Source organism: Lutjanus erythropterus, chromosome 19 (genome assembly GCF_056507025.1).
Source record: "Lutjanus erythropterus isolate fLutEry1 chromosome 19, fLutEry1.hap2, whole genome shotgun sequence".
Lineage (NCBI taxonomy): Eukaryota > Metazoa > Chordata > Actinopteri > Lutjaniformes > Lutjanidae > Lutjanus > Lutjanus erythropterus.
In genome coordinates, this window is record NC_139335.1 from 35,294,940 (window position 1) to 35,367,028 (window position 72,089).

General features: G+C 36.4%; 1 long non-coding RNA gene across 2 annotated transcripts; it reads right to left on the reverse strand.

Annotated features, from left to right (window-relative positions):
- Positions 1-34,360: 34,360 nt before the first annotated feature.
- On the reverse strand, positions 34,361-41,222 carry LOC146310355 (uncharacterized). 2 transcript variants are annotated; one of them, XR_014772443.1, is made up of 6 exons: positions 41,150-41,222; positions 40,821-40,922; positions 38,505-38,551; positions 37,075-37,152; positions 35,722-35,914; positions 34,361-34,657 (listed from the first exon to the last, which is right to left on the reverse strand). It is a non-coding gene; the product is annotated as an uncharacterized LOC146310355 (long non-coding RNA). The 2 variants fall into 2 exon arrangements; XR_014772444.1 differs by lacking the exon at positions 34,361-34,657 and having other exon boundaries at positions 35,675-35,914.
- Positions 41,223-72,089: the final 30,867 nt, after the last annotated feature.

Consider the following 72,089-nt stretch of genomic DNA (forward strand, 5'->3'; position numbering starts at 1 on the left):
TTTGGGCCCTGTATGTGACTGCATATGGTGAAATAAGCGTTTTCAGAGCGTAAAAAGCTCAAAAAGCACACTTTCCAGTGCCAAGTGGCTGCAATCATCATCTTCTTGATGGAAAAGGTGGTTTTGTGTCTTTTTATGCCCTGTTTTGGCAGATTTTTCACTTTTTTAGCATCAGTGACCACTCTGTGATTTGGTCCCTGTATGTGACTGCATATGGTGAAATAAGCGTTTTCAGAGCGTAAAAAGCTCAAAAAGCACACTTTTCACAGCCAAGTGGCTGCAATCATCATCTTCTTGATGGAAAAGGTGGTTTTGTGTCTTTTTATGCCCTGTTTTGCCAGATTTTTCACCTTTAAGCATGACTGACCACTCTGTGATTTGGGCCCTGTATGTGACTGCATATGGTGAAATAAGCGTTTTCAGAGCGTAAAAAGCTCAAAAAGCACACTTTCCAGTGCCAAGTGGCTGCAATCATCATCTTCTTGATGGAAAAGGTGGTTTTGTGTCTTTTTATGCCCTGTTTTGGCAGATTTTTCACTTTTTTAGCATGAGTGACCACTGTGATTTGGTCCCGGTATGTGACTGCATATGGTGAAATAAGCGTTTTCAGAGCGTAAAAAGCTCAAAAAGCACACTTTTCACAGCCAAGTGGCTGCAATCATCATCTTCTTGATGGAAAAGGTGGTTTTGTGTCTTTTTATGCCCTGTTTTGCCAGATTTTTCACTTTTAAGCATCAGTGACCACTCTGTGATTTGGTCCCTGTATGTGACTGCATATGGTGAAATAAGCGTTTTCAGAGTCTAAAAAGCTCAAAAAGCACACTTTCACAGCCAAGTGGCTGCAATCATCATCTTCTTGATGGAAAAGGTGGTTTTGTGTCTTTTTATGCCCTGTTTTGGCAGATTTTTCACTTTTAAGCATCAGTGACCACTCTGTGATTTGAGCCCTGTATGTGACTGCATATGGTGAAATAAGCGTTTTCAGAGTCTAAAAAGCTCAAAAAGCACACTTTCACAGCCAAGTGGCTGCAATCATCATCTTCTTGATGGAAAAGGTGGTTTTGTGTCTTTTTATGCCCTGTTTTGGCAGATTTTTCACTTTTAAGCATCCGTGACCACTCTGTGATTTGAGCCCTGTATGTGACTGCATATGGTGAAATAAGCCTTTTCAGAGCGTAAAAAGCTCAAAAAGCACACTTTCACAGCCAAGTGGCTGCAATCATCATCTTCTTGATGGAAAAGGTGGTTTTGTGTCTTTTTATGCCCTGTTTTGGCAGATTTTTCACTTTTTTAGCATGAGTGACCACTGTGATTTGGTCCCGGTATGTGACTGCATATGGTGAAATAAGCGTTTTCAGAGTCTAAAAAGCTCAAAAAGCACACTTTCACAGCCAAGTGGCTGCAATCATCATCTTCTTGATGGAAAAGGTGGTTTTGTGTCTTTTTATGCCCTGTTTTGGCAGATTTTTCACTTTTAAGCATCAGTGACCACTCTGTGATTTGAGCCCTGTATGTGACTGCATATGGTGAAATAAGCGTTTTCAGAGCGTAAAAAGCTCAAAAAGCACACTTTCACAGCCAAGTGGCTGCAATCATCATCTTCTTGATGGAAAAGGTGGTTTTGTGTCTTTTTATGCCCTGTTTTGCCAGATTTTTCACTTTTTTAGCATGAGTGACCACTGTGATTTGGTCCCTGTATGTGACTGCATATGGTGAAATAAGCGTTTTCAGAGCGTAAAAAGCTCAAAAAGCACACTTTCCAGTGACAAGTGGCTGCAATCATCATCTTCTTGATGGAAAAGGTGGTTTTGTGTCTTTTTATGCCCTGTTTTGGCAGATTTTTCACTTTTTTAGCATCAGTGACCACTCTGTGATTTGGTTCCTGTATGTGACTGCATATGGAGAAATAAGCGTTTTCAGAGCGTAAAAAGCTCAAAAAGCACACTTTTCACAGCCAAGTGGCTGCAATCATCATCTTCTTGATGGAAAAGGTGGTTTTGTGTCTTTTTATGCCCTGTTTTGCCAGGTTTTTCACCTTTAAGCATGACTGACCACTCTGTGATTTGGGCCCTGTATGTGACTGCATATGGTGAAATAAGCGTTTTCAGAGCGTAAAAAGCTCAAAAAGCACACTTTCCAGTGCCAAGTGGCTGCAATCATCATCTTCTTGATGGAAAAGGTGGTTTTGTGTCTTTTTATGCCCTGTTTGGCCAGATTTTTCAGTTTTAAGCATCAGTGACCACTCTGTGATTTGGTCCCTGTATGAGACTGCATATGGTGAAATAAGCGTTTTCAGAGCCTAAAAAGCTCAAAAAGCACACTTTCACAGCCAAGTGGCTGCAATCATCATCTTCTTGATGGAAAAGGTGGTTTTGTGTCTTTTTATGCCCTATTTTGCCAGATTTTTCACTTTTAAGCATCAGTGACCACTCTGTGATTTTGGCCCTGAATGTGACTGCATATGGTGAAATAAGCGTTTTCAGCGCGTAAAAAGCTCAAAAAGCACACTTTCATAGCCAAGTGGCTGCAATCATCATCTTCTTGATGGAAAAGGTGGTTTTGTGTCTTTTTATGCCCTGTTTTGCCAGATTTTTCACTTTTAAGCATCACTGACCACTCTGTGATTTGGGCCCTGTATATGACTGCATATGGTGAAATAAGCGTTTTCAGAGCCTAAAAAGCTCAAAAAGCACACTTTCCAGTGACAAGTGGCTGCAATCATCATCTTCTTGATGGAAAAGGTGGTTTTGTGTCTTTTTATGCCCTGTTTTGCCAGATTTTTCACTTTTTTAGCATGAGTGACCACTCTGTGATTTGAGCCCTGTATGTGACTGCATATGGTGAAATAAGCGTTTTCAGAGCGTAAAAAGCTCAAAAAGCACACTTTTCACAGCCAAGTGGCTGCAATCATCATCTTCTTGATGGAAAAGGTGGTTTTGTGTCTTTTTATGCCCTGTTTTGCCAGATTTTTCACCTTTAAGCATGACTGACCACTCTGTGATTTGGGCCCTGTATGTGACTGCATATGGTGAAATAAGCCTTTTCAGAGCGTAAAAAGCTCAAAAAGCACACTTTCCAGTGCCAAGTGGCTGCAATCATCATCTTCTTGATGGAAAAGGTGGTTTTGTGTCTTTTTATGCCCTGTTTTGGCAGATTTTTCACTTTTTTAGCATGAGTGACCACTGTGATTTGGTCCCGGTATGTGACTGCATATGGTGAAATAAGCGTTTTCAGAGTCTAAAAAGCTCAAAAAGCACACTTTCACAGCCAAGTGGCTGCAATCATCATCTTCTTGATGGAAAAGGTGGTTTTGTGTCTTTTTATGCCCTGTTTTGGCAGATTTTTCACTTTTAAGCATCAGTGACCACTCTGTGATTTGAGCCCTGTATGTGACTGCATATGGTGAAATAAGCGTTTTCAGAGCGTAAAAAGCTCAAAAAGCACACTTTCACAGCCAAGTGGCTGCAATCATCATCTTCTTGATGGAAAAGGTGGTTTTGTGTCTTTTTATGCCCTGTTTTGCCAGATTTTTCACTTTTTTAGCATGAGTGACCACTGTGATTTGGTCCCTGTATGTGACTGCATATGGTGAAATAAGCGTTTTCAGAGCGTAAAAAGCTCAAAAAGCACACTTTCCAGTGACAAGTGGCTGCAATCATCATCTTCTTGATGGAAAAGGTGGTTTTGTGTCTTTTTATGCCCTGTTTTGCCAGGTTTTTCACCTTTAAGCATGACTGACCACTCTGTGATTTGGGCCCTGTATGTGACTGCATATGGTGAAATAAGCGTTTTCAGAGCGTAAAAAGCTCAAAAAGCACACTTTCCAGTGCCAAGTGGCTGCAATCATCATCTTCTTGATGGAAAAGGTGGTTTTGTGTCTTTTTATGCCCTATTTTGCCAGATTTTTCACTTTTAAGCATCAGTGACCACTCTGTGATTTTGGCCCTGAATGTGACTGCATATGGTGAAATAAGCGTTTTCAGCGCGTAAAAAGCTCAAAAAGCACACTTTCATAGCCAAGTGGCTGCAATCATCATCTTCTTGATGGAAAAGGTGGTTTTGTGTCTTTTTATGCCCTGTTTTGCCAGATTTTTCACTTTTAAGCATCACTGACCACTCTGTGATTTGGGCCCTGTATGTGACTGCATATGGTGAAATAAGCGTTTTCAGAGCCTAAAAAGCTCAAAAAGCACACTTTCACAGCCAAGTGGCTGCAATCATCATCTTCTTGATGGAAAAGGTGGTTTTGTGTCTTTTTATGCCCTATTTTGCCAGAATTTTCACTTTTAAGCATCAGTGACCACTCTGTGATTTTGGCCCTGAATGTGACTGCATATGGTGAAATAAGCGTTTTCAGCGCGTAAAAAGCTCAAAAAGCACACTTTCATAGCCAAGTGGCTGCAATCATCATCTTCTTGATGGAAAAGGTGGTTTTGTGTCTTTTTATGCCCTGTTTTGCCAGATTTTTCACTTTTAAGCATCACTGACCACTCTGTGATTTGGGCCCTGTATGTGACTGCATATGGTGAAATAAGCGTTTTCAGAGCCTAAAAAGCTCAAAAAGCACACTTTCACAGCCAAGTGGCTGCAATCATCATCTTCTTGATGGAAAAGGTGGTTTTGTGTCTTTTTATGCCCTGTTTTGCCAGATTTTTCACTTTTTTAGCATGAGTGACCACTCTGTGATTTGAGCCCTGTATGTGACTGCATATGGTGAAATAAGCGTTTTCAGAGCGTAAAAAGCTCAAAAAGCACACTTTTCACAGCCAAGTGGCTGCAATCATCATCTTCTTGATGGAAAAGGTGGTTTTGTGTCTTTTTATGCCCTGTTTTGCCAGATTTTTCACCTTTAAGCATGACTGACCACTCTGTGATTTGGGCCCTGTATGTGACTGCATATGGTGAAATAAGCCTTTTCAGAGCGTAAAAAGCTCAAAAAGCACACTTTCCAGTGCCAAGTGGCTGCAATCATCATCTTCTTGATGGAAAAGGTGGTTTTGTGTCTTTTTATGCCCTGTTTTGGCAGATTTTTCACTTTTTTAGCATGAGTGACCACTGTGATTTGGTCCCGGTATGTGACTGCATATGGTGAAATAAGCGTTTTCAGAGCGTAAAAAGCTCAAAAAGCACACTTTTCACAGCCAAGTGGCTGCAATCATCATCTTCTTGATGGAAAAGGTGGTTTTGTGTCTTTTTATGCCCTGTTTTGCCAGATTTTTCACTTTTTTAGCATGAGTGACCACTGTGATTTGGTCCCTGTATGTGACTGCATATGGTGAAATAAGCGTTTTCAGAGCGTAAAAAGCTCAAAAAGCACACTTTCCAGTGACAAGTGGCTGCAATCATCATCTTCTTGATGGAAAAGGTGGTTTTGTGTCTTTTTATGCCCTGTTTTGGCAGATTTTTCACTTTTTTAGCATCAGTGACCACTCTGTGATTTGGTCCCTGTATGTGACTGCATATGGTGAAATAAGCGTTTTCAGAGCGTAAAAAGCTCAAAAAGCACACTTTCCAGTGCCAAGTGGCTGCAATCATCATCTTCTTGATGGAAAAGGTGGTTTTGTGTCTTTTTATGCCCTGTTTGGCCAGATTTTTCACTTTTAAGCATCAGTGACCACTCTGTGATTTGGTCCCTGTATGAGACTGCATATGGTGAAATAAGCGTTTTCAGAGCCTAAAAAGCTCAAAAAGCACACTTTCACAGCCAAGTGGCTGCAATCATCATCTTCTTGATGGAAAAGGTGGTTTTGTGTCTTTTTATGCCCTGTTTTGCCAGGTTTTTCACTTTTAAGCATGACTGACCACTCTGTGATTTGGGCCCTGTATGTGACTGCATATGGTGAAATAAGCGTTTTCAGAGCGTAAAAAGCTCAAAAAGCACACTTTCCAGTGCCAAGTGGCTGCAATCATCATCTTCTTGATGGAAAAGGTGGTTTTGTGTCTTTTTATGCCCTGTTTTGCCAGATTTTTCACCTTTAAGCATGACTGACCACTCTGTGATTTGGGCCCTGTATGTGACTGCATATGGTGAAATAAGCGTTTTCAGAGCGTAAAAAGCTCAAAAAGCACACTTTCCAGTGCCAAGTGGCTGCAATCATCATCTTCTTGATGGAAAAGGTGGTTTTGTGTCTTTTTATGCCCTGTTTTGGCAGATTTTTCACTTTTTTAGCATCAGTGACCACTCTGTGATTTGGTCCCTGTATGTGACTGCATATGGTGAAATAAGCGTTTTCAGAGCGTAAAAAGCTCAAAAAGCACACTTTTCACAGCCAAGTGGCTGCAATCATCATCTTCTTGATGGAAAAGGTGGTTTTGTGTCTTTTTATGCCCTGTTTTGCCAGATTTTTCACCTTTAAGCATGACTGACCACTCTGTGATTTGGGCCCTGTATGTGACTGCATATGGTGAAATAAGCGTTTTCAGAGCGTAAAAAGCTCAAAAAGCACACTTTCCAGTGCCAAGTGGCTGCAATCATCATCTTCTTGATGGAAAAGGTGGTTTTGTGTCTTTTTATGCCCTGTTTTGGCAGATTTTTCACTTTTTTAGCATGAGTGACCACTGTGATTTGGTCCCGGTATGTGACTGCATATGGTGAAATAAGCGTTTTCAGAGCGTAAAAAGCTCAAAAAGCACACTTTTCACAGCCAAGTGGCTGCAATCATCATCTTCTTGATGGAAAAGGTGGTTTTGTGTCTTTTTATGCCCTGTTTTGCCAGATTTTTCACTTTTAAGCATCAGTGACCACTCTGTGATTTGGTCCCTGTATGTGACTGCATATGGTGAAATAAGCGTTTTCAGAGTCTAAAAAGCTCAAAAAGCACACTTTCACAGCCAAGTGGCTGCAATCATCATCTTCTTGATGGAAAAGGTGGTTTTGTGTCTTTTTATGCCCTGTTTGGCCAGATTTTTCACTTTTAAGCATCAGTGACCACTCTGTGATTTGGTCCCTGTCCCTGTATGTGACTGCATATGGTGAAATAAGCGTTTTCAGAGCGTAAAAAGCTCAAAAAGCACACTTTCACAGCCAAGTGGCTGCAATCATCATCTTCTTGATGGAAAAGGTGGTTTTGTGTCTTTTTATGCCCTGTTTGGCCAGATTTTTCACTTTTAAGCATCAGTGACCACTCTGTGATTTGGTCCCTGTATGTGACTGCATATGGTGAAATAAGCCTTTTCAGAGCGTAAAAAGCTCAAAAAGCACACTTTTCACAGCCAAGTGGCTGCAATCATCATCTTCTTGATGGAAAAGGTGGTTTTGTGTCTTTTTATGCCCTGTTTTGCCAGATTTTTCACCTTTAAGCATGACTGACCACTCTGTGATTTGGGCCCTGTATGTGACTGCATATGGTGAAATAAGCGTTTTCAGAGCGTAAAAAGCTCAAAAAGCACACTTTCCAGTGCCAAGTGGCTGCAATCATCATCTTCTTGATGGAAAAGGTGGTTTTTGTGTCTTTTTATGCCCTGTTTTGGCAGATTTTTCACTTTTTTAGCATGAGTGACCACTGTGATTTGGTCCCGGTATGTGACTGCATATGGTGAAATAAGCGTTTTCAGAGCGTAAAAAGCTCAAAAAGCACACTTTTCACAGCCAAGTGGCTGCAATAATCATCTTCTTGATGGAAAAGGTGGTTTTGTGTCTTTTTATGCCCTGTTTTGCCAGATTTTTCACCTTTAAGCATGACTGACCACTCTGTGATTTGGGCCCTGTATGTGACTGCATATGGTGAAATAAGCCTTTTCAGAGCGTAAAAAGCTCAAAAAGCACACTTTCCAGTGCCAAGTGGCTGCAATCATCATCTTCTTGATGGAAAAGGTGGTTTTGTGTCTTTTTATGCCCTGTTTTGGCAGATTTTTCACTTTTTTAGCATGAGTGACCACTGTGATTTGGTCCCGGTATGTGACTGCATATGGTGAAATAAGCGTTTTCAGAGTCTAAAAAGCTCAAAAAGCACACTTTCACAGCCAAGTGGCTGCAATCATCATCTTCTTGATGGAAAAGGTGGTTTTGTGTCTTTTTATGCCCTGTTTTGGCAAATTTTTCACTTTTAAGCATCAGTGACCACTCTGTGATTTGAGCCCTGTATGTGACTGCATATGGTGAAATAAGCGTTTTCAGAGCGTAAAAAGCTCAAAAAGCACACTTTCACAGCCAAGTGGCTGCAATCATCATCTTCTTGATGGAAAAGGTGGTTTTGTGTCTTTTTATGCCCTGTTTTGCCAGATTTTTCACTTTTTTAGCATGGGTGACCACTGTGATTTGGTCCCTGTATGTGACTGCATATGGTGAAATAAGCGTTTTCAGAGCGTAAAAAGCTCAAAAAGCACACTTTCCAGTGCCAAGTGGCTGCAATCATCATCTTCTTGATGGAAAAGGTGGTTTTGTGTCTTTTTATGCCCTGTTTTGGCAGATTTTTCACTTTTTTAGCATGAGTGACCACTGTGATTTGGTCCCGGTATGTGACTGCATATGGTGAAATAAGCGTTTTCAGAGCGTAAAAAGCTCAAAAAGCACACTTTTCACAGCCAAGTGGCTGCAATCATCATCTTCTTGATGGAAAAGGTGGTTTTGTGTCTTTTTATGCCCTGTTTTGCCAGATTTTTCACTTTTAAGCATCAGTGACCACTCTGTGATTTGGTCCCTGTATGTGACTGCATATGGTGAAATAAGCGTTTTCAGAGTCTAAAAAGCTCAAAAAGCACACTTTCACAGCCAAGTGGCTGCAATCATCATCTTCTTGATGGAAAAGGTGGTTTTGTGTCTTTTTATGCCCTGTTTGGCCAGATTTTTCACTTTTAAGCATCAGTGACCACTCTGTGATTTGGTCCCTGTCCCTGTATGTGACTGCATATGGTGAAATAAGCGTTTTCAGAGCGTAAAAAGCTCAAAAAGCACACTTTCACAGCCAAGTGGCTGCAATCATCATCTTCTTGATGGAAAAGGTGGTTTTGTGTCTTTTTATGCCCTGTTTGGCCAGATTTTTCACTTTTAAGCATCAGTGACCACTCTGTGATTTGGTCCCTGTATGTGACTGCATATGGTGAAATAAGCCTTTTCAGAGCGTAAAAAGCTCAAAAAGCACACTTTTCACAGCCAAGTGGCTGCAATCATCATCTTCTTGATGGAAAAGGTGGTTTTGTGTCTTTTTATGCCCTGTTTTGCCAGATTTTTCACCTTTAAGCATGACTGACCACTCTGTGATTTGGGCCCTGTATGTGACTGCATATGGTGAAATAAGCGTTTTCAGAGCGTAAAAAGCTCAAAAAGCACACTTTCCAGTGCCAAGTGGCTGCAATCATCATCTTCTTGATGGAAAAGGTGGTTTTTGTGTCTTTTTATGCCCTGTTTTGGCAGATTTTTCACTTTTTTAGCATGAGTGACCACTGTGATTTGGTCCCGGTATGTGACTGCATATGGTGAAATAAGCGTTTTCAGAGCGTAAAAAGCTCAAAAAGCACACTTTTCACAGCCAAGTGGCTGCAATAATCATCTTCTTGATGGAAAAGGTGGTTTTGTGTCTTTTTATGCCCTGTTTTGCCAGATTTTTCACCTTTAAGCATGACTGACCACTCTGTGATTTGGGCCCTGTATGTGACTGCATATGGTGAAATAAGCCTTTTCAGAGCGTAAAAAGCTCAAAAAGCACACTTTCCAGTGCCAAGTGGCTGCAATCATCATCTTCTTGATGGAAAAGGTGGTTTTGTGTCTTTTTATGCCCTGTTTTGGCAGATTTTTCACTTTTTTAGCATGAGTGACCACTGTGATTTGGTCCCGGTATGTGACTGCATATGGTGAAATAAGCGTTTTCAGAGTCTAAAAAGCTCAAAAAGCACACTTTCACAGCCAAGTGGCTGCAATCATCATCTTCTTGATGGAAAAGGTGGTTTTGTGTCTTTTTATGCCCTGTTTTGGCAAATTTTTCACTTTTAAGCATCAGTGACCACTCTGTGATTTGAGCCCTGTATGTGACTGCATATGGTGAAATAAGCGTTTTCAGAGCGTAAAAAGCTCAAAAAGCACACTTTCACAGCCAAGTGGCTGCAATCATCATCTTCTTGATGGAAAAGGTGGTTTTGTGTCTTTTTATGCCCTGTTTTGCCAGATTTTTCACTTTTTTAGCATGGGTGACCACTGTGATTTGGTCCCTGTATGTGACTGCATATGGTGAAATAAGCGTTTTCAGAGCGTAAAAAGCTCAAAAAGCACACTTTCCAGTGACAAGTGGCTGCAATCATCATCTTCTTGATGGAAAAGGTGGTTTTGTGTCTTTTTATGCCCTGTTTTGGCAGATTTTTCACTTTTTTAGCATCAGTGACCACTCTGTGATTTGGTCCCTGTATGTGACTGCATATGGTGAAATAAGCGTTTTCAGAGCGTAAAAAGCTCAAAAAGCACACTTTTCACAGCCAAGTGGCTGCAATCATCATCTTCTTGATGGAAAAGGTGGTTTTGTGTCTTTTTATGCCCTGTTTTGCCAGGTTTTTCACCTTTAAGCATGACTGACCACTCTGTGATTTGGGCCCTGTATGTGACTGCATATGGTGAAATAAGCGTTTTCAGAGCGTAAAAAGCTCAAAAAGCACACTTTCCAGTGCCAAGTGGCTGCAATCATCATCTTCTTGATGGAAAAGGTGGTTTTGTGTCTTTTTATGCCCTGTTTGGCCAGATTTTTCACTTTTAAGCATTAGTGACCACTCTGTGATTTGGTCCCTGTATGAGACTGCATATGGTGAAATAAGCGTTTTCAGAGCCTAAAAAGCTCAAAAAGCACACTTTCACAGCCAAGTGGCTGCAATCATCATCTTCTTGATGGAAAAGGTGGTTTTGTGTCTTTTTATGCCCTATTTTGCCAGATTTTTCACTTTTAAGCATCAGTGACCACTCTGTGATTTTGGCCCTGAATGTGACTGCATATGGTGAAATAAGCGTTTTCAGCGCGTAAAAAGCTCAAAAAGCACACTTTCATAGCCAAGTGGCTGCAATCATCATCTTCTTGATGGAAAAGGTGGTTTTGTGTCTTTTTATGCCCTGTTTTGCCAGATTTTTCACTTTTAAGCATCACTGACCACTCTGTGATTTGGGCCCTGTATGTGACTGCATATGGTGAAATAAGCCTTTTCAGAGCGTAAAAAGCTCAAAAAGCACACTTTCCAGTGCCAAGTGGCTGCAATCATCATCTTCTTGATGGAAAAGGTGGTTTTGTGTCTTTTTATGCCCTGTTTTGGCAGATTTTTCACTTTTTTAGCATGAGTGACCACTGTGATTTGGTCCCGGTATGTGACTGCATATGGTGAAATAAGCGTTTTCAGAGCGTAAAAAGCTCAAAAAGCACACTTTTCACAGCCAAGTGGCTGCAATCATCATCTTCTTGATGGAAAAGGTGGTTTTGTGTCTTTTTATGCCCTGTTTTGCCAGATTTTTCACTTTTTTAGCATGAGTGACCACTGTGATTTGGTCCCTGTATGTGACTGCATATGGTGAAATAAGCGTTTTCAGAGCGTAAAAAGCTCAAAAAGCACACTTTCCAGTGACAAGTGGCTGCAATCATCATCTTCTTGATGGAAAAGGTGGTTTTGTGTCTTTTTATGCCCTGTTTTGGCAGATTTTTCACTTTTTTAGCATCAGTGACCACTCTGTGATTTGGTCCCTGTATGTGACTGCATATGGTGAAATAAGCGTTTTCAGAGCGTAAAAAGCTCAAAAAGCACACTTTCCAGTGCCAAGTGGCTGCAATCATCATCTTCTTGATGGAAAAGGTGGTTTTGTGTCTTTTTATGCCCTGTTTGGCCAGATTTTTCACTTTTAAGCATCAGTGACCACTCTGTGATTTGGTCCCTGTATGAGACTGCATATGGTGAAATAAGCGTTTTCAGAGCCTAAAAAGCTCAAAAAGCACACTTTCACAGCCAAGTGGCTGCAATCATCATCTTCTTGATGGAAAAGGTGGTTTTGTGTCTTTTTATGCCCTATTTTGCCAGATTTTTCACTTTTAAGCATCAGTGACCACTCTGTGATTTGGTCCCTGTATGTGACTGCATATGGTGAAATAAGCGTTTTCAGAGCGTAAAAAGCTCAAAAAGCACACTTTCCAGTGCCAAGTGGCTGCAATCATCATCTTCTTGATGGAAAAGGTGGTTTTGTGTCTTTTTATGCCCTGTTTTGCCAGATTTTTCACTTTTTTAGCATGAGTGACCACTGTGATTTGGTCCCTGTATGTGACTGCATATGGTGAAATAAGCGTTTTCAGAGCGTAAAAAGCTCAAAAAGCACACTTTCCAGTGACAAGTGGCTGCAATCATCATCTTCTTGATGGAAAAGGTGGTTTTGTGTCTTTTTATGCCCTGTTTTGGCAGATTTTTCACTTTTTTAGCATGAGTGACCACTGTGATTTGGTCCCTGTATGTGACTGCATATGGTGAAATAAGCGTTTTCAGAGCGTAAAAAGCTCAAAAAGCACACTTTTCACAGCCAAGTGGCTGCAATCATCATCTTCTTGATGGAAAAGGTGGTTTTGTGTCTTTTTATGCCATATTTTGCCAGATTTTTCACTTTTAAGCATCAGTGACCACTCTGTGATTTGAGCCCTGTATGTGACTGCATATGGTGAAATAAGCGTTTTCAGAGCGTAAAAAGCTCAAAAAGCACACTTTCACAGCCAAGTGGCTGCAATCATCATCTTCTTGATGGAAAAGGTGGTTTTGTGTCTTTTTATGCCCTGTTTTGCCAGATTTTTCACTTTTTTAGCATGAGTGACCACTGTGATTTGGTCCCTGTATGTGACTGCATATGGTGAAATAAGCGTTTTCAGAGCGTAAAAAGCTCAAAAAGCACACTTTCCAGTGACAAGTGGCTGCAATCATCATCTTCTTGATGGAAAAGGTGGTTTTGTGTCTTTTTATGCCCTGTTTTGGCAGATTTTTCACTTTTTTAGCATCAGTGACCACTCTGTGATTTGGTCCCTGTATGTGACTGCATATGGTGAAATAAGCGTTTTCAGAGCGTAAAAAGCTCAAAAAGCACACTTTTCACAGCCAAGTGGCTGCAATCATCATCTTCTTGATGGAAAAGGTGGTTTTGTGTCTTTTTATGCCCTGTTTTGCCAGGTTTTTCACCTTTAAGCATGACTGACCACTCTGTGATTTGGGCCCTGTATGTGACTGCATATGGTGAAATAAGCGTTTTCAGAGCGTAAAAAGCTCAAAAAGCACACTTTCCAGTGCCAAGTGGCTGCAATCATCATCTTCTTGATGGAAAAGGTGGTTTTGTGTCTTTTTATGCCCTGTTTGGCCAGATTTTTCACTTTTAAGCATCAGTGACCACTCTGTGATTTGGTCCCTGTATGAGACTGCATATGGTGAAATAAGCGTTTTCAGAGCCTAAAAAGCTCAAAAAGCACACTTTCACAGCCAAGTGGCTGCAATCATCATCTTCTTGATGGAAAAGGTGGTTTTGTGTCTTTTTATGCCCTGTTTTGCCAGATTTTTCACTTTTTTAGCATGAGTGACCACTCTGTGATTTGAGCCCTGTATGTGACTGCATATGGTGAAATAAGCGTTTTCAGAGCGTAAAAAGCTCAAAAAGCACACTTTTCACAGCCAAGTGGCTGCAATCATCATCTTCTTGATGGAAAAGGTGGTTTTGTGTCTTTTTATGCCCTGTTTTGCCAGATTTTTCACCTTTAAGCATGACTGACCACTCTGTGATTTGGGCCCTGTATGTGACTGCATATGGTGAAATAAGCGTTTTCAGAGCGTAAAAAGCTCAAAAAGCACACTTTCCAGTGCCAAGTGGCTGCAATCATCATCTTCTTGATGGAAAAGGTGGTTTTGTGTCTTTTTATGCCCTGTTTTGGCAGATTTTTCACTTTTTTAGCATGAGTGACCACTGTGATTTGGTCCCGGTATGTGACTGCATATGGTGAAATAAGCGTTTTCAGAGCGTAAAAAGCTCAAAAAGCACACTTTTCACAGCCAAGTGGCTGCAATCATCATCTTCTTGATGGAAAAGGTGGTTTTGTGTCTTTTTATGCCCTGTTTTGCCAGATTTTTCACTTTTAAGCATCAGTGACCACTCTGTGATTTGGTCCCTGTATGTGACTGCATATGGTGAAATAAGCGTTTTCAGAGTCTAAAAAGCTCAAAAAGCACACTTTCACAGCCAAGTGGCTGCAATCATCATCTTCTTGATGGAAAAGGTGGTTTTGTGTCTTTTTATGCCCTGTTTTGGCAGATTTTTCACTTTTAAGCATCAGTGACCACTCTGTGATTTGAGCCCTGTATGTGACTGCATATGGTGAAATAAGCCTTTTCAGAGCGTAAAAAGCTCAAAAAGCACACTTTCACAGCCAAGTGGCTGCAATCATCATCTTCTTGATGGAAAAGGTGGTTTTGTGTCTTTTTATGCCCTGTTTTGGCAGATTTTTCACTTTTAAGCATCAGTGACCACTCTGTGATTTGAGCCCTGTATGTGACTGCATATGGTGAAATAAGCCTTTTCAGAGCGTAAAAAGCTCAAAAAGCACACTTTCACAGCCAAGTGGCTGCAATCATCATCTTCTTGATGGAAAAGGTGGTTTTGTGTCTTTTTATGCCCTGTTTTGCCAGGTTTTTCACTTTTAAGCATGACTGACCACTCTGTGATTTGGGCCCTGTATGTGACTGCATATGGTGAAATAAGCGTTTTCAGAGCGTAAAAAGCTCAAAAAGCACACTTTCCAGTGCCAAGTGGCTGCAATCATCATCTTCTTGATGGAAAAGGTGGTTTTGTGTCTTTTTATGCCCTGTTTTGCCAGATTTTTCACCTTTAAGCATGACTGACCACTCTGTGATTTGGGCCCTGTATGTGACTGCATATGGTGAAATAAGCGTTTTCAGAGCGTAAAAAGCTCAAAAAGCACACTTTCCAGTGCCAAGTGGCTGCAATCATCATCTTCTTGATGGAAAAGGTGGTTTTGTGTCTTTTTATGCCCTGTTTTGGCAGATTTTTCACTTTTTTAGCATCAGTGACCACTCTGTGATTTGGTCCCTGTATGTGACTGCATATGGTGAAATAAGCGTTTTCAGAGCGTAAAAAGCTCAAAAAGCACACTTTTCACAGCCAAGTGGCTGCAATCATCATCTTCTTGATGGAAAAGGTGGTTTTGTGTCTTTTTATGCCCTGTTTTGCCAGATTTTTCACCTTTAAGCATGACTGACCACTCTGTGATTTGGGCCCTGTATGTGACTGCATATGGTGAAATAAGCGTTTTCAGAGCGTAAAAAGCTCAAAAAGCACACTTTCCAGTGCCAAGTGGCTGCAATCATCATCTTCTTGATGGAAAAGGTGGTTTTGTGTCTTTTTATGCCCTGTTTTGGCAGATTTTTCACTTTTTTAGCATGAGTGACCACTGTGATTTGGTCCCGGTATGTGACTGCATATGGTGAAATAAGCGTTTTCAGAGCGTAAAAAGCTCAAAAAGCACACTTTTCACAGCCAAGTGGCTGCAATCATCATCTTCTTGATGGAAAAGGTGGTTTTGTGTCTTTTTATGCCCTGTTTTGCCAGATTTTTCACTTTTAAGCATCAGTGACCACTCTGTGATTTGGTCCCTGTATGTGACTGCATATGGTGAAATAAGCGTTTTCAGAGTCTAAAAAGCTCAAAAAGCACACTTTCACAGCCAAGTGGCTGCAATCATCATCTTCTTGATGGAAAAGGTGGTTTTGTGTCTTTTTATGCCCTGTTTTGGCAGATTTTTCACTTTTAAGCATCAGTGACCACTCTGTGATTTGAGCCCTGTATGTGACTGCATATGGTGAAATAAGCGTTTTCAGAGTCTAAAAAGCTCAAAAAGCACACTTTCACAGCCAAGTGGCTGCAATCATCATCTTCTTGATGGAAAAGGTGGTTTTGTGTCTTTTTATGCCCTGTTTTGGCAGATTTTTCACTTTTAAGCATCCGTGACCACTCTGTGATTTGAGCCCTGTATGTGACTGCATATGGTGAAATAAGCCTTTTCAGAGCGTAAAAAGCTCAAAAAGCACACTTTCACAGCCAAGTGGCTGCAATCATCATCTTCTTGATGGAAAAGGTGGTTTTGTGTCTTTTTATGCCCTGTTTTGGCAGATTTTTCACTTTTTTAGCATGAGTGACCACTGTGATTTGGTCCCGGTATGTGACTGCATATGGTGAAATAAGCGTTTTCAGAGTCTAAAAAGCTCAAAAAGCACACTTTCACAGCCAAGTGGCTGCAATCATCATCTTCTTGATGGAAAAGGTGGTTTTGTGTCTTTTTATGCCCTGTTTTGGCAGATTTTTCACTTTTAAGCATCAGTGACCACTCTGTGATTTGAGCCCTGTATGTGACTGCATATGGTGAAATAAGCGTTTTCAGAGCGTAAAAAGCTCAAAAAGCACACTTTCACAGCCAAGTGGCTGCAATCATCATCTTCTTGATGGAAAAGGTGGTTTTGTGTCTTTTTATGCCCTGTTTTGCCAGATTTTTCACTTTTTTAGCATGAGTGACCACTGTGATTTGGTCCCTGTATGTGACTGCATATGGTGAAATAAGCGTTTTCAGAGCGTAAAAAGCTCAAAAAGCACACTTTCCAGTGACAAGTGGCTGCAATCATCATCTTCTTGATGGAAAAGGTGGTTTTGTGTCTTTTTATGCCCTGTTTTGGCAGATTTTTCACTTTTTTAGCATCAGTGACCACTCTGTGATTTGGTTCCTGTATGTGACTGCATATGGAGAAATAAGCGTTTTCAGAGCGTAAAAAGCTCAAAAAGCACACTTTTCACAGCCAAGTGGCTGCAATCATCATCTTCTTGATGGAAAAGGTGGTTTTGTGTCTTTTTATGCCCTGTTTTGCCAGGTTTTTCACCTTTAAGCATGACTGACCACTCTGTGATTTGGGCCCTGTATGTGACTGCATATGGTGAAATAAGCGTTTTCAGAGCGTAAAAAGCTCAAAAAGCACACTTTCCAGTGCCAAGTGGCTGCAATCATCATCTTCTTGATGGAAAAGGTGGTTTTGTGTCTTTTTATGCCCTGTTTGGCCAGATTTTTCAGTTTTAAGCATCAGTGACCACTCTGTGATTTGGTCCCTGTATGAGACTGCATATGGTGAAATAAGCGTTTTCAGAGCCTAAAAAGCTCAAAAAGCACACTTTCACAGCCAAGTGGCTGCAATCATCATCTTCTTGATGGAAAAGGTGGTTTTGTGTCTTTTTATGCCCTATTTTGCCAGATTTTTCACTTTTAAGCATCAGTGACCACTCTGTGATTTTGGCCCTGAATGTGACTGCATATGGTGAAATAAGCGTTTTCAGCGCGTAAAAAGCTCAAAAAGCACACTTTCATAGCCAAGTGGCTGCAATCATCATCTTCTTGATGGAAAAGGTGGTTTTGTGTCTTTTTATGCCCTGTTTTGCCAGATTTTTCACTTTTAAGCATCACTGACCACTCTGTGATTTGGGCCCTGTATATGACTGCATATGGTGAAATAAGCGTTTTCAGAGCCTAAAAAGCTCAAAAAGCACACTTTCCAGTGACAAGTGGCTGCAATCATCATCTTCTTGATGGAAAAGGTGGTTTTGTGTCTTTTTATGCCCTGTTTTGCCAGATTTTTCACTTTTTTAGCATGAGTGACCACTCTGTGATTTGAGCCCTGTATGTGACTGCATATGGTGAAATAAGCGTTTTCAGAGCGTAAAAAGCTCAAAAAGCACACTTTTCACAGCCAAGTGGCTGCAATCATCATCTTCTTGATGGAAAAGGTGGTTTTGTGTCTTTTTATGCCCTGTTTTGCCAGATTTTTCACCTTTAAGCATGACTGACCACTCTGTGATTTGGGCCCTGTATGTGACTGCATATGGTGAAATAAGCCTTTTCAGAGCGTAAAAAGCTCAAAAAGCACACTTTCCAGTGCCAAGTGGCTGCAATCATCATCTTCTTGATGGAAAAGGTGGTTTTGTGTCTTTTTATGCCCTGTTTTGGCAGATTTTTCACTTTTTTAGCATGAGTGACCACTGTGATTTGGTCCCGGTATGTGACTGCATATGGTGAAATAAGCGTTTTCAGAGTCTAAAAAGCTCAAAAAGCACACTTTCACAGCCAAGTGGCTGCAATCATCATCTTCTTGATGGAAAAGGTGGTTTTGTGTCTTTTTATGCCCTGTTTTGGCAGATTTTTCACTTTTAAGCATCAGTGACCACTCTGTGATTTGAGCCCTGTATGTGACTGCATATGGTGAAATAAGCGTTTTCAGAGCGTAAAAAGCTCAAAAAGCACACTTTCACAGCCAAGTGGCTGCAATCATCATCTTCTTGATGGAAAAGGTGGTTTTGTGTCTTTTTATGCCCTGTTTTGCCAGATTTTTCACTTTTTTAGCATGAGTGACCACTGTGATTTGGTCCCTGTATGTGACTGCATATGGTGAAATAAGCGTTTTCAGAGCGTAAAAAGCTCAAAAAGCACACTTTCCAGTGACAAGTGGCTGCAATCATCATCTTCTTGATGGAAAAGGTGGTTTTGTGTCTTTTTATGCCCTGTTTTGCCAGGTTTTTCACCTTTAAGCATGACTGACCACTCTGTGATTTGGGCCCTGTATGTGACTGCATATGGTGAAATAAGCGTTTTCAGAGCGTAAAAAGCTCAAAAAGCACACTTTCCAGTGCCAAGTGGCTGCAATCATCATCTTCTTGATGGAAAAGGTGGTTTTGTGTCTTTTTATGCCCTATTTTGCCAGATTTTTCACTTTTAAGCATCAGTGACCACTCTGTGATTTTGGCCCTGAATGTGACTGCATATGGTGAAATAAGCGTTTTCAGCGCGTAAAAAGCTCAAAAAGCACACTTTCATAGCCAAGTGGCTGCAATCATCATCTTCTTGATGGAAAAGGTGGTTTTGTGTCTTTTTATGCCCTGTTTTGCCAGATTTTTCACTTTTAAGCATCACTGACCACTCTGTGATTTGGGCCCTGTATGTGACTGCATATGGTGAAATAAGCGTTTTCAGAGCCTAAAAAGCTCAAAAAGCACACTTTCACAGCCAAGTGGCTGCAATCATCATCTTCTTGATGGAAAAGGTGGTTTTGTGTCTTTTTATGCCCTATTTTGCCAGAATTTTCACTTTTAAGCATCAGTGACCACTCTGTGATTTTGGCCCTGAATGTGACTGCATATGGTGAAATAAGCGTTTTCAGCGCGTAAAAAGCTCAAAAAGCACACTTTCATAGCCAAGTGGCTGCAATCATCATCTTCTTGATGGAAAAGGTGGTTTTGTGTCTTTTTATGCCCTGTTTTGCCAGATTTTTCACTTTTAAGCATCACTGACCACTCTGTGATTTGGGCCCTGTATGTGACTGCATATGGTGAAATAAGCGTTTTCAGAGCCTAAAAAGCTCAAAAAGCACACTTTCACAGCCAAGTGGCTGCAATCATCATCTTCTTGATGGAAAAGGTGGTTTTGTGTCTTTTTATGCCCTGTTTTGCCAGATTTTTCACTTTTTTAGCATGAGTGACCACTCTGTGATTTGAGCCCTGTATGTGACTGCATATGGTGAAATAAGCGTTTTCAGAGCGTAAAAAGCTCAAAAAGCACACTTTTCACAGCCAAGTGGCTGCAATCATCATCTTCTTGATGGAAAAGGTGGTTTTGTGTCTTTTTATGCCCTGTTTTGCCAGATTTTTCACCTTTAAGCATGACTGACCACTCTGTGATTTGGGCCCTGTATGTGACTGCATATGGTGAAATAAGCCTTTTCAGAGCGTAAAAAGCTCAAAAAGCACACTTTCCAGTGCCAAGTGGCTGCAATCATCATCTTCTTGATGGAAAAGGTGGTTTTGTGTCTTTTTATGCCCTGTTTTGGCAGATTTTTCACTTTTTTAGCATGAGTGACCACTGTGATTTGGTCCCGGTATGTGACTGCATATGGTGAAATAAGCGTTTTCAGAGCGTAAAAAGCTCAAAAAGCACACTTTTCACAGCCAAGTGGCTGCAATCATCATCTTCTTGATGGAAAAGGTGGTTTTGTGTCTTTTTATGCCCTGTTTTGCCAGATTTTTCACTTTTTTAGCATGAGTGACCACTGTGATTTGGTCCCTGTATGTGACTGCATATGGTGAAATAAGCGTTTTCAGAGCGTAAAAAGCTCAAAAAGCACACTTTCCAGTGACAAGTGGCTGCAATCATCATCTTCTTGATGGAAAAGGTGGTTTTGTGTCTTTTTATGCCCTGTTTTGGCAGATTTTTCACTTTTTTAGCATCAGTGACCACTCTGTGATTTGGTCCCTGTATGTGACTGCATATGGTGAAATAAGCGTTTTCAGAGCGTAAAAAGCTCAAAAAGCACACTTTCCAGTGCCAAGTGGCTGCAATCATCATCTTCTTGATGGAAAAGGTGGTTTTGTGTCTTTTTATGCCCTGTTTGGCCAGATTTTTCACTTTTAAGCATCAGTGACCACTCTGTGATTTGGTCCCTGTATGAGACTGCATATGGTGAAATAAGCGTTTTCAGAGCCTAAAAAGCTCAAAAAGCACACTTTCACAGCCAAGTGGCTGCAATCATCATCTTCTTGATGGAAAAGGTGGTTTTGTGTCTTTTTATGCCCTGTTTTGCCAGATTTTTCACTTTTTTAGCATGAGTGACCACTCTGTGATTTGAGCCCTGTATGTGACTGCATATGGTGAAATAAGCGTTTTCAGAGCGTAAAAAGCTCAAAAAGCACACTTTTCACAGCCAAGTGGCTGCAATCATCATCTTCTTGATGGAAAAGGTGGTTTTGTGTCTTTTTATGCCCTGTTTTGCCAGATTTTTCACTTTTTTAGCATGAGTGACCACTGTGATTTGGTCCCTGTATGTGACTGCATATGGTGAAATAAGCCTTTTCAGAGCGTAAAAAGCTCAAAAAGCACACTTTCCAGTGACAAGTGGCTGCAATCATCATCTTCTTGATGGAAAAGGTGGTTTTGTGTCTTTTTATGCCCTGTTTTGGCAGATTTTTCACTTTTTTAGCATCAGTGACCACTCTGTGATTTGGTCCCTGTATGTGACTGCATATGGTGAAATAAGCGTTTTCAGAGCGTAAAAAGCTCAAAAAGCACACTTTTCACAGCCAAGTGGCTGCAATCATCATCTTCTTGATGGAAAAGGTGGTTTTGTGTCTTTTTATGCCCTGTTTTGCCAGGTTTTTCACCTTTAAGCATGACTGACCACTCTGTGATTTGGGCCCTGTATGTGACTGCATATGGTGAAATAAGCGTTTTCAGAGCGTAAAAAGCTCAAAAAGCACACTTTCCAGTGCCAAGTGGCTGCAATCATCATCTTCTTGATGGAAAAGGTGGTTTTGTGTCTTTTTATGCCCTGTTTGGCCAGATTTTTCACTTTTAAGCATCAGTGACCACTCTGTGATTTGGTCCCTGTATGAGACTGCATATGGTGAAATAAGCGTTTTCAGAGCCTAAAAAGCTCAAAAAGCACACTTTCACAGCCAAGTGGCTGCAATCATCATCTTCTTGATGGAAAAGGTGGTTTTGTGTCTTTTTATGCCCTGTTTTGCCAGATTTTTCACTTTTTTAGCATGAGTGACCACTCTGTGATTTGAGCCCTGTATGTGACTGCATATGGTGAAATAAGCGTTTTCAGAGCGTAAAAAGCTCAAAAAGCACACTTTTCACAGCCAAGTGGCTGCAATCATCATCTTCTTGATGGAAAAGGTGGTTTTGTGTCTTTTTATGCCCTGTTTTGCCAGATTTTTCACCTTTAAGCATGACTGACCACTCTGTGATTTGGGCCCTGTATGTGACTGCATATGGTGAAATAAGCCTTTTCAGAGCGTAAAAAGCTCAAAAAGCACACTTTCCAGTGCCAAGTGGCTGCAATCATCATCTTCTTGATGGAAAAGGTGGTTTTGTGTCTTTTTATGCCCTGTTTTGGCAGATTTTTCACTTTTTTAGCATGAGTGACCACTGTGATTTGGTCCCGGTATGTGACTGCATATGGTGAAAAAAGCGTTTTCAGAGCGTAAAAAGCTCAAAAAGCACACTTTTCACAGCCAAGTGGCTGCAATCATCATCTTCTTGATGGAAAAGGTGGTTTTGTGTCTTTTTATGCCCTGTTTTGCCAGATTTTTCACTTTTAAGCATCAGTGACCACTCTGTGATTTGGTCCCTGTATGTGACTGCATATGGTGAAATAAGCGTTTTCAGAGTCTAAAAAGCTCAAAAAGCACACTTTCACAGCCAAGTGGCTGCAATCATCATCTTCTTGATGGAAAAGGTGGTTTTGTGTCTTTTTATGCCCTGTTTTGGCAGATTTTTCACTTTTAAGCATCAGTGACCACTCTGTGATTTGAGCCCTGTATGTGACTGCATATGGTGAAATAAGCGTTTTCAGAGCGTAAAAAGCTCAAAAAGCACACTTTTCACAGCCAAGTGGCTGCAATCATCATCTTCTTGATGGAAAAGGTGGTTTTGTGTCTTTTTATGCCCTGTTTTGCCAGATTTTTCACCTTTAAGCATGACTGACCACTCTGTGATTTGGGCCCTGTATGTGACTGCATATGGTGAAATAAGCCTTTTCAGAGCGTAAAAAGCTCAAAAAGCACACTTTCCAGTGCCAAGTGGCTGCAATCATCATCTTCTTGATGGAAAAGGTGGTTTTGTGTCTTTTTATGCCCTGTTTTGGCAGATTTTTCACTTTTTTAGCATGAGTGACCACTGTGATTTGGTCCCGGTATGTGACTGCATATGGTGAAATAAGCGTTTTCAGAGTCTAAAAAGCTCAAAAAGCACACTTTCACAGCCAAGTGGCTGCAATCATCATCTTCTTGATGGAAAAGGTGGTTTTGTGTCTTTTTATGCCCTGTTTTGGCAGATTTTTCACTTTTAAGCATCAGTGACCACTCTGTGATTTGAGCCCTGTATGTGACTGCATATGGTGAAATAAGCGTTTTCAGAGCGTAAAAAGCTCAAAAAGCACACTTTCACAGCCAAGTGGCTGCAATCATCATCTTCTTGATGGAAAAGGTGGTTTTGTGTCTTTTTATGCCCTGTTTTGGCAGATTTTTCACTTTTTTAGCATGAGTGACCACTGTGATTTGGTCCCTGTATGTGACTGCATATGGTGAAATAAGCGTTTTCAGAGCGTAAAAAGCTCAAAAAGCACACTTTCCAGTGACAAGTGGCTGCAATCATCATCTTCTTGATGGAAAAGGTGGTTTTGTGTCTTTTTATGCCCTGTTTTGCCAGGTTTTTCACCTTTAAGCATGACTGACCACTCTGTGATTTGGGCCCTGTATGTGACTGCATATGGTGAAATAAGCGTTTTCAGAGCGTAAAAAGCTCAAAAAGCACACTTTCCAGTGCCAAGTGGCTGCAATCATCATCTTCTTGATGGAAAAGGTGGTTTTGTGTCTTTTTATGCCCTATTTTGCCAGATTTTTCACTTTTAAGCATCAGTGACCACTCTGTGATTTTGGCCCTGAATGTGACTGCATATGGTGAAATAAGCGTTTTCAGCGCGTAAAAAGCTCAAAAAGCACACTTTCATAGCCAAGTGGCTGCAATCATCATCTTCTTGATGGAAAAGGTGGTTTTGTGTCTTTTTATGCCCTGTTTTGCCAGATTTTTCACTTTTAAGCATCACTGACCACTCTGTGATTTGGGCCCTGTATGTGACTGCATATGGTGAAATAAGCGTTTTCAGAGCCTAAAAAGCTCAAAAAGCACACTTTCACAGCCAAGTGGCTGCAATCATCATCTTCTTGATGGAAAAGGTGGTTTTGTGTCTTTTTATGCCCTATTTTGCCAGAATTTTCACTTTTAAGCATCAGTGACCACTCTGTGATTTTGGCCCTGAATGTGACTGCATATGGTGAAATAAGCGTTTTCAGCGCGTAAAAAGCTCAAAAAGCACACTTTCATAGCCAAGTGGCTGCAATCATCATCTTCTTGATGGAAAAGGTGGTTTTGTGTCTTTTTATGCCCTGTTTTGCCAGATTTTTCACTTTTAAGCATCACTGACCACTCTGTGATTTGGGCCCTGTATGTGACTGCATATGGTGAAATAAGCGTTTTCAGAGCCTAAAAAGCTCAAAAAGCACACTTTCACAGCCAAGTGGCTGCAATCATCATCTTCTTGATGGAAAAGGTGGTTTTGTGTCTTTTTATGCCCTGTTTTGCCAGATTTTTCACTTTTTTAGCATGAGTGACCACTCTGTGATTTGAGCCCTGTATGTGACTGCATATGGTGAAATAAGCGTTTTCAGAGCGTAAAAAGCTCAAAAAGCACACTTTTCACAGCCAAGTGGCTGCAATCATCATCTTCTTGATGGAAAAGGTGGTTTTGTGTCTTTTTATGCCCTGTTTTGCCAGATTTTTCACCTTTAAGCATGACTGACCACTCTGTGATTTGGGCCCTGTATGTGACTGCATATGGTGAAATAAGCCTTTTCAGAGCGTAAAAAGCTCAAAAAGCACACTTTCCAGTGCCAAGTGGCTGCAATCATCATCTTCTTGATGGAAAAGGTGGTTTTGTGTCTTTTTATGCCCTGTTTTGGCAGATTTTTCACTTTTTTAGCATGAGTGACCACTGTGATTTGGTCCCGGTATGTGACTGCATATGGTGAAATAAGCGTTTTCAGAGCGTAAAAAGCTCAAAAAGCACACTTTTCACAGCCAAGTGGCTGCAATCATCATCTTCTTGATGGAAAAGGTGGTTTTGTGTCTTTTTATGCCCTGTTTTGCCAGATTTTTCACTTTTTTAGCATGAGTGACCACTGTGATTTGGTCCCTGTATGTGACTGCATATGGTGAAATAAGCGTTTTCAGAGCGTAAAAAGCTCAAAAAGCACACTTTCCAGTGACAAGTGGCTGCAATCATCATCTTCTTGATGGAAAAGGTGGTTTTGTGTCTTTTTATGCCCTGTTTTGGCAGATTTTTCACTTTTTTAGCATCAGTGACCACTCTGTGATTTGGTCCCTGTATGTGACTGCATATGGTGAAATAAGCGTTTTCAGAGCGTAAAAAGCTCAAAAAGCACACTTTCCAGTGCCAAGTGGCTGCAATCATCATCTTCTTGATGGAAAAGGTGGTTTTGTGTCTTTTTATGCCCTGTTTGGCCAGATTTTTCACTTTTAAGCATCAGTGACCACTCTGTGATTTGGTCCCTGTATGAGACTGCATATGGTGAAATAAGCGTTTTCAGAGCCTAAAAAGCTCAAAAAGCACACTTTCACAGCCAAGTGGCTGCAATCATCATCTTCTTGATGGAAAAGGTGGTTTTGTGTCTTTTTATGCCCTGTTTTGCCAGATTTTTCACTTTTTTAGCATGAGTGACCACTCTGTGATTTGAGCCCTGTATGTGACTGCATATGGTGAAATAAGCGTTTTCAGAGCGTAAAAAGCTCAAAAAGCACACTTTTCACAGCCAAGTGGCTGCAATCATCATCTTCTTGATGGAAAAGGTGGTTTTGTGTCTTTTTATGCCCTGTTTTGCCAGATTTTTCACTTTTTTAGCATGAGTGACCACTGTGATTTGGTCCCTGTATGTGACTGCATATGGTGAAATAAGCCTTTTCAGAGCGTAAAAAGCTCAAAAAGCACACTTTCCAGTGACAAGTGGCTGCAATCATCATCTTCTTGATGGAAAAGGTGGTTTTGTGTCTTTTTATGCCCTGTTTTGGCAGATTTTTCACTTTTTTAGCATCAGTGACCACTCTGTGATTTGGTCCCTGTATGTGACTGCATATGGTGAAATAAGCGTTTTCAGAGCGTAAAAAGCTCAAAAAGCACACTTTTCACAGCCAAGTGGCTGCAATCATCATCTTCTTGATGGAAAAGGTGGTTTTGTGTCTTTTTATGCCCTGTTTTGCCAGGTTTTTCACCTTTAAGCATGACTGACCACTCTGTGATTTGGGCCCTGTATGTGACTGCATATGGTGAAATAAGCGTTTTCAGAGCGTAAAAAGCTCAAAAAGCACACTTTCCAGTGCCAAGTGGCTGCAATCATCATCTTCTTGATGGAAAAGGTGGTTTTGTGTCTTTTTATGCCCTGTTTGGCCAGATTTTTCACTTTTAAGCATCAGTGACCACTCTGTGATTTGGTCCCTGTATGAGACTGCATATGGTGAAATAAGCGTTTTCAGAGCCTAAAAAGCTCAAAAAGCACACTTTCACAGCCAAGTGGCTGCAATCATCATCTTCTTGATGGAAAAGGTGGTTTTGTGTCTTTTTATGCCCTGTTTTGCCAGATTTTTCACTTTTTTAGCATGAGTGACCACTCTGTGATTTGAGCCCTGTATGTGACTGCATATGGTGAAATAAGCGTTTTCAGAGCGTAAAAAGCTCAAAAAGCACACTTTTCACAGCCAAGTGGCTGCAATCATCATCTTCTTGATGGAAAAGGTGGTTTTGTGTCTTTTTATGCCCTGTTTTGCCAGATTTTTCACCTTTAAGCATGACTGACCACTCTGTGATTTGGGCCCTGTATGTGACTGCATATGGTGAAATAAGCCTTTTCAGAGCGTAAAAAGCTCAAAAAGCACACTTTCCAGTGCCAAGTGGCTGCAATCATCATCTTCTTGATGGAAAAGGTGGTTTTGTGTCTTTTTATGCCCTGTTTTGGCAGATTTTTCACTTTTTTAGCATGAGTGACCACTGTGATTTGGTCCCGGTATGTGACTGCATATGGTGAAAAAAGCGTTTTCAGAGCGTAAAAAGCTCAAAAAGCACACTTTTCACAGCCAAGTGGCTGCAATCATCATCTTCTTGATGGAAAAGGTGGTTTTGTGTCTTTTTATGCCCTGTTTTGCCAGATTTTTCACTTTTAAGCATCAGTGACCACTCTGTGATTTGGTCCCTGTATGTGACTGCATATGGTGAAATAAGCGTTTTCAGAGTCTAAAAAGCTCAAAAAGCACACTTTCACAGCCAAGTGGCTGCAATCATCATCTTCTTGATGGAAAAGGTGGTTTTGTGTCTTTTTATGCCCTGTTTTGGCAGATTTTTCACTTTTAAGCATCAGTGACCACTCTGTGATTTGAGCCCTGTATGTGACTGCATATGGTGAAATAGGCATTTTCAGAGCGTAAAAAGCACAAAAAGCACACTTTTCACAGCCAAGTGGCTGCAATCATCATCTTCTTGATGGAAAAGGTGGTTTTGTGTCTTTTTATGCCCTGTTTTGCCAGATTTTTCACCTTTAAGCATGACTGACCACTCTGTGATTTGGGCCCTGTATGTGACTGCATATGGTGAAATAAGCGTTTTCAGAGCGTAAAAAGCTCAAAAAGCACACTTTCCAGTGCCAAGTGGCTGCAATCATCATCTTCTTGATGGAAAAGGTGGTTTTGTGTCTTTTTATGCCCTGTTTTGGCAGATTTTTCACTTTTTTAGCATGAGTGACCACTGTGATTTGGTCCCGGTATGTGACTGCATATGGTGAAATAAGCGTTTTCAGAGCGTAAAAAGCTCAAAAAGCACACTTTTCACAGCCAAGTGGCTGCAATCATCATCTTCTTGATGGAAAAGGTGGTTTTGTGTCTTTTTATGCCCTGTTTTGCCAGATTTTTCACTTTTAAGCATCAGTGACCACTCTGTGATTTGGTCCCTGTATGTGACTGCATATGGTGAAATAAGCGTTTTCAGAGTCTAAAAAGCTCAAAAAGCACACTTTCACAGCCAAGTGGCTGCAATCATCATCTTCTTGATGGAAAAGGTGGTTTTGTGTCTTTTTATGCCCTGTTTGGCCAGATTTTTCACTTTTAAGCATCAGTGACCACTCTGTGATTTGGTCCCTGTATGTGACTGCATATGGTGAAATAAGCGTTTTCAGAGCGTAAAAAGCTCAAAAAGCACACTTTCACAGCCAAGTGGCTGCAATCATCATCTTCTTGATGGAAAAGGTGGTTTTGTGTCTTTTTATGCCCTGTTTTGGCAGATATTTCACTTTTTTAGCATGAGTGACCACTGTGATTTGGTCCCTGTCTGTGACTGCATATGGTGAAATAAGCGTTTTCAGAGCGTAAAAAGCTCAAAAAGCACACTTTTCACAGCCAAGTGGCTGCAATCATCATCTTCTTGATGGAAAAGGTGGTTTTGTGTCTTTTTATGCCCTGTTTTGCCAGATTTTTCACTTTTAAGCATCAGTGACCACTCTGTGATTTGAGCCCTGTATGTGACTGCACATGGTGAAATAAGCGTTTTCAGAGCGTAAAAAGCTCAAAAAGCACACTTTCACAGCCAAGTGGCTGCAATCATCATCTTCTTGATGGAAAAGGTGGTTTTGTGTCTTTTTATGCCCTGTTTTGCCAGATTTTTCACTTTTAAGCATCAGTGACCACTCTGTGATTTGAGCCCTGTATGTGACTGCATATGCTGAAATAAGCCTTTTCAGAGCGTAAAAAGCTCAAAAAGCACACTTTCACAGCCAAGTGGCTGCAATCATCATCTTCTTGATGGAAAAGGTGTTTTTGTGTCTTTTTATGCCCTGTTTTGCCAGATTTTTCACCTTTAAGCATGACTGACCACTCTGTGATTTGGGCCCTGTATGTGACTGCATATGGTGAAATAAGCGTTTTCAGAGCGTAAAAAGCTCAAAAAGCACACTTTTCACAGCCAAGTGGCTGCAATAATCATCTTCTTGATGGAAAAGGTGGTTTTGTGTCTTTTTATGCCCTGTTTTGGCAGATTTTTCACTTTTTTAGCATGAGTGACCACTGTGATTTGGTCCCTGTATGTGACTGCATATGGTGAAATAAGCGTTTTCAGAGCGTAAAAAGCTCAAAAAGCACACTTTTCACAGCCAAGTGGCTGCAATAATCATCTTCTTGATGGAAAAGGTGGTTTTGTGTCTTTTTATGCCCTGTTTTGCCAGATTTTTCACTTTTAAGCATCAGTGACCACTCTGTGATTTGGTCCCTGTCCCTGTATGTGACTGCATATGGTGAAATAAGCGTTTTCAGAGCGTAAAAAGCTCAAAAAGCACACTTTCACAGCCAAGTGGCTGCAATCATCATCTTCTTGATGGAAAAGGTGGTTTTGTGTCTTTTTATGCCCTAAATTGGCAGATTTTTCACTTTTTAGCATGAGTGACCACTGTGATTTGGTCCCTGTATGTGACTGCATATGGTGAAATAAGCGTTTTCAGAGCGTAAAAAGCTCAAAAAGCACACTTTTCACAGCCAAGTGGCTGCAATAATCATCTTCTTGATGGAAAAGGTGGTTTTGTGTCTTTTTATGCCCTGTTTTGGCAGATTTTTCACTTTTTTAGCATGAGTGACCACTGTGATTTGGTCCCTGTATGTGACTGCATATGGTGAAATAAGCGTTTTCAGAGCGTAAAAAGCTCAAAAAGCACACTTTTCACAGCCAAGTGGCTGCAATAATCATCTTCTTGATGGAAAAGGTGGGTTTGTGTCTTTTTATGCCCTGTTTTGCCAGATTTTTCACTTTTAAGCATCAGTGACCACTCTGTGATTTGGTCCCTGTCCCTGTATGTGACTGCATATGGTGAAATAAGCGTTTTCAGAGCGTAAAAAGCTCAAAAAGCACACTTTTCACAGCCAAGTGGCTGCAATCATCATCTTCTTGATTGAAAAGGTGGTTTTGTGTCTTTCTATGCCCTGTTTGTCAGATTTTTCACTTTTTTAGCTTTTTGTTCACAGATTCTCATTTAGGCTACGGGATCTCCTTTACACATGAGATTTTTTTTTTTGCAACTAAAAGCACTCTACAAATGTGGCATTAATTGAATCAAAATGTAACGACTGACACTGCATTGTCTTGTATTGTATCATATTGTATTGTATCGTGATAGAGGTGAATCATATCGAACCCAGTCGTTGGCTATTTAAAGATTTATAAGACACATCTAAGGTTGAACATGTATCAAGATACTTATCAAATCGGTCTCACTCAGTGAGATACACTCCCCTACTGGATATCTATTGCAGATATCCGTAATTCAGTTCTTCCTATTCAAAAATAACATTTCAGATATCCACAGCCTCATTATTCCTATACACAACTGTCAGTTAACAGTTATCCACAACTACGTTCTCACTCGGAGAAATGACGTCACTTTCTCTATTCATGTGTATGGGGTTCGTCATTACAGATAGTCATAATTAAGTTGCAGATATCCACAACTCACATTGCAGATATGTACATCTAAATTACAATTGTCTGTAATTCCAGTTAGATATATCTACAACATAATTTTGACTAGGCGTGATTCCAGTTCAAGATATCTATAGTGTTATTCTGACTAGGTAAAACTCAATTTAAGATATCTAAAAATTACAGTGTAGATATCTTGAATTAAGAGGGGGTTGAAGATATCCTGAACTGGAATATCTCATCTTATACACATTATGCATGATGCTTCACACATAGTTTTATTACTTTGTGAAAGCATTAAAACTTACAATAACACATTTTTCACTTTCATTCCATTTATTTTTGTGCAGGAGAAGATTAAAAAAAAAAAATGAAATCAGTTAAAATTCAACAGCCCTGGCTCACTTAAAACTGGTTTACAGCTAATTCCTGTTCTGCATCACATAAAAGACAAAACAGAACAAACAAAAGATACAGTAACACACAAATTACTATATACTTTGCTGTATCAATTCAAAGATTTCATGAGATGATCACAAAGTAAGGATAGGTTTGTCCTTTGCCAGAACTTGTTACATTCATGCCAAATTTGTCAGTGGATCAGTCAGTCAATCCCAGAGGAATTATACAATTGCTCGACCTATATTATGTTTTTGCCACGCCAGGTTTTGTGTCACCATGTTTTTGACTTTAACACTCAGCGTGCATACTTGTGTTACAGGACTATGCCGCTGGGTGTAAAAGACAAGGGGCAAGTGCACTATGAGCTGCTTCCATGTGATATAGCATTATAGGAATATGACTATAAAAATATTGGTTCTTTCTTTGTCAGAACTGGCTATTGGCAACATATACTCAGGCCTGGAATGAAGTCATTTTTAGGAGAAGTCACTTTGGCCTATGATGAATTCAAGTTTAATGGGGCTTTCTGGTCAAATTGTAGGGCACAAGAGTGCACAAATAGTAGGTGATAATTATAATGTATTAAGATAAAACAGTTTTAGCTGATAATTACGTAAAAGGATAGTCCACCCAAAGATAAGAATTTATGCATTATCTACTCAAACTCATGTCAACTGAGAGATGTACCGATTTCAATGTTCTTGGCCTATGTGCAAGCATGATGCAAGCAATGATGAATTAAGGTGTTTCTGAGCATCAGACGCCCAGAAAGCACAGTTTCGTAGCACAAGTGGCTGCAATCCTCATCTTCTCGATGGAAAACATGGTTGTATGCCCTGTTTTGTCAGATTTTTCACTTCTGAGCCTTAAGTGCCCACACTGTGATGTGAGCTGCCTATGCGACTGCATGTGGTGAAATAAGGTTATTCTGAGCATCAGATGCCCAGAAAGCACAATTTAGGGAAGTTCATCATTTAGACATAAAAATTATTTAATTATTTATTTTTAACCAGGGCTTGCGCCCCCTAAAAAAGCCTAAATTGTAAAGGAATAATCCGCAAAATGTGAATCTTGTGAAAAAACAACAGCCACAATACAAGTCTTTACTCGTTTCATTTGGATCTTAAATGAAAACTGAAAGTCTTTAAACCCTTTGATTTAAGCAGTCTGGTGAAACTTTGGCAAGCTTATTAATGAGTTGGATCTCATGTCTCACCCTTTGGTTTTTTGGACCAAAGAGTTGTTCCAAGCCAATATACTTGAAATTGTGGATACCATGAATGGTAAAATGAGCATGTGACTTTTCTTAACATGATTAACATGCTCCAGTATTCTCGTTTTCAGAGTTCAGCCTGTTTCCCCAATGTACAGTAATTTACAGTGTTGACATTGGACAGCATTGTGGTGGAAAATCTGAAAATGAAGACAGGCACAATGACCAAGATTTTCTTTAATAGAGCTTTGCAAAGGATCAGTACACAGTCACAAAGAAAGTGTAAAAGGAAGTGATAATGTCAAGAATGTAAATCTGTCTTAGAGATGAAGGAGGTTGGGACCTGAAGTGCTTATTGTCAGGATGTGATTGTGTTATCAGAAGTTGTTTTTCCAAAGGGAGAACAGCTGTGTGTTCAAGGACAAGTAACCAGTTAGTGCCTGACAATACATGAGAAGTAACTATGAGGAACAACAGTGACCAGTTCAGCATATGATTTTCTTACTATAATCCCCCCTTTTTGATCATACGTGATCACATAAAAAGGAAAGTAAAGGAAAATTATAAAAGACCATAAAAGATCACACCTTCTCTACAAACAATACAACAAAAAATAGTCCTTACATATGATAACATAATAGTAAAGTATAAGAGAGTGAAGAAAAATTTTAAAACATTACTTCATAAAATACTACCCCTGGAAAAAGCAAGATGCTGTTGTTACAGATGGGAGAATTTAGTATAACAAATGCAAGCAACTTAGGCAGGAAAGTTCCATATCTATTAACATAACAATGTCAAAATCTGGGTTGTCAATAGGATCAGGAATGTCTTCAGCATTGCATGGTGGGAGCCAATCAGGAGTAGTTAACTGTGTCATCTGATGGAAAACATTTTTTTTTACTTTAGGGAATGAACTCACAAGAAAACACATTGAGCCTCACAGGCCACACCATCCAGGGTGGCTGAATGCATGCCATGGCTGTTATTGGAGTTCCATCTCTGATCCCATGATGGTGACACTGAGGTTCATTCAGCACGCCACTTAGTTGGAGCCATGCAAGTTCTCGTTGGACAGTATGCCAATACTGTTGCCTCTTCTTCTCATCCTCGCGATGTGATGACCAATTTTGTTATAGGTGTCTCTGGTGGAGGTGGAACCCTTTTGCAGTGGCTGGCATGGATCCGGGTAACTCTTTTGGCAAACTTTACTGCCGTCTGTGCGGTCAGCAGCATGTGGAATGGACCCGTCCACTGCTTCGAGTGCCAGGTCTTTTGTCTCAGGACTCTCACCACTACCCAGTCACCAGGCTGCAGGTCATGAAGAGGTCCTGTGGCTGGAGGTGGTAGCGCTTCCTTCACCTGCTTATGAATGTTAGATAAAACAGCTATAGCAGTGGAGGGTGTGTTAGGGTCATTATATGGAAAGAATTTAGACATAGTTAATTCTGGGCATGCTGCGGCCTTGGCAGCTGCTTCTCCTCTGGTGTTCTCCTGTGAAAGTTGGTCATTGTTAGTGTGAGCATGACATTTACACACAGCAACCTGTTTTGGGAGCAGAACAGCATCCAGCAGTTGTAAAACAAGAGTGTGATGTGCTATAGGTTTGCCAGATGGTGTTTGAAAATTTCTCTTTTTCCAAATTGTACCAAAATCATGCATAAAGCCAAAAACATATCTACTGTCTGTGTAGATATTCACTGTTTTGTCTGTTGCTAGATTACATGCTTCTATGAGAGTGATTTGGCATTGACTGTATCATGTGCAGTTACCAATGGTGAAAAGAGTACAAGAAATCTGTTATATTGCTAAAACATTACTCAATTACAAGTAAAAGTACTGGCGTTAGAAATATATTTCAGTAAAAGTACAAAGTATTTGCCTGAAAAACTACTGGAGTATTAGTTACTTTCAACCATTGATGTCACTGTCACCTCTCCAAACTAGGGTTATAAATTTTGTGCATTTTCCAGAACCAATAGTTGAAAGCTTTGACTGATTAATCATTGATAATTTATGAGATACATAACACCATTTATTTTCTAATTTTGTTTTTTTTTCTTTTTGAGTCAAAGTTTAAGTTAAGGTTAGGGGTCTGTTTGTTGAATAAGGATTCAACAAACAGACCCCTAACCCCTGGTTACCACAGCGAAACTAATTACATTTTTTTTCCTGTGTCAGGGTTGCATGATGCTGATCCATCCACAAACAGTTCAAAATCTGGATTTTGCAAAGGTGTTTCTTGCAAATCTGGTCTGGGGGAACAAACTTCAGTTATTGTAAGAACATAGTTGTGTTCTTCGCACATCTCCTAACATGGACTGATGCAAAGAGCTGTATCTTCATGATACCCAAAAATGGAAATACATGGCTCTCAGGCCACAGAGAACAAAGAAACGCTGAATTGTTAGAGAAGGTTAGGGACTGTATGATCTGTAGGCCTACACTACACATGAACCCATGGTTATCTTACCAGAAATATACCTCAGTTATATTGTATCTTTTCACAGTGATATCAAGGATTTCAAATAGAACAGTGTTATAAAGGAGCAATCTTGCTGCTGAAAGATAAGATGTTTTCTGCTAAATCAAAATCAATGAAACGTGGGAGCAAGGTGAGTTAGTTTAGAGTAACCTTAAAAAGTAGGAATTCCTGTAGCTAAAGCATCAAGTTTAGCTGAAAAGTAGGCTACAGGTCTCTGTCTGCCTCCATCATCCTAGAGTACTGAACACTCTTTGTCCACAGTCTGAGTAAAAGGTCGGTTTGGATCTGGTGACCCAAGAGTTAGAGTCATCAGAGTCTTCAGAAGGACATGTTTTAAGTCAACAAATGTTTATCCTGCATCAGCAGTCCATGTCACTTTACTATGTGCTTCTAGGCCTCGTTCGTGTGCGATTGCGCTCAGGGGTGTCTCGAGGACAGCATAATTGGGAATGAAGGTCCTGCAATAGGAACACAAAAGACATAACTTGTTTCTTTATGATTGGATTTGAAAATGTTTTGAAATGTCTACTCTTTTTTGGGAGAGGAATTTGGCCTCAGATATGATCACATGACCCAAAAATGTCACTTGTAGGACAAACTGCAGTTTTGACGAGCTAGTTTTGTGACCTTCTTCAGCCAAATGTTTCAAATGTGTCTTTTTCACACTGAACTTGAGTTAAAGCACGAATCATTTAATCATCAATATATTGTAATCGTGCACTTCCTGGTGACAGATTTAATTAGCTCAAACTTTCTCTTGAATTTTTAGCTGATTTTTGTTTTGTTTTAACTGAGAAAATTGGTGTGCACACAGGAGAATTTTCACAGGGAATGATTACAACTGCCCTTAATCAAGTGTTAAAGACTGGTGTAATACCGTCGATGGCCTCTCTCTATTTTTTATTTTTATTTTTATTTTTTTTGTTGAGTGGATATTATGGTTGACAGGGCCTTTAATTAGATTTTGGTGTGATCACAATTGGTTGCATGCCTCTGATTAGACCAATATAATTTTTAGGGATCTTCTGAAAGGCTGGGGTGTTTGTGATGTCACATGCTTTATGTAAATAGGCAAATGTGTGTTGTGTGTCTGGTACCAGTTGAACACATCTGAGTATGTAGACAACAAAGGTAATTTTTGTTGATAAACCTTCAAAACAGGGTTATATTGAACATTATGGTCAGATATTGAGTCCCATGATTCCGCCGCGAGTCAATCATCTTTTGAGTTGCATCAGTCTAGTGTTTGGCTCAGGGTAGTGTTTGGCTCAATGTCCCTTTTTGCCACAATGGAAACAAACATCTGGATCAGCTGTACATAGACCTCCACAGAATGTCCTTGGAACATAGTCAATGTGTCATGTCAATAGTCTTTTTTTTTTCTTTCTCATGCAATTCCTCAGTTTGTTCAACTGTCTTATACTGAAACTTTCTGTGCTCAGAAAATTACATTCAGTCTCCTGATTTTCCCCCCCTCTTCTACTTTTCTAAAAGTAAATTAAATAAGTTTTCAGATTCTCACCAATGAGAATTGTTGAATCGCAGCGCTGAGTGAGTCTGGTCTTGGTCTCAGGCCCTCCTTCTCACTCATCTTTGTGGGGAGGTTGAGGCTGAAGGGAATATCTCCTCAGGGTGTGCACTACCACCATCGACCCCGAGTCCAAAAACCCTCAGACAAGCAATCCCACTTCTGACACCAAATTGTGGTGGAAAATCTGAAAATGAAGACAGACACCATGACCAAGATTGTCTGGTGTTTGATGCGGTGTTTCAATAGAGCTTTGCAAAGGATCAGTACACAGTCACACGGAAAGTGTGAAAGGAACTGATAATGAGTCAATAATGTAAATCTGTCTTATAGGGTGAGGAGATGAAGGAGTTTGGGTCAGGATGGACCTGAAGTGCTTAGTGGGAGAGTCAGGATGTGATTGTGTTATCAGAAGTTGTTGTTCCAAAGGGACAACAGCTGTGTGTTCAAGGACAAGTAACCAGTTAGTGCCTGACAATACATGAGAAGTAACTATGAGGAACAACAGTGACCAGTTCAGGATATAATTTTCCCACTATAGCATACACCACATTTGTGACCTGCGGTGAGATTAAATCTCTAATTGGATGGCCCTTTCCTGAGGCTCCATTAAAAATAAAAGGTAAATGGTTGAGCAGCCACGGATCGTCACCTGACCTCTTCCTATCCAGTGCTGTATGCACCAATTAATTATTCAGCACACCTATATCTCAGGTGAGGTGATAATATCTAGAAGATATCAAATTGAGAAGAGGTCAGGACAACGATCCAAAATCGCACACACAATAAAACCCTTTATTGGGGGGGGGGTTATGGAAGAAAAAAACTTTATCCTCTTAAAAAAACAAATAAATCCCTAAAATATAAATGCAAAGAAAATAAATTATTACTAAAATAAATTAGAATAAATGTGTAAAAAAAAATTAACTAATGGAGACTAATTCCTAATTAAAAAAACCTTCAGTATTAAATAAAATTTATAAAAGAAGGGAAAAAAGAAGGAAAAGGGGATAGAAAAGCATGTCCTACTGTGTCAGGGTAGCTGTTTGATGAGAAAGAGCAAAAGTCAAATAACTGATTACTGATAGCTTGGCTCCATCTCCTGGACAAAAAGAGTCACTGCAAGGCCTATCAAGTGAACCGCCAAACAATTCAGCAGCACATGGAGAGTCAGTTTACAGCCTCTACAAGGCCTCTAAAGCAATAGTAAAATAAAACATCATAATTATTTTCTAAAAGAGATTCACAAAAGATGAAATTAGTCCAGAAAATTTGAATTTTGGAGCCATATGGCTCACAGAATAAAGAAAAAATGTCTTTATAACTTCGGCTATTGTGCTGTTTCACCTCCTTTGTGGCAGTCCTTTCACCTTGCTGGGGGATGCAGCTTGCACCGGCTCAGGTCTTCACTTACACCAGACCATTCTGAAATACAGAGAAAAGGCCTGGTGTCAATGTAATAAACCCAAATAATATTGAAAGGAAGGCATTCAGACCAAAAATTGAAGCAAAACTGTCCTCAAAATCACTATTAACAATAATAAAAATAATAACAGTATTGATGGTGAAATACACATCAAGTAATGAAAGCAAAAAAAAAACCTTAACTACCACTGTACTACACGGGCTCTCAGGAAAGGTCAGAAGGTCACACTGCTTCAAAAACTGCTCATTCTTACAAAAGAGGATCGAACCCTGAAGGAATTTAGGGTCGAGTTAAATAGGATACTAGAGATACTAGAAAAGCAATTTCTAAAGAAATTACGACTGTGAATGCAACAAGCTGAAGCCAAGCTGCAATGCTGCATTGGCTTGCTGCAACAATATGCCTGACGCCACACTGAATAGCTGCGTGAATGATATAAGAAGGTTTGAATTATGTATAATACTTGAATATTAGTTAAAAAGCTAAAGCCACACTGAATAGCTGCCATGATAATGTAATAATACGTGAATTATGTAGAATATTTGAATATTAGTTAGAAAGGCTGACACCACACTGAATAGCTACCTTTAAAATATAATAAAGTTTGAATTCTATGGAATTACTGAATGTTTGTAGAATGACTGACACCACACTGAATAGCTGCCTTTTTAAGGTAATTAGGTAGAACATTTGGATTTTAGTTAAAAAGCTGATGTTAAAAAGCTGATGCCACACTGATAGCGGCCTCGAAAATATAATTTTTGAATTATGTAGAGTATTTGAATATTACTTAAAAACCTGACGCAACACTGAATACCTGCCATGTAAATATAATATTTGAATTATGTAGAATATTTGAATGTTTGTTAGAAAGCTGACCCCACGCTGAATAGCTGCCTTTATAATATCACAATGTTAGAATTCTGCTTCTGCTACAAACTGCTTATTTGGTCCAGCCATTCTGAAACAACAGAAACACACACACTAATGTTTTTTATAAAGCAGTATAACATTCATTTAGTGCAATAATGAACACTCAATAGCTACCTTCATGATATAACAATGTTTGAATTATGTGCAACATTTGACTGTTTGTTGCTTAAGAATTTAAAAAACAATGACTGTTATGAATGAGAAAAGTCATAGCCAGCATGTCCTAATTGATCTAGATTTTTAAATGCTTAAACAGAGTCTCTACTCCGAATTTCTTATCGACTCATTTCTAAATTTACAGGTTCCCCCACACATAAAAATACTCAGTTTCACTGCTCTAACAGAACTACTACTACCATTCAAACTACTATTACCAGAAGTATTGTCAGTGGTTCCTTTGATGATAAACAAGACGTACCTCGGCTGGCCGTTCAGGACTCTCAGACTCTCTCAACGCAGCGTTGGCTGTAGACAAGAAAAATCTCATTATAAATGTTATAATGGGGCAAACAGAAAAAAACATGAAGCACATCATCACAAATAGATTTGGAAAACAAGTACACATTTAACAGTGAACAAGTATTAACTCTATTCAAAACCAAGCCTATATAGCAGGGGTATTCAACTAAAATTCAAAGAGGTCCAGTTAGAGAAAATTTCCTAAAGCAAAGGTCCGGAACATCATAATGTCTAACTTGTGTTATGAGAGTGATATATACTGAAGTAGTGTAGTAGTTGTATCAGCGTCTACATCAGGGGCCTCATTTTAGTTCAGGGGCCACATACAGACCAATTTGATCTTAAGTGGGCCAGACCAGTAAAATTAAAGCATAATCTATATAATCTATATATATCTATCTATCTATTCTGGCGATTAATTGAGTAATCAGATAAAAAATATTGCGTGTTCTGCATTTTTTTCTATTACATTACTTTTGCTTTATTTAAGAACAATACAAAAGAGAAGATAAGACAGGTCTACAAGCAACTATAAATTACTAAAATAAAAATACTCAGTAAAGTAACTTTACTTTTACTGTAGATTTGCTTTTACTGTTTTTACTTTACTTTCTACTTTTGTTTCCAAGTACAAAGGTAAAAGTTAAGGTAGTAATGTCTGCAGAAACCACAAACAGAAGATGGAACTAACTCTTTTAACTGAAACAGTCACCAGGATGTTTTGTTCACTTGTTAAAATCACAACATTTTTCTTCTGGAGCAGGATGCTCCCAGACCCCCAGGGGACGGGGGACTGGTTTACCAACATGCCACCTTTTCCTTTTCTCTTATGACTTTTGCAGGTCTGTATTTAGTCATCAAAAAATACCAATAAGAATACCATTAAAGTTACAACAACAGCAATAAAAATGTTGATTTTTCAAAAAAGGAAACAATAACATGCAAAATTTTGAAATTGTAATTAAGTAAAAACACTAATACCACAATGTAAAAATACCTAAGTAAAGAATCTGAGTATTTTTTTCCATCACAGCAGGTCAGTGATCAGTGTTTCAGTGAATAGTGTTTTATTTATGGCAGCCCGCCACATTAAAAACATCGACACCACGATATGATTTTCTATTTTTGGAGCTGCGCACCTTTTTCGGGCATGGCTAGAAGCTCTAACTCTTTATTTGCACAACTCTCGCGAGATTTGTGTTCGTTATTTCTACTAAGATAATCAAACTCGCGCAATCTTTCGCGGGTCTAGGGTTCCCTTCTAGACACGACCCTCTCTGTCTGTCTGACAAACTAATGACAGCAGACTGTCTGTAAACAGCACGATGTTACACTCTGCAGTGTTTCACACAAAGACCTTATTTGTGTGGACACCCAGGTTTGGTTTGTCGCCAATTTTGTCATTTTTATTTTTTAATCAGTCCGAGATGACGACGGTATCAGTGATTGATTAGTGATCAATGTGCCCTCCTCCCCTCCCTCACCTGTTCACTCTGCTGTGAGAAGATCTGAAAGTTTCTCACAGAGAAACACAGACTCTCCTGTTTTACATATAGGCCTCCTTATACAGTTGTTTAAAAAAAAAGATCTGAAAATTTGAACCTTTTCCCTGTTTACACACTCACAACACACTGTAAGTAAAAGTGTGAGTGCAGACGTAGAAGTTTTGAAGCCTGCTCACTGAATATAAAAATCTATTCAAAGTAGAAAGTGAGGATTAATTTAAGTGCATCTGGTTGGTGTCGATGTCATTAACCATCACGTTAGTTTTGACTGTTGTAATAAACTCCGTCATTAACAACAGTCTCCTCCACACGCAGCTTCTCTGCAATTGGTCTGTGCGTTTCCTGATCACCTAAACCAGCGCTGGAAAGACTAGAATAGTTGCGCCAGTTAAAATAGAAGCGTCCTGTCAAAATTTCAAATCTATTAAGAATTTATTAGTTATAGGTCCGGGTCCGTATAGGACGGCGTGCGGGTCCGGACTCGGACCGCGGTCCGCCTGTTAAGGGAGCCCTGCTATATAGGATACTTACAGATGGTCTGGGTCCATCTGAAGAGTAGCAATGAATGTTGAGTAAAAAGCACATAGCTGCACTGCTTTTTCCTGTCCCTGAGAGGAGAGGAGAGGAGAGGAGAGGAGAGGAGAGGAGAGGAGAGGAGAGGAGAGGAGAGGAGAGGAGAGGAAACTTTAGCGCCATGTCTGGAAATCAGCAGTTTTCAGAGTCATGGTGTAACACTATAGTGTTTATGACAGAAAAACACAGTCACATACGAGGTACAGGTCAGGCAGTTGTCAGGTGTATTCGTCGTAGCCTCTCAGTGTGGCTTAGCTGTGCAAAGCATGGTCAAATGTTGCTGGAGCCCTCCTTGATTTCTGTTTGTTGTTCATGAAGGACACAAGCACACAAACATAAAAAAAGGATATGACAGTTGGCATATACCATGTGGTTTTGCACATGTACATCACAGAAATCTCTGTTTAACACTTGAGTACCAGAGCAAAACAGAAGGAGCAGTGACTTTACCTTTAAATGTTTTCACATTATAACTATTGCTCATACTAATGGTATGCATAATCTATGAACTGTAAAGTTGACTTACAGCATGTTTGACTCCAGCTCAAGATGACTGCTGATGTTGCTTGTTGCTTCATTGACATGTGCCCAACTTGTCAGAGCCTTGTGAGAGGAAGAGAAAAATGTTACACCATTGATGCATATAAAAAAGCACAATACAGACAGTGTACATTACATGCTTATATACCACTAATACACAATAAAAAAGAGACACATATCATGCATGGGAGGAGGCTGTTCTTATTTACCTGGCACAGGTTAAGATTTATAGAGCAGATAATAGTGGTGTGTTCCTGTGAGTTTTGTCTCTCCATCTCTGGAACATGTTTGTTTCCTGTTAAGAACAAGTGCACAAACACAGATCAACACTCATTTACATGTATACCTCTGCAAATGAAAATAATAAAAAAAAATTCAAGATGTTGTAAGTTATGTATGTTAATTATTATGTATGCTATTATTATTCATAGATCAGTGGAAGAGAGAGATGGCATTAACCAATAATGTATATGGTATTATACTGGACAAAAAGAGTCACTGCACGGCCTATCAAGTGAACCGTCAAACAATTCAGCAGCACATGGAGAGTCAGTTTACAGCCTCCGCAAAACCTCTAAAGCAATAGTAAAATAAAATATCATAATTATTTTCTAAAAGAGAGTCACAAAAGATGAAATTAGTCCAGAGAAGTTGAATTTTGGAGCAAAAAGTTAAGTGCATGAAAATCGGAGGTGCTTGAATTCATGGCTCTTTGCGCTAGCCAACTAATTAATTAAAGCGCTCATCATATTATTATCATTATTATTATTATTATTATTATTATCATTATTATTATTATTATCATTATTATTATTATTATTAATGAAAACACTCAAATTTGTTTTTTCATGAACAAATAATCGTGTCTGTTCCTTTTTGTTCCTTTTTTCCTATTATGCCATTTTTTTGGACAGAATGTGAGCACAATTCCTCAAATTCTGTCTAAAAAAATGGTATTAGGACACCCTCTGGCGGACACAATTGGGAACAACATGTAATATCCTCTTTTTGCCTCAGCTCCGCTGTGCTAATTTTAGCAACAGGCTAATTGTCTTGCACAAGCTGCTTTTTCGCAGTCAAAGAAGACACTTGATGGCCCGTGACAAAATAAGCTTTTATTAAAAAGCTAATGTGCGCGACGTCTCGGCCTTGAAAGACCTTCTTCAGGCACAAAATGTGTATATTTCTCACCAGCTGTAGCGCCGGCCGAGTCCGGAAGGCAGGCCTCGATTGGCCAGGTGAAATCAAGATGCCAACGTCACATCCGGCTCTAAGGTCTGATGCTCCCTTCAAAATAAGAGTCCTTGGGCTAAATGACAAATGTCGTGATTTTTACACCTTTTCTACCATGAATTAATTTTAATTTCATGAATTGTGTGTCCCTTATTTATCTTTTATTCAATATATGAACTGTGTATGTTTTAAACTCTTACTGTCCATATATATGAATTGTTTATTTTACATTTCATGCTGTATATTCATGAATTGGTTGATTTAAATCCTTGTGTACATACATGAATTTATATTAAACCGTTCTGGATACAACTACATTATTTTGCCCTGTATTTACTTATTTGTATTGTTCTTTTTAGCATTTGTCAATTATTTAAAGAATCCCACAACAGACTTAATCAATTTAAAATCCATAATAATCCAAATGGTTGTGGTTAGGATTCAAATCCCTTGGTGAGAATATTATCAACCTCTGTCTACCCCAATTGGGGCGAGGCAAGGAAATTACTATGGTTAGGATCAGGAGCTTGCTCCGCTGGGTAGGGCATATAAGTGCTAATACTGCCAGACACACCTCTCAGACTTGGCCGGGGACACACGGGACCATCACAATAACATCACAAAGGTAATCAGTATAACAAACATACAAAGAACTGAGGTCAATAATTGACATTACAATACCATGTTAATTATTAGTGCCATATTGAGGTGTTATTGTCCTTCCATCACATTCTAATGGTGTTATAATGGCACAATAATATAGAACATCAACATAAGATTTCAAATGTCACTGATGACATTATGTCAACAGACATTCAAATTAAGGAACTCTTCCCATCAATGTGGTATATAAATCATCCTCATAAACATAAAGTGTTGTTTGTTGTCCTTGGAAACATTCTCCGTGCCATTTGGTCTGGAGTCAAATAATACAATCATATTATTATCATCTTCATCATCATTATTGTCATCATTATTGTCATTATTATTATTATTATTATTATTATTATTAATGAAAACACTCTCAAATTTGATTTTTCATGAACAAATAACCATGTCTGTTCCTTTTTGTACCAGCAATTGTGTTACACAAGTCTTCTTCTTCTTCTTCTTCTTCTTCTTCTTCTTCTTCTTTCTACTCCATAGATCTGGAATGAAATTGTTATTGTTATTAAGTAAAACATTTGCCACCTGAGGCCTAGAATGCTGTACTTATCTTCAAATTCTGTCCGCAATTTGGTATTCCTCAATAAGGATCATTTTGTCATTAATCAAACCACTTTATACATTTTGTTTTCCATAACTGGATGGCAATAACTGTGCATTTTTATGCCACAAATTGTGTTAAACCAGTTTTCCCTACCTAATTGGTCTGGAATCAAATTATTATTATCATTAAATAAAATCACTGGCCACCTGAGGCCTATTATGCCATTTTTTAGACAGAATGTGAGCACAAATCCACAAATTCTGTCTAAAAAAATGGTATTAGGACTCCCTCTGGAGGACACAATTGGGAACAACATGTAATATTTTCTTTTTGCCAATATGGCACTAATGTTAATTATTAGTGCCATATTGAGGTGTTATTGTCCTTCCATCACATTCTAATGGTGTTATAATGGCACAATAATATAGAACATCAACATAAGATTTCAAATGTCACTGATGACATTATGTCAACAGACATTCAAATTAAGGAACTCTTCCCATCAATGTGGTATATAAATCATCCTCATAAACATAAAGTGTTGTTTGTTGTCCTTGGAAACATTCTCCGTGCCATTTGGTCTGGAGTCAAATAATACAATCATATTATTATCATCTTCATCATCATTATTGTCATCATTATTGTCATTATTATTATTATTATTATTATTATTAATGAAAACACTCTCAAATTTGATTTTTCATGAACAAATAACCATGTCTGTTCCTTTTTGTACCAGCAATTGTGTTACACAAGTCTTCTTCTTCTTCTTCTTCTTCTTCTTCTTCTTCTTCTTCTTCTTCTTCTTCTTCTTCTTCTTTCTACTCCATAGATCTGGAATGAAATTGTTATTGTTATTAAGTAAAACATTTGCCACCTGAGGCCTAGAATGCTGTACTTATCTTCAAATTCTGTCCGCAATTTGGTATTCCTCAATAAGGATCATTTTGTCATTAATCAAACCACTTTATACATTTTGTTTTCCACAACTGGATGGCAATAACTGTGCATTTTTATGCCACAAATTGTGTTAAACCAGTTTTCCCTACCTAATTGGTCTGGAATCAAATTATTATTATCATTAAATAAAAACACTGGCCACCTGAGGCCTATTATGCCATTTTTTAGACAGAATGTGAGCACAAATCCACAAATTCTGTCTAAAAAAATGGTATTAGGACTCCCTCTGGAGGACACAATTGGGAACAACATGTAATATTTTCTTTTTGCCAATATGGCACTAATGTTAATTATTAGTGCCATATTGAGGTGTTATTGTCCTTCCATCACATTCTAATGGTGTTATAATGGCACAATAATATAGAACATCAACATAAGATTTCAAATGTCACTGATGACATTATGTCAACAGACATTCAAATTAAGGAACTCTTCCCATCAATGTGGTATATAAATCATCCTCATAAACATAAAGTGTTGTTTGTTGTCCTTGGAAACATTCTCCGTGCCATTTGGTCTGGAGTCAAATAATACAATCATATTATTATCATCTTCATCATCATTATTGTCATCATTATTGTCATTATTATTATTATTATTATTATTATTAATGAAAACACTCTCAAATTTGATTTTTCATGAACAAATAACCATGTCTGTTCCTTTTTGTACCAGCAATTGTGTTACACAAGTCTTCTTCTTCTTCTTCTTCTTCTTCTTCTTCTTCTTCTTCTTCTTCTTCTTCTTCTTCTTCTTCTTCTTCTTCTTCTTTCTACTCCATAGATCTGGAATGAAATTGTTATTGTTATTAAGTAAAACATTTGCCACCTGAGGCCTAGAATGCTGTACTTATCTTCAAATTCTGTCCGCAATTTGGTATTCCTCAATAAGGATCATTTTGTCATTAATCAAACCACTTTATACATTTTGTTTTCCACAACTGGATGGCAATAACTGTGCATTTTTATGCCACAAATTGTGTTAAACCAGTTTTCCCTACCTAATTGGTCTGGAATCAAATTATTATTATCATTAAATAAAAACACTGGCCACCTGAGGCCTATTATGCCATTTTTTAGACAGAATGTGAGCACAAATCCACAAATTCTGTCTAAAAAAATGGTATTAGGACTCCCTCTGGAGGACACAATTGGGAACAACATGTAATATTTTCTTTTTGCCAATATGGCACTAATGTTAATTATTAGTGCCATATTGAGGTGTTATTGTCCTTCCATCACATTCTAATGGTGTTATAATGGCACAATAATATAGAACATCAACATAAGATTTCAAATGTCACTGATGACATTATGTCAACAGACATTCAAATTAAGGAACTCTTCCCATCAATGTGGTATATAAATCATCCTCATAAACATAAAGTGTTGTTTGTTGTCCTTGGAAACATTCTCCGTGCCATTTGGTCTGGAGTCAAATAATACAATCATATTATTATCATCTTCATCATCATTATTGTCATCATTATTGTCATTATTATTATTATTATTATTATTATTAATGAAAACACTCTCAAATTTGATTTTTCATGAACAAATAACCATGTCTGTTCCTTTTTGTACCAGCAATTGTGTTACACAAGTCTTCTTCTTCTTCTTCTTCTTCTTCTTCTTCTTCTTCTTCTTCTTCTTCTTCTTCTTCTTCTTCTTCTTCTTCTTTCTACTCCATAGATCTGGAATGAAATTGTTATTGTTATTAAGTAAAACATTTGCCACCTGAGGCCTAGAATGCTGTACTTATCTTCAAATTCTGTCCGCAATTTGGTATTCCTCAATAAGGATCATTTTGTCATTAATCAAACCACTTTATACATTTTGTTTTCCATAACTGGATGGAAATAACTGTGCATTTTTATGCCACAAATTGTGTTAAACCAGTTTTCCCTACCTAATTGGTCTGGAATCAAATTATTATTATCATTAAATAAAAACACTGGCCACCTGAGGCCTATTATGCCATTTTTTAGACAGAATGTGAGCACAAATCCACAAATTCTGTCTAAAAAAATGGTATTAGGACTCCCTCTGGAGGACACAATTGGGAACAACATGTAATATTTTCTTTTTGCCAATATGGCACTAATGTTAATTATTAGTGCCATATTGAGGTGTTATTGTCCTTCCATCACATTCTAATGGTGTTATAATGGCACAATAATATAGAACATCAACATAAGATTTCAAATGTCACTGATGACATTATGTCAACAGACATTCAAATTAAGGAACTCTTCCCATCAATGTGGTATATAAATCATCCTCATAAACATAAAGTGTTGTTTGTTGTCCTTGGAAACATTCTCCGTGCCATTTGGTCTGGAGTCAAATAATACAATCATATTATTATCATCTTCATCATCATTATTGTCATCATTATTGTCATTATTATTATTATTATTATTATTATTATTATTATTATTATTATTATTATTATTATTAATGAAAACACTCTCAAATTTGATTTTTCATGAACAAATAACCATGTCTGTTCCTTTTTGTACCAGCAATTGTGTTACACAAGTCTTCTTCTTCTTCTTCTTCTTCTTCTTCTTCTTCTTCTTCTTCTTCTTCTTCTTCTTCTTCTTCTTCTTCTTTCTACTCCATAGATCTGGAATGAAATTGTTATTGTTATTAAGTAAAACATTTGCCACCTGAGGCCTAGAATGCTGTACTTATCTTCAAATTCTGTCCGCAATTTGGTATTCCTCAATAAGGATCATTTTGTCATTAATCAAACCACTTTATACATTTTGTTTTCCACAACTGGATGGCAATAACTGTGCATTTTTATGCCACAAATTGTGTTAAACCAGTTTTCCCTACCTAATTGGTCTGGAATCAAATTATTATTATCATTAAATAAAAACACTGGCCACCTGAGGCCTATTATGCCATTTTTTAGACAGAATGTGAGCACAAATCCACAAATTCTGTCTAAAAAAATGGTATTAGGACTCCCTCTGGAGGACACAATTGGGAACAACATGTAATATTTTCTTTTTGCCAATATGGCACTAATGTTAATTATTAGTGCCATATTGAGGTGTTATTGTCCTTCCATCACATTCTAATGGTGTTATAATGGCACAATAATATAGAACATCAACATAAGATTTCAAATGTCACTGATGACATTATGTCAACAGACATTCAAATTAAGGAACTCTTCCCATCAATGTGGTATATAAATCATCCTCATAAACATAAAGTGTTGTTTGTTGTCCTTGGAAACATTCTCCGTGCCATTTGGTCTGGAGTCAAATAATACAATCATATTATTATCATCTTCATCATCATTATTGTCATCATTATTGTCATTATTATTATTATTATTATTATTATTAATGAAAACACTCTCAAATTTGATTTTTCATGAACAAATAACCATGTCTGTTCCTTTTTGTACCAGCAATTGTGTTACACAAGTCTTCTTCTTCTTCTTCTTCTTCTTCTTCTTCTTCTTCTTCTTCTTCTTCTTTCTACTCCATAGATCTGGAATGAAATTGTTATTGTTATTAAGTAAAACATTTGCCACCTGAGGCCTAGAATGCTGTACTTATCTTCAAATTCTGTCCGCAATTTGGTATTCCTCAATAAGGATCATTTTGTCATTAATCAAACCACTTTATACATTTTGTTTTCCATAACTGGATGGAAATAACTGTGCATTTTTATGCCACAAATTGTGTTAAACCAGTTTTCCCTACCTAATTGGTCTGGAATCAAATTATTATTATCATTAAATAAAAACACTGGCCACCTGAGGCCTATTATGCCATTTTTTAGACAGAATGTGAGCACAAATCCACAAATTCTGTCTAAAAAAATGGTATTAGGACTCCCTCTGGAGGACACAATTGGGAACAACATGTAATATTTTCTTTTTGCCAATATGGCACTAATGTTAATTATTAGTGCCATATTGAGGTGTTATTGTCCTTCCATCACATTCTAATGGTGTTATAATGGCACAATAATATAGAACATCAACATAAGATTTCAAATGTCACTGATGACATTATGTCAACAGACATTCAAATTAAGGAACTCTTCCCATCAATGTGGTATATAAATCATCCTCATAAACATAAAGTGTTGTTTGTTGTCCTTGGAAACATTCTCCGTGCCATTTGGTCTGGAGTCAAATAATACAATCATATTATTATCATCTTCATCATCATTATTGTCATCATTATTGTCATTATTATTATTATTATTATTATTATTAATGAAAACACTCTCAAATTTGATTTTTCATGAACAAATAACCATGTCTGTTCCTTTTTGTACCAGCAATTGTGTTACACAAGTCTTCTTCTTCTTCTTCTTCTTCTTCTTCTTCTTCTTCTTCTTCTTCTTCTTCTTTCTACTCCATAGATCTGGAATGAAATTGTTATTGTTATTAAGTAAAACATTTGCCACCTGAGGCCTAGAATGCTGTACTTATCTTCAAATTCTGTCCGCAATTTGGTATTCCTCAATAAGGATCATTTTGTCATTAATCAAACCACTTTATACATTTTGTTTTCCATAACTGGATGGCAATAACTGTGCATTTTTATGCCACAAATTGTGTTAAACCAGTTTTCCCTACCTAATTGGTCTGGAATCAAATTATTATTATCATTAAATAAAAACACTGGCCACCTGAGGCCTATTATGCCATTTTTTAGACAGAATGTGAGCACAAATCCACAAATTCTGTCTAAAAAAATGGTATTAGGACTCCCTCTGGAGGACACAATTGGGAACAACATGTAATATTTTCTTTTTGCCAATATGGCACTAATGTTAATTATTAGTGCCATATTGAGGTGTTATTGTCCTTCCATCACATTCTAATGGTGTTATAATGGCACAATAATATAGAACATCAACATAAGATTTCAAATGTCACTGATGACATTATGTCAACAGACATTCAAATTAAGGAACTCTTCCCATCAATGTGGTATATAAATCATCCTCATAAACATAAAGTGTTGTTTGTTGTCCTTGGAAACATTCTCCGTGCCATTTGGTCTGGAGTCAAATAATACAATCATATTATTATCATCTTCATCATCATTATTGTCATCATTATTGTAATTATTATTATTATTATTATTATTATTATTATTATTATTATTATTATTATTATTATTATTAATGAAAACACTCTCAAATTTGATTTTTCATGAACAAATAACCATGTCTGTTCCTTTTTGTACCAGCAATTGTGTTACACAAGTCTTCTTCTTCTTCTTCTTCTTCTTCTTCTTCTTCTTCTTCTTCTTCTTCTTCTTTCTACTCCATAGATCTGGAATGAAATTGTTATTGTTATTAAGTAAAACATTTGCCACCTGAGGCCTAGAATGCTGTACTTATCTTCAAATTCTGTCCGCAATTTGGTATTCCTCAATAAGGATCATTTTGTCATTAATCAAACCACTTTATACATTTTGTTTTCCATAACTGGATGGCAATAACTGTGCATTTTTATGCCACAAATTGTGTTAAACCAGTTTTCCCTACCTAATTGGTCTGGAATCAAATTATTATTATCATTAAATAAAAACACTGGCCACCTGAGGCCTATTATGCCATTTTTTAGACAGAATGTGAGCACAAATCCACAAATTCTGTCTAAAAAAATGGTATTAGGACTCCCTCTGGAGGACACAATTGGGAACAACATGTAATATTTTCTTTTTGCCAATATGGCACTAATGTTAATTATTAGTGCCATATTGAGGTGTTATTGTCCTTCCATCACATTCTAATGGTGTTATAATGGCACAATAATATAGAACATCAACATAAGATTTCAAATGTCACTGATGACATTATGTCAACAGACATTCAAATTAAGGAACTCTTCCCATCAATGTGGTATATAAATCATCCTCATAAACATAAAGTGTTGTTTGTTGTCCTTGGAAACATTCTCCGTGCCATTTGGTCTGGAGTCAAATAATACAATCATATTATTATCATCTTCATCATCATTATTGTCATCATTATTGTCATTATTATTATTATTATTATTATTATTAATGAAAACACTCTCAAATTTGATTTTTCATGAACAAATAACCATGTCTGTTCCTTTTTGTACCAGCAATTGTGTTACACAAGTCTTCTTCTTCTTCTTCTTCTTCTTCTTCTTCTTCTTCTTCTTCTTCTTCTTCTTCTTCTTCTTCTTCTTTCTACTCCATAGATCTGGAATGAAATTGTTATTGTTATTAAGTAAAACATTTGCCACCTGAGGCCTAGAATGCTGTACTTATCTTCAAATTCTGTCCGCAATTTGGTATTCCTCAATAAGGATCATTTTGTCATTAATCAAACCACTTTATACATTTTGTTTTCCATAACTGGATGGAAATAACTGTGCATTTTTATGCCACAAATTGTGTTAAACCAGTTTTCCCTACCTAATTGGTCTGGAATCAAATTACTATTATCATTAAATAAAAACACTGGCCACCTGAGGCCTATTATGCCATTTTTTAGACAGAATGTGAGCACAAATCCACAAATTCTGTCTAAAAAAATGGTATTAGGACTCCCTCTGGAGGACACAATTGGGAACAACATGTAATATTTTCTTTTTGCCAATATGGCACTAATGTTAATTATTAGTGCCATATTGAGGTGTTATTGTCCTTCCATCACATTCTAATGGTGTTATAATGGCACAATAATATAGAACATCAACATAAGATTTCAAATGTCACTGATGACATTATGTCAACAGACATTCAAATTAAGGAACTCTTCCCATCAATGTGGTATATAAATCATCCTCATAAACATAAAGTGTTGTTTGTTGTCCTTGGAAACATTCTCCGTGCCATTTGGTCTGGAGTCAAATAATACAATCATATTATTATCATCTTCATCATCATTATTGTCATCATTATTGTCATTATTATTATTATTATTATTATTATTAATGAAAACACTCTCAAATTTGATTTTTCATGAACAAATAACCATGTCTGTTCCTTTTTGTACCAGCAATTGTGTTACACAAGACTTCTTCATCTTCTTCTTCTTCTTCTTCTTCTTCTTCTTCTTCTTCTTTCTACTCCATAGATCTGGAATGAAATTGTTATTGTTATTAAGTAAAACATTTGCCAACTGAGGCCTAGAATGCTGTACTTATCTTCAAATTCTGTCCGCAATTTGGTATTCCTCAATAAGGATCATTTTGTCATTAATCAAACCACTTTATACATTTTGTTTTCCACAACTGGATGGCAATAACTGTGCATTTTTATGCCACAAATTGTGTTAAACCAGTTTTCCCTACCTAATTGGTCTGGAATCAAATTATTATTATCATTAAATAAAAACACTGGCCACCTGAGGCCTATTATGCCATTTTTTAGACAGAATGTGAGCACAAATTCACAAATTCTGTCTAAAAAAATGGTATTAGGACTCCCTCTGGAGGACACAATTGGGAACAACATGTAATATTTTCTTTTTGCCAATATGGCACTAATGTTAATTATTAGTGCCATATTGAGGTGTTATTGTCCTTCCATCACATTCTAATGGTGTTATAATGGCACAATAATATAGAACATCAACATAAGATTTCAAATGTCACTGATGACATTATGTCAACAGACATTCAAATTAAGGAACTCTTCCCATCAATGTGGTATATAAATCATCCTCATAAACATAAAGTGTTGTTTGTTGTCCTTGGAAACATTCTCTGTGCCATTTGGTCTGGAGTCAAATAATACAATCATATTATTATCATCTTCATCATCATTATTGTCATCATTATTGTCATTATTATTATTATTATTATTATTATTATTATTATTATTATTATTATTATTATTAATGAAAACACTCTCAAATTTGATTTTTCATGAACAAATAACCATGTCTGTTCCTTTTTGTACCAGCAATTGTGTTACACAAGTCTTCTTCTTCTTCTTCTTCTTCTTCTTCTTCTTCTTGTTCTTCTTCTTCTTCTTCTTTCTACTCCATAGATCTGGAATGAAATTGTTATTGTTATTAAGTAAAACATTTGCCACCTGAGGCCTAGAATGCTGTACTTATCTTCAAATTCTGTCCGCAATTTGGTATTCCTCAAAAAGGATCATTTTGTCATTAATCAAACCACTTTATACATTTTGTTTTCCATAACTGGATGGCAATAACTGTGCATTTTTATGCCACAAATTGTGTTAAACCAGTTTTCCCTACCTAATTGGTCTGGAATCAAATTATTATTATCATTAAATAAAAACACTGGCCACCTGAGGCCTATTATGCCATTTTTTAGACAGAATGTGAGCACAAATCCACAAATTCTGTCTAAAAAAATGGTATTAGGACTCCCTCTGGAGGACACAATTGGGAACAACATGTAATATTTTCTTTTTGCCAATATGGCACTAATGTTAATTATTAGTGCCATATTGAGGTGTTATTGTCCTTCCATCACATTCTAATGGTGTTATAATGGCACAATAATATAGAACATCAACATAAGATTTCAAATGTCACTGATGACATTATGTCAACAGACATTCAAATTAAGGAACTCTTCCCATCAATGTGGTATATAAATCATCCTCATAAACATAAAGTGTTGTTTGTTGTCCTTGGAAACATTCTCCGTGCCATTTGGTCTGGAGTCAAATAATACAATCATATTATTATCATCTTCATCATCATTATTGTCATCATTATTGTCATTATTATTATTATTATTATTATTATTAATGAAAACACTCTCAAATTTGATTTTTCATGAACAAATAACCATGTCTGTTCCTTTTTGTACCAGCAATTGTGTTACACAAGTCTTCTTCTTCTTCTTCTTCTTCTTCTTCTTCTTCTTCTTCTTCTTCTTCTTCTTCTTTCTACTCCATAGATCTGGAATGAAATTGTTATTGTTATTAAGTAAAACATTTGCCACCTGAGGCCTAGAATGCTGTACTTATCTTCAAATTCTGTCCGCAATTTGGTATTCCTCAATAAGGATCATTTTGTCATTAATCAAACCACTTTATACATTTTGTTTTCCACAACTGGATGGCAATAACTGTGCATTTTTATGCCACAAATTGTGTTAAACCAGTTTTCCCTACCTAATTGGTCTGGAATCAAATTATTATTATCATTAAATAAAAACACTGGCCACCTGAGGCCTATTATGCCATTTTTTAGACAGAATGTGAGCACAAATTCACAAATTCTGTCTAAAAAAATGGTATTAGGACTCCCTCTGGAGGACACAATTGGGAACAACATGTAATATTTTCTTTTTGCCAATATGGCACTAATGTTAATTATTAGTGCCATATTGAGGTGTTATTGTCCTTCCATCACATTCTAATGGTGTTATAATGGCACAATAATATAGAACATCAACATAAGATTTCAAATGTCACTGATGACATTATGTCAACAGACATTCAAATTAAGGAACTCTTCCCATCAATGTGGTATATAAATCATCCTCATAAACATAAAGTGTTGTTTGTTGTCCTTGGAAACATTCTCCGTGCCATTTGGTCTGGAGTCAAATAATACAATCATATTATTATCATCTTCATCATCATTATTGTCATCATTATTGTCATTATTATTATTATTATTATTATTATTATTATTATTATTATTATTATTATTATTATTATTATTATTATTATTATTATTATTAATGAAAACACTCTCAAATTTGATTTTTCATGAACAAATAACCATGTCTGTTCCTTTTTGTACCAGCAATTGTGTTACACAAGTCTTCTTCTTCTTCTTCTTCTTCTTCTTCTTCTTCTTGTTCTTCTTCTTCTTCTTCTTTCTACTCCATAGATCTGGAATGAAATTGTTATTGTTATTAAGTAAAACATTTGCCACCTGAGGCCTAGAATGCTGTACTTATCTTCAAATTCTGTCCGCAATTTGGTATTCCTCAAAAAGGATCATTTTGTCATTAATCAAACCACTTTATACATTTTGTTTTCCATAACTGGATGGCAATAACTGTGCATTTTTATGCCACAAATTGTGTTAAACCAGTTTTCCCTACCTAATTGGTCTGGAATCAAATTATTATTATCATTAAATAAAAACACTGGCCACCTGAGGCCTATTATGCCATTTTTTAGACAGAATGTGAGCACAAATCCACAAATTCTGTCTAAAAAAATGGTATTAGGACTCCCTCTGGAGGACACAATTGGGAACAACATGTAATATTTTCTTTTTGCCAATATGGCACTAATGTTAATTATTAGTGCCATATTGAGGTGTTATTGTCCTTCCATCACATTCTAATGGTGTTATAATGGCACAATAATATAGAACATCAACATAAGATTTCAAATGTCACTGATGACATTATGTCAACAGACATTCAAATTAAGGAACTCTTCCCATCAATGTGGTATATAAATCATCCTCATAAACATAAAGTGTTGTTTGTTGTCCTTGGAAACATTCTCCGTGCCATTTGGTCTGGAGTCAAATAATACAATCATATTATTATCATCTTCATCATCATTATTGTCATCATTATTGTCATTATTATTATTATTATTATTATTATTATTAATGAAAACACTCTCAAATTTGATTTTTCATGAACAAATAACCATGTCTGTTCCTTTTTGTACCAGCAATTGTGTTACACAAGTCTTCTTCTTCTTCTTCTTCTTCTTCTTCTTCTTCTTCTTCTTCTTCTTCTTCTTCTTCTTTCTACTCCATAGATCTGGAATGAAATTGTTATTGTTATTAAGTAAAACATTTGCCACCTGAGGCCTAGAATGCTGTACTTATCTTCAAATTCTGTCCGCAATTTGGTATTCCTCAATAAGGATCATTTTGTCATTAATCAAACCACTTTATACATTTTGTTTTCCATAACTGGATGGAAATAACTGTGCATTTTTATGCCACAAATTGTGTTAAACCAGTTTTCCCTACCTAATTGGTCTGGAATCAAATTACTATTATCATTAAATAAAAACACTGGCCACCTGAGGCCTATTATGCCATTTTTTAGACAGAATGTGAGCACAAATCCACAAATTCTGTCTAAAAAAATGGTATTAGGACTCCCTCTGGAGGACACAATTGGGAACAACATGTAATATTTTCTTTTTGCCAATATGGCACTAATGTTAATTATTAGTGCCATATTGAGGTGTTATTGTCCTTCCATCACATTCTAATGGTGTTATAATGGCACAATAATATAGAACATCAACATAAGATTTCAAATGTCACTGATGACATTATGTCAACAGACATTCAAATTAAGGAACTCTTCCCATCAATGTGGTATATAAATCATCCTCATAAACATAAAGTGTTGTTTGTTGTCCTTGGAAACATTCTCCGTGCCATTTGGTCTGGAGTCAAATAATACAATCATATTATTATCATCTTCATCATCATTATTGTCATCATTATTGTCATTATTATTATTATTATTATTATTATTATTATTATTATTATTATTAATGAAAACACTCTCAAATTTGATTTTTCATGAACAAATAACCATGTCTGTTCCTTTTTGTACCAGCAATTGTGTTACACAAGTCTTCTTCTTCTTCTTCTTCTTCTTCTTCTTCTTCTTCTTCTTGTTCTTCTTCTTCTTCTTCTTTCTACTCCATAGATCTGGAATGAAATTGTTATTGTTATTAAGTAAAACATTTGCCACCTGAGGCCTAGAATGCTGTACTTATCTTCAAATTCTGTCCGCAATTTGGTATTCCTCAAAAAGGATCATTTTGTCATTAATCAAACCACTTTATACATTTTGTTTTCCATAACTGGATGGCAATAACTGTGCATTTTTATGCCACAAATTGTGTTAAACCAGTTTTCCCTACCTAATTGGTCTGGAATCAAATTATTATTATCATTAAATAAAAACACTGGCCACCTGAGGCCTATTATGCCATTTTTTAGACAGAATGTGAGCACAAATCCACAAATTCTGTCTAAAAAAATGGTATTAGGACTCCCTCTGGAGGACACAATTGGGAACAACATGTAATATTTTCTTTTTGCCAATATGGCACTAATGTTAATTATTAGTGCCATATTGAGGTGTTATTGTCCTTCCATCACATTCTAATGGTGTTATAATGGCACAATAATATAGAACATCAACATAAGATTTCAAATGTCACTGATGACATTATGTCAACAGACATTCAAATTAAGGAACTCTTCCCATCAATGTGGTATATAAATCATCCTCATAAACATAAAGTGTTGTTTGTTGTCCTTGGAAACATTCTCCGTGCCATTTGGTCTGGAGTCAAATAATACAATCATATTATTATCATCTTCATCATCATTATTGTCATCATTATTGTCATTATTATTATTATTATTATTATTATTAATGAAAACACTCTCAAATTTGATTTTTCATGAACAAATAACCATGTCTGTTCCTTTTTGTACCAGCAATTGTGTTACACAAGTCTTCTTCTTCTTCTTCTTCTTCTTCTTCTTCTTCTTCTTCTTCTTCTTTCTACTCCATAGATCTGGAATGAAATTGTTATTGTTATTAAGTAAAACATTTGCCACCTGAGGCCTAGAATGCTGTACTTATCTTCAAATTCTGTCCGCAATTTGGTATTCCTCAATAAGGATCATTTTGTCATTAATCAAACCACTTTATACATTTTGTTTTCCATAACTGGATGGCAATAACTGTGCATTTTTATGCCACAAATTGTGTTAAACCAGTTTTCCCTACCTAATTGGTCTGGAATCAAATTATTATTATCATTAAATAAAAACACTGGCCACCTGAGGCCTATTATGCCATTTTTTAGACAGAATGTGAGCACAAATCCACAAATTCTGTCTAAAAAAATGGTATTAGGACTCCCTCTGGAGGACACAATTGGGAACAACATGTAATATTTTCTTTTTGCCAATATGGCACTAATGTTAATTATTAGTGCCATATTGAGGTGTTATTGTCCTTCCATCACATTCTAATGGTGTTATAATGGCACAATAATATAGAACATCAACATAAGATTTCAAATGTCACTGATGACATTATGTCAACAGACATTCAAATTAAGGAACTCTTCCCATCAATGTGGTATATAAATCATCCTCATAAACATAAAGTGTTGTTTGTTGTCCTTGGAAACATTCTCCGTGCCATTTGGTCTGGAGTCAAATAATACAATCATATTATTATCATCTTCATCATCATTATTGTCATCATTATTGTCATTATTATTATTATTATTATTATTATTATTATTATTATTATTATTATTATTATTATTATTAATGAAAACACTCTCAAATTTGATTTTTCATGAACAAATAACCATGTCTGTTCCTTTTTGTACCAGCAATTGTGTTACACAAGTCTTCTTCTTCTTCTTCTTCTTCTTCTTCTTCTTCTTGTTCTTCTTCTTCTTCTTCTTTCTACTCCATAGATCTGGAATGAAATTGTTATTGTTATTAAGTAAAACATTTGCCACCTGAGGCCTAGAATGCTGTACTTATCTTCAAATTCTGTCCGCAATTTGGTATTCCTCAATAAGGATCATTTTGTCATTAATCAAACCACTTTATACATTTTGTTTTCCATAACTGGATGGCAATAACTGTGCATTTTTATGCCACAAATTGTGTTAAACCAGTTTTCCCTACCTAATTGGTCTGGAATCAAATTATTATTATCATTAAATAAAAACACTGGCCACCTGAGGCCTATTATGCCATTTTTTAGACAGAATGTGAGCACAAATCCACAAATTCTGTCTAAAAAAATGGTATTAGGACTCCCTCTGGAGGACACAATTGGGAACAACATGTAATATTTTCTTTTTGCCAATATGGCACTAATGTTAATTATTAGTGCCATATTGAGGTGTTATTGTCCTTCCATCACATTCTAATGGTGTTATAATGGCACAATAATATAGAACATCAACATAAGATTTCAAATGTCACTGATGACATTATGTCAACAGACATTCAAATTAAGGAACTCTTCCCATCAATGTGGTATATAAATCATCCTCATAAACATAAAGTGTTGTTTGTTGTCCTTGGAAACATTCTCCGTGCCATTTGGTCTGGAGTCAAATAATACAATCATATTATTATCATCTTCATCATCATTATTGTCATCATTATTGTCATTATTATTATTATTATTATTATTATTATTATTATTATTATTATTATTATTATTATTAATGAAAACACTCTCAAATTTGATTTTTCATGAACAAATAACCATGTCTGTTCCTTTTTGTACCAGCAATTGTGTTACACAAGTCTTCTTCTTCTTCTTCTTCTTCTTCTTCTTCTTCTTCTTCTTCTTCTTTCTACTCCATAGATCTGGAATGAAATTGTTATTGTTATTAAGTAAAACATTTGCCACCTGAGGCCTAGAATGCTGTACTTATCTTCAAATTCTGTCCGCAATTTGGTATTCCTCAATAAGGATCATTTTGTCATTAATCAAACCACTTTATACATTTTGTTTTCCATAACTGGATGGCAATAACTGTGCATTTTTATGCCACAAATTGTGTTAAACCAGTTTTCCCTACCTAATTGGTCTGGAATCAAATTATTATTATCATTAAATAAAAACACTGGCCACCTGAGGCCTATTATGCCATTTTTTAGACAGAATGTGAGCACAAATCCACAAATTCTGTCTAAAAAAATGGTATTAGGACTCCCTCTGGAGGACACAATTGGGAACAACATGTAATATTTTCTTTTTGCCAATATGGCACTAATGTTAATTATTAGTGCCATATTGAGGTGTTATTGTCCTTCCATCACATTCTAATGGTGTTATAATGGCACAATAATATAGAACATCAACATAAGATTTCAAATGTCACTGATGACATTATGTCAACAGACATTCAAATTAAGGAACTCTTCCCATCAATGTGGTATATAAATCATCCTCATAAACATAAAGTGTTGTTTGTTGTCCTTGGAAACATTCTCCGTGCCATTTGGTCTGGAGTCAAATAATACAATCATATTATTATCATCTTCATCATCATTATTGTCATCATTATTGTCATTATTATTATTATTATTATTATTATTAATGAAAACACTCTCAAATTTGATTTTTCATGAACAAATAACCATGTCTGTTCCTTTTTGTACCAGCAATTGTGTTACACAAGTCTTCTTCTTCTTCTTCTTCTTCTTCTTCTTCTTCTTCTTCTTCTTCTTCTTCTTCTTCTTCTTCTTCTTTCTACTCCATAGATCTGGAATGAAATTGTTATTGTTATTAAGTAAAACATTTGCCACCTGAGGCCTAGAATGCTGTACTTATCTTCAAATTCTGTCCGCAATTTGGTATTCCTCAATAAGGATCATTTTGTCATTAATCAAACCACTTTATACATTTTGTTTTCCATAACTGGATGGAAATAACTGTGCATTTTTATGCCACAAATTGTGTTAAACCAGTTTTCCCTACCTAATTGGTCTGGAATCAAATTACTATTATCATTAAATAAAAACACTGGCCACCTGAGGCCTATTATGCCATTTTTTAGACAGAATGTGAGCACAAATCCACAAATTCTGTCTAAAAAAATGGTATTAGGACTCCCTCTGGAGGACACAATTGGGAACAACATGTAATATTTTCTTTTTGCCAATATGGCACTAATGTTAATTATTAGTGCCATATTGAGGTGTTATTGTCCTTCCATCACATTCTAATGGTGTTATAATGGCACAATAATATAGAACATCAACATAAGATTTCAAATGTCACTGATGACATTATGTCAACAGACATTCAAATTAAGGAACTCTTCCCATCAATGTGGTATATAAATCATCCTCATAAACATAAAGTGTTGTTTGTTGTCCTTGGAAACATTCTCCGTGCCATTTGGTCTGGAGTCAAATAATACAATCATATTATTATCATCTTCATCATCATTATTGTCATCATTATTGTCATTATTATTATTATTATTATTATTATTAATGAAAACACTCTCAAATTTGATTTTTCATGAACAAATAACCATGTCTGTTCCTTTTTGTACCAGCAATTGTGTTACACAAGACTTCTTCATCTTCTTCTTCTTCTTCTTCTTCTTCTTCTTCTTCTTCTTTCTACTCCATAGATCTGGAATGAAATTGTTATTGTTATTAAGTAAAACATTTGCCAACTGAGGCCTAGAATGCTGTACTTATCTTCAAATTCTGTCCGCAATTTGGTATTCCTCAATAAGGATCATTTTGTCATTAATCAAACCACTTTATACATTTTGTTTTCCACAACTGGATGGCAATAACTGTGCATTTTTATGCCACAAATTGTGTTAAACCAGTTTTCCCTACCTAATTGGTCTGGAATCAAATTATTATTATCATTAAATAAAAACACTGGCCACCTGAGGCCTATTATGCCATTTTTTAGACAGAATGTGAGCACAAATTCACAAATTCTGTCTAAAAAAATGGTATTAGGACTCCCTCTGGAGGACACAATTGGGAACAACATGTAATATTTTCTTTTTGCCAATATGGCACTAATGTTAATTATTAGTGCCATATTGAGGTGTTATTGTCCTTCCATCACATTCTAATGGTGTTATAATGGCACAATAATATAGAACATCAACATAAGATTTCAAATGTCACTGATGACATTATGTCAACAGACATTCAAATTAAGGAACTCTTCCCATCAATGTGGTATATAAATCATCCTCATAAACATAAAGTGTTGTTTGTTGTCCTTGGAAACATTCTCTGTGCCATTTGGTCTGGAGTCAAATAATACAATCATATTATTATCATCTTCATCATCATTATTGTCATCATTATTGTCATTATTATTATTATTATTATTATTATTATTATTATTATTATTATTATTATTATTATTATTAATGAAAACACTCTCAAATTTGATTTTTCATGAACAAATAACCATGTCTGTTCCTTTTTGTACCAGCAATTGTGTTACACAAGTCTTCTTCTTCTTCTTCTTCTTCTTCTTCTTCTTCTTGTTCTTCTTCTTCTTCTTCTTTCTACTCCATAGATCTGGAATGAAATTGTTATTGTTATTAAGTAAAACATTTGCCACCTGAGGCCTAGAATGCTGTACTTATCTTCAAATTCTGTCCGCAATTTGGTATTCCTCAAAAAGGATCATTTTGTCATTAATCAAACCACTTTATACATTTTGTTTTCCATAACTGGATGGCAATAACTGTGCATTTTTATGCCACAAATTGTGTTAAACCAGTTTTCCCTACCTAATTGGTCTGGAATCAAATTATTATTATCATTAAATAAAAACACTGGCCACCTGAGGCCTATTATGCCATTTTTTAGACAGAATGTGAGCACAAATCCACAAATTCTGTCTAAAAAAATGGTATTAGGACTCCCTCTGGAGGACACAATTGGGAACAACATGTAATATTTTCTTTTTGCCAATATGGCACTAATGTTAATTATTAGTGCCATATTGAGGTGTTATTGTCCTTCCATCACATTCTAATGGTGTTATAATGGCACAATAATATAGAACATCAACATAAGATTTCAAATGTCACTGATGACATTATGTCAACAGACATTCAAATTAAGGAACTCTTCCCATCAATGTGGTATATAAATCATCCTCATAAACATAAAGTGTTGTTTGTTGTCCTTGGAAACATTCTCCGTGCCATTTGGTCTGGAGTCAAATAATACAATCATATTATTATCATCTTCATCATCATTATTGTCATCATTATTGTCATTATTATTATTATTATTATTATTATTAATGAAAACACTCTCAAATTTGATTTTTCATGAACAAATAACCATGTCTGTTCCTTTTTGTACCAGCAATTGTGTTACACAAGTCTTCTTCTTCTTCTTCTTCTTCTTCTTCTTCTTCTTCTTCTTCTTCTTCTTCTTCTTCTTCTTCTTTCTACTCCATAGATCTGGAATGAAATTGTTATTGTTATTAAGTAAAACATTTGCCACCTGAGGCCTAGAATGCTGTACTTATCTTCAAATTCTGTCCGCAATTTGGTATTCCTCAATAAGGATCATTTTGTCATTAATCAAACCACTTTATACATTTTGTTTTCCACAACTGGATGGCAATAACTGTGCATTTTTATGCCACAAATTGTGTTAAACCAGTTTTCCCTACCTAATTGGTCTGGAATCAAATTATTATTATCATTAAATAAAAACACTGGCCACCTGAGGCCTATTATGCCATTTTTTAGACAGAATGTGAGCACAAATTCACAAATTCTGTCTAAAAAAATGGTATTAGGACTCCCTCTGGAGGACACAATTGGGAACAACATGTAATATTTTCTTTTTGCCAATATGGCACTAATGTTAATTATTAGTGCCATATTGAGGTGTTATTGTCCTTCCATCACATTCTAATGGTGTTATAATGGCACAATAATATAGAACATCAACATAAGATTTCAAATGTCACTGATGACATTATGTCAACAGACATTCAAATTAAGGAACTCTTCCCATCAATGTGGTATATAAATCATCCTCATAAACATAAAGTGTTGTTTGTTGTCCTTGGAAACATTCTCCGTGCCATTTGGTCTGGAGTCAAATAATACAATCATATTATTATCATCTTCATCATCATTATTGTCATCATTATTGTCATTATTATTATTATTATTATTATTATTATTATTATTATTATTATTATTATTATTATTATTAATGAAAACACTCTCAAATTTGATTTTTCATGAACAAATAACCATGTCTGTTCCTTTTTGTACCAGCAATTGTGTTACACAAGTCTTCTTCTTCTTCTTCTTCTTCTTCTTCTTCTTCTTGTTCTTCTTCTTCTTCTTCTTTCTACTCCATAGATCTGGAATGAAATTGTTATTGTTATTAAGTAAAACATTTGCCACCTGAGGCCTAGAATGCTGTACTTATCTTCAAATTCTGTCCGCAATTTGGTATTCCTCAAAAAGGATCATTTTGTCATTAATCAAACCACTTTATACATTTTGTTTTCCATAACTGGATGGCAATAACTGTGCATTTTTATGCCACAAATTGTGTTAAACCAGTTTTCCCTACCTAATTGGTCTGGAATCAAATTATTATTATCATTAAATAAAAACACTGGCCACCTGAGGCCTATTATGCCATTTTTTAGACAGAATGTGAGCACAAATCCACAAATTCTGTCTAAAAAAATGGTATTAGGACTCCCTCTGGAGGACACAATTGGGAACAACATGTAATATTTTCTTTTTGCCAATATGGCACTAATGTTAATTATTAGTGCCATATTGAGGTGTTATTGTCCTTCCATCACATTCTAATGGTGTTATAATGGCACAATAATATAGAACATCAACATAAGATTTCAAATGTCACTGATGACATTATGTCAACAGACATTCAAATTAAGGAACTCTTCCCATCAATGTGGTATATAAATCATCCTCATAAACATAAAGTGTTGTTTGTTGTCCTTGGAAACATTCTCCGTGCCATTTGGTCTGGAGTCAAATAATACAATCATATTATTATCATCTTCATCATCATTATTGTCATCATTATTGTCATTATTATTATTATTATTATTATTATTATTAATGAAAACACTCTCAAATTTGATTTTTCATGAACAAATAACCATGTCTGTTCCTTTTTGTACCAGCAATTGTGTTACACAAGTCTTCTTCTTCTTCTTCTTCTTCTTCTTCTTCTTCTTCTTCTTCTTCTTCTTCTTCTTCTTTCTACTCCATAGATCTGGAATGAAATTGTTATTGTTATTAAGTAAAACATTTGCCACCTGAGGCCTAGAATGCTGTACTTATCTTCAAATTCTGTCCGCAATTTGGTATTCCTCAATAAGGATCATTTTGTCATTAATCAAACCACTTTATACATTTTGTTTTCCATAACTGGATGGAAATAACTGTGCATTTTTATGCCACAAATTGTGTTAAACCAGTTTTCCCTACCTAATTGGTCTGGAATCAAATTACTATTATCATTAAATAAAAACACTGGCCACCTGAGGCCTATTATGCCATTTTTTAGACAGAATGTGAGCACAAATCCACAAATTCTGTCTAAAAAAATGGTATTAGGACTCCCTCTGGAGGACACAATTGGGAACAACATGTAATATTTTCTTTTTGCCAATATGGCACTAATGTTAATTATTAGTGCCATATTGAGGTGTTATTGTCCTTCCATCACATTCTAATGGTGTTATAATGGCACAATAATATAGAACATCAACATAAGATTTCAAATGTCACTGATGACATTATGTCAACAGACATTCAAATTAAGGAACTCTTCCCATCAATGTGGTATATAAATCATCCTCATAAACATAAAGTGTTGTTTGTTGTCCTTGGAAACATTCTCCGTGCCATTTGGTCTGGAGTCAAATAATACAATCATATTATTATCATCTTCATCATCATTATTGTCATCATTATTGTCATTATTATTATTATTATTATTATTATTATTATTATTATTATTATTATTATTAATGAAAACACTCTCAAATTTGATTTTTCATGTACAAATAACCATGTCTGTTCCTTTTTGTACCAGCAATTGTGTTACACAAGTCTTCTTCTTCTTCTTCTTCTTCTTCTTCTTCTTCTTCTTCTTGTTCTTCTTCTTCTTCTTCTTTCTACTCCATAGATCTGGAATGAAATTGTTATTGTTATTAAGTAAAACATTTGCCACCTGAGGCCTAGAATGCTGTACTTATCTTCAAATTCTGTCCGCAATTTGGTATTCCTCAAAAAGGATCATTTTGTCATTAATCAAACCACTTTATACATTTTGTTTTCCATAACTGGATGGCAATAACTGTGCATTTTTATGCCACAAATTGTGTTAAACCAGTTTTCCCTACCTAATTGGTCTGGAATCAAATTATTATTATCATTAAATAAAAACACTGGCCACCTGAGGCCTATTATGCCATTTTTTAGACAGAATGTGAGCACAAATCCACAAATTCTGTCTAAAAAAATGGTATTAGGACTCCCTCTGGAGGACACAATTGGGAACAACATGTAATATTTTCTTTTTGCCAATATGGCACTAATGTTAATTATTAGTGCCATATTGAGGTGTTATTGTCCTTCCATCACATTCTAATGGTGTTATAATGGCACAATAATATAGAACATCAACATAAGATTTCAAATGTCACTGATGACATTATGTCAACAGACATTCAAATTAAGGAACTCTTCCCATCAATGTGGTATATAAATCATCCTCATAAACATAAAGTGTTGTTTGTTGTCCTTGGAAACATTCTCCGTGCCATTTGGTCTGGAGTCAAATAATACAATCATATTATTATCATCTTCATCATCATTATTGTCATCATTATTGTCATTATTATTATTATTATTATTATTATTAATGAAAACACTCTCAAATTTGATTTTTCATGAACAAATAACCATGTCTGTTCCTTTTTGTACCAGCAATTGTGTTACACAAGTCTTCTTCTTCTTCTTCTTCTTCTTCTTCTTCTTCTTCTTCTTCTTCTTTCTACTCCATAGATCTGGAATGAAATTGTTATTGTTATTAAGTAAAACATTTGCCACCTGAGGCCTAGAATGCTGTACTTATCTTCAAATTCTGTCCGCAATTTGGTATTCCTCAATAAGGATCATTTTGTCATTAATCAAACCACTTTATACATTTTGTTTTCCATAACTGGATGGCAATAACTGTGCATTTTTATGCCACAAATTGTGTTAAACCAGTTTTCCCTACCTAATTGGTCTGGAATCAAATTATTATTATCATTAAATAAAAACACTGGCCACCTGAGGCCTATTATGCCATTTTTTAGACAGAATGTGAGCACAAATCCACAAATTCTGTCTAAAAAAATGGTATTAGGACTCCCTCTGGAGGACACAATTGGGAACAACATGTAATATTTTCTTTTTGCCAATATGGCACTAATGTTAATTATTAGTGCCATATTGAGGTGTTATTGTCCTTCCATCACATTCTAATGGTGTTATAATGGCACAATAATATAGAACATCAACATAAGATTTCAAATGTCACTGATGACATTATGTCAACAGACATTCAAATTAAGGAACTCTTCCCATCAATGTGGTATATAAATCATCCTCATAAACATAAAGTGTTGTTTGTTGTCCTTGGAAACATTCTCCGTGCCATTTGGTCTGGAGTCAAATAATACAATCATATTATTATCATCTTCATCATCATTATTGTCATCATTATTGTCATTATTATTATTATTATTATTATTATTATTATTATTATTATTATTATTATTATTATTATTATTATTATTATTAATGAAAACACTCTCAAATTTGATTTTTCATGAACAAATAACCATGTCTGTTCCTTTTTGTACCAGCAATTGTGTTACACAAGTCTTCTTCTTCTTCTTCTTCTTCTTCTTCTTCTTCTTCTTCTTCTTCTTCTTCTTCTTCTTCTTCTTTCTACTCCATAGATCTGGAATGAAATTGTTATTGTTATTAAGTAAAACATTTGCCACCTGAGGCCTAGAATGCTGTACTTATCTTCAAATTCTGTCCGCAATTTGGTATTCCTCAATAAGGATCATTTTGTCATTAATCAAACCACTTTATACATTTTGTTTTCCACAACTGGATGGCAATAACTGTGCATTTTTATGCCACAAATTGTGTTAAACCAGTTTTCCCTACCTAATTGGTCTGGAATCAAATTATTATTATCATTAAATAAAAACACTGGCCACCTGAGGCCTATTATGCCATTTTTTAGACAGAATGTGAGCACAAATCCACAAATTCTGTCTAAAAAAATGGTATTAGGACTCCCTCTGGAGGACACAATTGGGAACAACATGTAATATTTTCTTTTTGCCAATATGGCACTAATGTTAATTATTAGTGCCATATTGAGGTGTTATTGTCCTTCCATCACATTCTAATGGTGTTATAATGGCACAATAATATAGAACATCAACATAAGATTTCAAATGTCACTGATGACATTATGTCAACAGACATTCAAATTAAGGAACTCTTCCCATCAATGTGGTATATAAATCATCCTCATAAACATAAAGTGTTGTTTGTTGTCCTTGGAAACATTCTCCGTGCCATTTGGTCTGGAGTCAAATAATACAATCATATTATTATCATCTTCATCATCATTATTGTCATCATTATTGTCATTATTATTATTATTATTATTATTATTATTAATGAAAACACTCTCAAATTTGATTTTTCATGAACAAATAACCATGTCTGTTCCTTTTTGTACCAGCAATTGTGTTACACAAGTCTTCTTCTTCTTCTTCTTCTTCTTCATCTTCTTCTTCTTCTTCTTCTTCTTTTTTCTACTCCATAGATCTGGAATGAAATTGTTATTGTTATTATGTAAAACATTTGCCACCTGAGGCCTAGAATGCTGTACTTATCTTCAAATTCTGTCCGCAATTTGGTATTCCTCAATAAGGATCATTTTGTCATTAATCAAACCACTTTATACATTTTGTTTTCCATAACTGGATGGCAATAACTGTGCATTTTTATGCCACAAATTGTGTTAAACCAGTTTTCCCTACCTAATTGGTCTGGAATCAAATTATTATTATCATTAAATAAAAACACTGGCCACCTGAGGCCTATTATGCCATTTTTTAGACAGAATGTGAGCACAAATCCACAAATTCTGTCTAAAAAAAAGGTATTAGGCCTCCCTCTGGAGGACACAATTGGGAACAACATGTAATATTTTCTTTTTGCCAATATGGCACTAATGTTAATTATTAGTGCCATATTGAGGTGTTATTGTCCTTCCATCACATTCTAATGGTGTTATAATGGCACAATAATATAGAACATCAACATAAGATTTCAAATGTCACTGATGACATTATGTCAACAGACATTCAAATTAAGGAACTCTTCCCATCAATGTGGTATATAAATCATCCTCATAAACATAAAGTGTTGTTTGTTGTCCTTGGAAACATTCTCCGTGCCATTTGGTCTGGAGTCAAATAATACAATCATATTATTATCATCTTCATCATCATTATTGTCATCATTATTGTCATTATTATTATTATTATTATTATTATTATTATTAATGAAAACACTCTCAAATTTGATTTTTCATGAACAAATAACCATGTCTGTTCCTTTTTGTACCAGCAATTGTGTTACACAAGTTTTCTACTTCTTCTTCTTCTTCTTCTTCTTCTTCTTCTTCTTCTTCTTCTTCTTCTTTCTACTCCATAGATCTGGAATGAAATTGTTATTGTTATTAAGTAAAACATTTGCCACCTGAGGCCTAGAATGCTGTACTTATCTTCAAATTCTGTCCGCAATTTGGTATTCCTCAATAAGGATCATTTTGTCATTAATCAAACCACTTTATACATTTTGTTTTCCATAACTGGATGGCAATAACTGTGTATTTTTATGCCACAAATTGTGTTAAACCAGTTTTCCCTACCTAATTGGTCTGGAATCAAATTATTATTATCATTAAATAAAAACACTGGCCACCTGAGGCCTATTATGCCATTTTTTAGACAGAATGTGAGCACAAATCCACAAATTCTGTCTAAAAAAATGGTATTAGGACTCCCTCTGGAGGACACAATTGGGAACAACATGTAATATTTTCTTTTTGCCAATATGGCACTAATGTTAATTATTAGTGCCATATTGAGGTGTTATTGTCCTTCCATCACATTCTAATGGTGTTATAATGGCACAATAATATAGAACATCAACATAAGATTTCAAATGTCACTGATGACATTATGTCAACAGACATTCAAATTAAGGAACTCTTCCCATCAATGTGGTATATAAATCATCCTCATAAACATAAAGTGTTGTTTGTTGTCCTTGGAAACATTCTCCGTGCCATTTGGTCTGGAGTCAAATAATACAATCATATTATTATCATCTTCATCATCATTATTGTCATCATTATTGTCATTATTATTATTATTATTATTATTATTATTATTAATGAAAACACTCTCAAATTTGATTTTTCATGAACAAATAACCATGTCTGTTCCTTTTTGTACCAGCAATTGTGTTACACAAGTCTTCTTCTTCTTCTTCTTCTTCTTCTTCTTCTTCTTCTTCTTCTTCTTCTTCTTCTTCTTCTTTCTACTCCATAGATCTGGAATGAAATTGTTATTGTTATTAAGTAAAACATTTGCCACCTGAGGCCTAGAATGCTGTACTTATCTTCAAATTCTGTCCGCAATTTGGTATTCCTCAATAAGGATCATTTTGTCATTAATCAAACCACTTTATACATTTTGTTTTCCATAACTGGATGGCAATAACTGTGCATTTTTATGCCACAAATTGTGTTAAACCAGTTTTCCCTACCTAATTGGTCTGGAATCAAATTATTATTATCATTAAATAAAAACACTGGCCACCTGAGGCCTATTATGCCATTTTTTAGACAGAATGTGAGCACAAATCCACAAATTCTGTCTAAAAAAATGGTATTAGGACTCCCTCTGGAGGACACAATTGGGAACAACATGTAATATTTTCTTTTTGCCAATATGGCACTAATGTTAATTATTAGTGCCATATTGAGGTGTTATTGTCCTTCCATCACATTCTAATGGTGTTATAATGGCACAATAATATAGAACATCAACATAAGATTTCAAATGTCACTGATGACATTATGTCAACAGACATTCAAATTAAGGAACTCTTCCCATCAATGTGGTATATAAATCATCCTCATAAACATAAAGTGTTGTTTGTTGTCCTTGGAAACATTCTCCGTGCCATTTGGTCTGGAGTCAAATAATACAATCATATTATTATCATCTTCATCATCATTATTGTCATCATTATTGTCATTATTATTATTATTATTATTATTATTATTATTATTATTATTATTATTATTATTATTAATGAAAACACTCTCAAATTTGATTTTTCATGAACAAATAACCATGTCTGTTCCTTTTTGTACCAGCAATTGTGTTACACAAGTCTTCTTCTTCTTCTTCTTCTTCTTCTTCTTCTTCTTCTTCTTCTTCTTCTTCTTCTTCTTTCTACTCCATAGATCTGGAATGAAATTGTTATTGTTATTAAGTAAAACATTTGCCACCTGAGGCCTAGAATGCTGTACTTATCTTCAAATTCTGTCCGCAATTTGGTATTCCTCAATAAGGATCATTTTGTCATTAATCAAACCACTTTATACATTTTGTTTTCCATAACTGGATGGCAATAACTGTGCATTTTTATGCCACAAATTGTGTTAAACCAGTTTTCCCTACCTAATTGGTCTGGAATCAAATTATTATTATCATTAAATAAAAACACTGGCCACCTGAGGCCTATTATGCCATTTTTTAGACAGAATGTGAGCACAAATCCACAAATTCTGTCTAAAAAAATGGTATTAGGTCTCCCTCTGGAGGACACAATTGGGAACAACATGTAATATTTTCTTTTTGCCAATATGGCACTAATGTTAATTATTAGTGCCATATTGAGGTGTTATTGTCCTTCCATGACATTCTAATGGTGTTATAATGGCACAATAATATAGAACATCAACATAAGATTTCAAATGTCACTGATGACATTATGTCAACAGACATTCAAATTAAGGAACTCTTCCCATCAATGTGGTATATAAATCATCCTCATAAACATAAAGTGTTGTTTGTTGTCCTTGGAAACATTCTCCGTGCCATTTGGTCTGGAGTCAAATAATACAATCATATTATTATCATCTTCATCATCATTATTGTCATCATTATTGTCATTATTATTATTATTATTATTATTATTATTAATGAAAACACTCTCAAATTTGATTTTTCATGAACAAATAACCATGTCTGTTCCTTTTTGTACCAGCAATTGTGTTACACAAGTCTTCTTCTTCTTCTTCTTCTTCTTCTTCTTCTTCTTCTTCTTCTTCTTCTTCTTCTTCTTCTTCTTTCTACTCCATAGATCTGGAATGAAATTGTTATTGTTATTAAGTAAAACATTTGCCACCTGAGGCCTAGAATGCTGTACTTATCTTCAAATTCTGTCCGCAATTTGGTATTCCTCAATAAGGATCATTTTGTCATTAATCAAACCACTTTATACATTTTGTTTTCCATAACTGGATGGCAATAACTGTGCATTTTTATGCCACAAATTGTGTTAAACCAGTTTTCCCTACCTAATTGGTCTGGAATCAAATTATTATTATCATTAAATAAAAACACTGGCCACCTGAGGCCTATTATGCCATTTTTTAGACAGAATGTGAGCACAAATCCACAAATTCTGTCTAAAAAAATGGTATTAGGACTCCCTCTGGAGGACACAATTGGGAACAACATGTAATATTTTCTTTTTGCCAATATGGCACTAATGTTAATTATTAGTGCCATATTGAGGTGTTATTGTCCTTCCATCACATTCTAA